General features: G+C 44.7%; 2 protein-coding genes across 2 annotated transcripts in view; one reads left to right on the top strand and one right to left on the bottom strand.

Annotated features, from left to right (window-relative positions):
- Positions 1–1,885: 1,885 nt before the first annotated feature.
- pars2 (prolyl-tRNA synthetase 2, mitochondrial) lies at positions 1,886–39,828 on the bottom strand. The gene is given in 4 exon segments (XM_078560925.1): positions 1,886–3,992; positions 36,954–37,025; positions 37,027–37,069; positions 39,785–39,828. Coding segments are annotated over 4 exon segments (1,596 nt in total). The 3' UTR covers positions 1,886–2,555.
- A 26,894-nt stretch (positions 39,829–66,722) lies between these two features.
- Positions 66,723–72,089, top strand: part of LOC144692287 (uncharacterized) — a 9,418-nt gene continuing 4,051 nt past the window's right edge. Inside the window, exons 1-2 of the mRNA XM_078560924.1 lie at positions 66,723–67,218; positions 69,930–70,078. Of these exons, the coding sequence (XP_078417050.1) occupies positions 66,723–67,218; positions 69,930–70,078 (645 nt within the window). The remainder of the gene's footprint in view (positions 67,219–69,929; positions 70,079–72,089) is intronic.

Genomic DNA, 72,089 nt, shown 5'->3' on the forward strand with positions numbered 1-72,089 from the left:
GTGAGAGAGAACAACATCTGCTGGTAGCCAATGGCCCACTGGAAACATGCAGCACTTCACCCCTTGTTATTTTTAATGCCATCTAGTAGATCAGTTGCTTTTACCAGTTGGTTTTCTTCAAGCAAGGGCTGTGTGATGGGCCATTTGAAATCATTGAAAGGACCAGATTCAGCCTGCTGGTTAGACAGCCTGCTCCAACAGAAGAGTTAGGGTATCGGAGACCTCGGCTGACCTTCTCCCTCCCCCCCACCCCCCCCGTAAACCAGCTTATATTTCACCCCTTTCCTATTTTTACTTAGTTCTGTTGAAGGGTCATGAGGACTCGAAACGTCAACTGTGCTCTTCTCCGCCGATGCTGCCAGACCTGCTGAGTTTTTCCAGGTATTTCTGTTTCTGTTTTTGTTCTCTCATCCTTGACTTTTTATATTCTTATCCTACTGGGAGCTCCAAGAATGATAGAATATACATTCATGCAGCGAGTCACCATTCTCAAGAAAGACATTGTGGAGTGCTGGCAGGCAGTTTGCCTCATCCAGGGACAGGGAAAAATAGCCAGATGATTTATTGCCATGTCGCAACCAAGTTAACAAAAGCTAAACAGCAACCTCCAGCCTGCCATCTATGTCTTGAAGGAAAGAAACAGCAGCCCCAATATTTCTTCACCCACCCCTCACCCGCCCCAGTTCCTTTCTGATGGCTCTGGACACTGACACCCAAAATGAAGTGTGTTTGTCCTGACCTCAGCATGCCTGAATTTCCTGTATTACAACAGTGACTAAACTTCAAAGGTACTTCACTGTCTGTAGAGCACTTTGGGGTGTCCTACAGTTGTGAAAGGTGCTATTTAAATGCAGGTCTTTCCTGTTCTTTCTTTTCCTTCACAGGCCTATAGCAAGGGGCCTGCATAATGTTTCCATGGCCTTCAGGCAGTTCTCAAAAAGATCAGGTCAGAACAAATCTGGACCCAGGGATCTATGGAGAGGCTGGGAGAGCAAGGCAGCATTTAAATGTTCAAGCTTCTCTCATTCCAAACCTTGTCATCCTCAGATTCTCTGATCCAAAGAAGGGGGAAACCAGAAATAAGATCGAACACCACCTTCTTCTGACGACCCTCAGATGAAGTTGGAGGAATATGAGGTGGAGCTTCGAATGCTGTCTCTCACCTCATGCCTGCTCTTGACCACAGATCTCCCCACTCTTAGCCATGATAATACCCAGGACAACAGAAAGGGGCCAAAGACCTGGCACCATAGATCTCTGCCTGTATTTCCCATGCTTTCCTATTTCCCGGATGCACATCACAAAAATTAGCCCCAAAATGCTGCAACCACAGAAGAAGCAGTTGGAGTGGAAATAATAAACTCCTTGTTTAAATAAACGGCATTAGTAACTTAAAACTGGACTTTGCTTCAAACGATCACTGACATGTAGGGTAGTATACGGCAATATAATAACAAGGCATAAAAGGAAATTGGAGGAAGGTATCCTCTTACTATTGATATTTTCTAACATTGAATCAAGAGGCTTGAAATTCATCCTGAGCGATGGTGCAAAACGGGCAATAGTGGATTATGTTACAAGCAGCGCTGATATTCAGTTCCTGTGCAGTCAATGGAATGAAGCCCCAGGTGCTGCATATAATGAGCGGCTAATCTGATATCACCCTTTTTGTGCCACCACCCAAGACTAATTTCCACCTCAAGATCTTTCAAATTCAACGATACCTGACAGAATCTGATGATCTAAATGGTGGAGAAGCAGATGACAGCACAATGCATGTCTTCTGGAGGTTTTTCATATTAGCTTAGAGATTAGACTACCTGTAACATGTTCTAAATTAGTTAGAAAGTCTTGCAAGACTGTTCCAAGAATGACACAGAGAAACTAGGCAAAACAACTTTCTTTAAAAATCGTTCCCATTTTACTCAGAGATGACATTCTCTGAATTCAGACATTACATTATCTGTGTAGCTCTCCTACTCCATAGGACACAGTGGAAATTAATTAACATATTAATATCGGTGTGAAATAAATAGTCGGCCACCAGAACAAGAACAATACACTTAGAATCAAGCCGTGATTGTGGAAGTGTGATCATTCCAACAACACATCAAAAACAATTCAACAAACCTGCATGTTCAACACACGATACTTCTCATACAAGTTTTTTTTACAAATTACCAACATGCGTGTGTATAGTCCGAGATATTCTCGGTATAGTTTGTAGTTTTTATTGTGTTGACGGATGAATGGCTTTGGTCTGTTACTGATCCCATTGTCTGCAATCCTGGAGCTTCAATTTCAATTGCTACACTGTATTCTCCAAGACAGTACATTGATTACATTTTTCTCACGAATGGTGAATCAAATAAAAACACGTCGACTGTTACTCTCTTTGATAATCTTAACAACTCCCCCACAATAGGGAAACTGTGTAACTACACCATTGTACACATGATTTTTTTTTCTGTATACTTCCAAAAGACCCTGGTTTCAAAGGTCTAACAAGCCACATTAAGGCACTTTCACCGGCATAGGTGATCCTAAAATAATGGCTAAGCAGTCTTCACATTTCTCAGAAAGTCCAAGACACCTTCTTGCGTGAGAAAGATTGTCTTTCCATTATTTTGGCAGCTGACTTCAAAAACAGGTGGATCTTCCAAAACCCTCTTCCCTGCAATGACAACGTATGGGTAACCCAGACGGCTGGCATCTTTCAATCTCTTGCCTATAGTCAGATGACTGCGGTCATCCAACAGCACCTCTCCGCGAAGCTGTGGGACAGCATCTACTAAAGTATCATACAGTGCCTCCGAAAGATCCGTGATCAGTTCCTCCTTACTGCCTTTCTTAGGTGAAATGATGCAAACCTGGTAAGGGGCCAGGAGACTTGGCCAGCGAATGTCATCTTCAGTCGACAAAACCTCTATGGATGCAGCTAGTATTCGTGTGACCCCAAGGCCAAAGCAGCCCATCTCAGTTACAATGGGCTTGTTCTCAGCGCTGGAATATGAGGCACCTAAAATATATGAATACTTGGTCCCAAGGTAAAAGGTATGACCCACCTCAATGCCTTTACTTTCTCTCAACTTTCCATGACACTGTGGACAGTTTGTTCCAGCATCCATTATTGCTTCGACATTGGCTGCAAAGTGGCAGTCAGAACACATTAAAAGGCGATCCTCCCCAATTTCTGCTGGCAGCTGGAACTCGTGAGACATTTTACCGCCAATACTGCCTGTGTCTGCCTGCACCTTTACAAACTGCAGTCCCAACCGCTCAAAGATGTGACTATAAGCATCAGAAACAAGGTTATAGGTCTCCATAGCAGCTTTTTCTGAGACATCGAACGTGTACATGTCCTTCATGTAGAACTCTCGTCCACGGAGCAAACCAAAACGTGGCTTTGGCTCATCTCGGAACTTCCTTGTCACTTGGTACAGCATCAATGGTAGCTGTTTATATGAGAGATTACCCTGCATGGCAATAAGCTCTGTCACCGCTTCCTCGTGTGTTGGACTTAAACAGTATTCCATGTTATGCCTGTCCTTCAGTCTGAAGAGTTCCTTCCCCAGGAGGTCCCAACGTTCACTGGTCTTCCACAGACTCGCTGATGTGAGGCTGGGCATATTCACCTTCTGGCCCCCAATGGATTGCATTTCCTCATCAATCACACGGACAAGTTTCTCCATGGCTCGGACTGTAAACGGTAGATAGTGAAAGCACCCTGTATTAGCTGGCTGAATGAGGCCTGCCTGAAGCATCAGTCTCTGGCTCTTGCAGCTAAGCTCATTGGACCGGCAACCCCCAATCACTCTGTCTTCACGGAGATTCATAGGCTGAAACAGACGAGAGATCAATAGACGCTTGGACCTACCATGGTGATAATGGGACTTGTGTAAATGTAAGAAGTCACAGAACATTCTGTTGAACACTCGTCTTGAATATGAATGGATTGCCATCTCCATTATAAGTCCAAGAAATAAATAGTTCTAGAAAGGAAAACAAACAATTTAAGTTGAAATCCATTCTGAAAACGCAGCATATTTTCAAAATCCACACAACACACAGTCTTCCCAATATTTAATTGGAGGAAATTTCTGCTGATCCAGTACTGGTTGTCCGACAAGCAGTCTGATAATTTGGCAAAAGTGGAGGAGTTGAGAGAGTTGGGTGAAGAGGTACAGCTGGATATTTGTGAAAACTAACAGTGCATTCGGATGATGCTGCTGAGGGGCAGCATGTAGATGAGAAGTAGGAGTGGGTGAAAAGATAGATCCTGGAGGAAATGGTGCAGGGAGCAGGAGGTAAGCCATTTCTGCTGTTTCTCTGTAGATAGATAAGTTAGAACCACGAGAGCAGTTTCACCAAACAGTGGTGAGATGTTGGATGATGGTGTGGTCAACTGTGTCAAAGGCTGCACACAGTTCAAGAAGGATGAGGACCGATAATTTACTTTTGTCACAGTCACATACGATATCATTTCTGACATTGATAAGAGCTTTTTTAGTTCTCTGGCAGGGTTGGAAAGCTGAATTTGAAGGTTTGAACATGGAATTGCAGAAAAAATAGACAAAGATTTGGAAGACGACAACACATTTAAGGACTTTGGAGAGGAAAGGGAGGTTGGAGATGGGATGATAGTTTGCAAAGGTTAGGGGGGTCAAGGCTTTTTTTGAGGGTTGATGACGGCAGATTTAAAGGAGAGAGGTACAACACCTGAAGAGAAAGAGAACCTTTGGCAATATTGGCTAATGTGGGGGCCAGGAGGGGAAGTTGGATTAAAGCAAAATACTGCGGATGCTGGAAATCTGAAACAAAAATTGAAAACGCTGGCAAAACTCAGCAGGTCTAACAGGATCTGTGGAAAGAAAAACAGAGTTAACCTTTTGAGTCCATATGACTCTTCTTCAGAAGTTGGATGTCAGCAGTTTCGTGAAAATCGGATCGAGGAAGCAGGATCTGGCTCTCAAGGACAAAATGAGCTTGCTGAGGGCATGAAGGGAGACTGGAAAGAAACTAGAAAAAGATTCAGGGAGATAGGAAGTTTGGCCCGGTGGGCTAGTGGAAGGGAGTTAAGGCGCAGACAAAATAAGCAAGCTTTCAGTCTGATTGAAATATGTTGAGGGAATGGCCCCAAGTATCGATGGTTTCTTTCAATATGGGTGAATGGCACCTAATGTAAATTCCAGATCTGTGTACAAAGCTGCAGAACAGGAAAGTAGAGACTCCAACACAGTCAAAGTCAAGTGACTGATGCCAAACTCTTCCTTCCTCAGTTTGGCAAGACTGTGACTGACACTCCCCTCCTTCCCCACCCCTCCCCTCCTTCCCCACCCCTCCCCTCCTTCCCCACCCCTCCTTCCCCACCCCTCCCCTCCTTCCCCCCTCCCTTCCTTCTCCCCTCCCCTCCTTCCCCCTCCCCTCCTTCCTTCCTTCCCCCTCCCCTCCCCCTCCCTTCCTTCCCCCTCCCCTCCCTTCCTTCCCCCTCCCCTCCCTTCCTTCCCCCTCCCCTCCCCCTCCCGTCCTTCCCCCTCCCCTCCCCCTCCCGTCCTTCCCCCTCCCCTCCCCCTCCCGTCCTTCCCCCTCCCTTCCTTCCCCCTCCCCTCCCCCTCCCTTCCTTCCCCCTCCCCTCCCCCTCCCTTCCTTCCCCCTCCCCTCCCCCTCCCTTCCTTCCCCCTCCCCTCCCCCTCCCTTCCTTCCCCCTCCCCTCCTTCCCCCTCCCCTCCCCCTCCCTTCCTTCCCCCTCCCCTCCTTCCCCCTCCCCTCCCCCTCCCTTCCCCCTCCCCTCCTTCCCCCTCCCCTCCCCCTCCCTTCCTTCCCCCTCCCCTCCTTCCCCCTCCTTCCCCCCTCCTCTCCCCTCCTTCCCCCCTCCTCTCCCCTCCCCTCCTTCCCCCTCCTATCCCCCCTCCCATCCTTCCCCCTCCCTTCCCCCCTCCCTTCCTTCCCCCTCCTCCCCCCTCCCCTCCTTCTCCCCTCCTCCCCTCCTTCTCCCCTCCTCCCCTCCTTCTCCCCTCCCCCCTCCCCTCCTTCTCCCCTCCCCCCTCCCCTCCTTCTCCCCTCCCCCCTCCTTCTCCCCCCTCCCCTCCCCTCCCCTCCCCTACCCCCTCCCCTCCCCTCCCCTACCCCCTCCCCTACACCCACCCCCACCTTCACCATCCCCTCCCCCCCACTCCCCTTCTTCACCCTCACCTCCTTCGCTATCCAACCGCCTCCAGTCTTCCTAATGCGCATGTGCCGGTTGCGGGAACGGATCGGCACTCGGCTCAGAACGCACCGGCTCTCGAACCTCGGCCAACAGCCGGCAAACGGCTGAGTTTTCGCAACTGTTATAATTTACAGCTCTTCAGTTTTACTTCCCAATGAGAAGTGCTGGTGATTTTATGAGAAATGTATCACCCCAAACACCACAGGTTACAGGATGAATTGTCCATATAAACACAGCTATTTTACTTTGTCCTCAAAAACACCACTGATTTAAAAACAGAAACTGCTGGAAATACTCAGCAACCATGGAGAGAAAGAGCCTTAACGCTTCAAGTCCATGATCTTTCATCAGAATTGGGTTTGATTTATGCTGAAACTTGTATTGTGCCAGCAGATCACTCGGTTTAGCAATAAACTGTAGGGAAATTAGAGAAAAAATTCAAAAGGAAGTGAGGCTAGTCTTCTTGCCCAAAAATTGCAAACTGCTTTCTTCGAAGACATCAAATTCTGAACGGCATTTCAAACGGAGATAAGGCAAAACTTCACTTCCTATGCAGTGCACACACCTAGAAACTTATTTTCGGAAAATAGCCTGTAACTTGAAGAAAAGCGCTTTTAAGGGATACCTGCAAATAGACAGTGTGTCAGAGCATCATTTTCTCCAAAAGGCTAATCAAATGTGTACTGCAATGTGTGTGAAAAATTGACCTGATTGAGCCACAACAGATTCTCAATAGAACGATTTTACCATTTTTAAAAAAAGATTGTTCGCGAATGTAAGAGGTGGTGCTTGATGTCGGGTGGCAGCGAGTGAACCTAATTTTGTGTATTTATATAATATTTGAGAGACAATGATGAGTTGCGGCTCCCAGGGACACACACTGAGACAAACATCAACTGCAGCTGAAAGATCATCAACTCGGTGAAAGACGCTCTTTGGTCTGCCTGAAACTTGTTGGTCTTCCAGCGCAAAGTGTTGTCCCTGACCTAGTGTTGCAGACTGGCACATTATAAGGTCCAGAACTACGTGCTGAGGGATGCACTAAAGCTTGGGGCAGTTGCTGCAATGGGGAAAGGTCACTGTCTAAGACCTTTCTGCCAAAGTGCACCAAGGGGCTGGGAAATGTATAGACCCCTTGGGCTGTACGGCTCACAATGATTGTCTGCATTGAATACTAATTGTATTATAATTGTATTGAAGCACCTCAGAGTGCAACGTGATGTATGTTCATAACTCCAAACCCATTGCACTGTCTGACTGTAATGACCATATTGAAATGACTGTAATATTCATTGATTGTATTGAAGCACCTCATGATCCAAGTGTAAAAGTTAAATCTGATTGCACTTTTTGTGATGGTGATTTAGAAATGTTTTCTAATGTTCTTCTAGATATTTTATGAATAAAGTATATTTTTCAAAAAAAAAAGTTGTTGGTCTTGGACAGGGCAGGCTGTGCTGGGGTAGAGACCGTTATTCACCTCTTCTTGGAATGTGCCTTTGCCAGGAAGGTTTGGAGACAAATGCAGTGGTTTTTGTTGTGCTTCATCCCGAGCAACTGATACAGGACTCTGGGCTGTTCCCAGGGACGCACACCAAGACAAATACCAACCGCAGCTGATGGATCATCAACTCGGTGAAAGATGCTGTTTGGTCTGCCCGAAACTTGTTGGTCTTCCAGTGCAAAGAATTGTCCCTGACTGAGTGTTGTAGACTAACACATTCCAAGGTCCAGGACTACATGCTGAGGGATGCACTAAAGCTTGGGGCAGCTGCCACAAAGGGTTCTGAAGAAGAATCATACAGACTCAAAACGTTAACTCTGCCTTTATCTCCACAGATGCTGTCAGACCTGCTGAGTTTTTCCAGCAATTTTTGTTTTTGCCACAAAGGCACAATGGGGAAAGGTTGCTGTCTAAGACCTTTCTGCCATAGTGCACTGAGGGACTGGAAATTATATAGACCCCTCGAGCCGTATGACTCAGAAGGAATGTATGCAGTATTATAATTGTATTCAGTATTACAATTGTATTGAAGCACCTCAGAGCTATGTAGAAAAGTTGAATATGATTGCACATTTTGTGATGGCCATTTAAAAACGTTTTGTAATGTGCATCTCTACAACCCCCGTGTCCCTGTTGCTGATGTGCTCACCTTGTACATCGACAAGGATGGGAACTGCTCCAAAGTCAAAGACACCTTCAGGATTTGGACCAGAAAACGCCAGGTCAAGGTCACAGTCAAGATGGATGGTAAGGGAGCAATCCTCATCCCTCCTTCCAGCTTCAATATTGGGGGAAGCTGTGACTACCTTATCTATGCTGGGTAGCCCAAACTTTGTCACTCATGTGGCAAATCTAGTCATGTGGCAGCCAACTGTAGCGCCGTCCTCTGCAAGAATTGCAAACAGGAAGGGCACCAGACAAAGGACTGCAAACAGACTAAGTGCTGTAACCTGTGTGGCGAGGCAGGCCCCCTCTACAAGACTTGCTCCTCATTGGTTTTGGCAACCTGTGCATGTGAGGCAGCGTTTGGGGCAAGTAGATGAACTGGTCAGTGTCTCTACCACCAAGGACACTTGCAAACCTCCACCCACCAAGGCCTCCAGTGAGCACAATGGGACAAAAGAGGAGACAGAGAGAGACAAGACGAAGGGGAACATTGAGGCAGCAGACTGCCAAACAACTGCATTGCCCCCTGAACCTCCCACTCCTCAGCAGAGTGAATCAATGGAGGATGATCCAGCAGACAATCAACCGGGGAAGTGGCAGCTGGTGAAAAGGACCAAAAAGTAGGGGCTAAGAAGGGACCAAGCCACCTCGCAGACGAGTGGCAAGAGTCATCTCCCATCTGACATGGATGACAAGGGCTGCTGCTCTTCGAATGAAGAAGGGCAAGGGCGGCACCAACAGAAGAAGCGGCAAAGCTCCAGGGAGCTGGAGGAGACACCCGAGCTCCAGAACATTAGAGACAATGAAAAGACCAGTGCATCCCAACTTCACCCTCAACTTGAAGAGGCCAGCGCACCCCAGCCCCAGGAAGCTTGGAGCAGTAAAGCAGTCAGCACACCCCAGCTCCGGGAAGTCGGGAGCAACAACGGCCCGGAAGGGGAATGGATTGGAGAGGCTTCTCCAACAGAGAATAACTCAAACCTCGCCCCTCGCATGAAGGCCCCAATGCCACCTGAGTGGAACATCTCCAATGGGGCGGTACGGGGTGGTTTCTTCAGTCCATCCAATGTGAGACAATTTGTGAACACTATGGGTATGCAGGAGCAGACCAAAGGTCTGAAATTCTCAAAGACAACAGGTTTGGTAAGTGGCAAAATGCTTTAAAAATGGGGATAAAGATTGTATCCATTAACATGCATAGCGTTAAATCTAACGTGCGATGTGTTGACCTGGTCATCAGATGTGAGGCACTCTCCGTGTTGCTGTACGTGGCACAGGTCTGGCCCATTCCTCACTCCTGTGCGATGGCGATCACCCGAACCATCTTTTGCTTTACCTGGAGGTCAAAAATGGATCATGTTTGCAGGGACATGATGTACAAGCCTCTAGCTAAAGGGGGAAAAAACTTGCCCTACATCGCCCTCATCCTGATGGCCACCTTTGTGTGTGGCTGCACCAAGCTGTGCATAGACCCTCAGTATGCAAACACCAAGTGTCACTACGTGCTGAGGTTCTACCTGTCCCCGGTGTTGCGAAGGATGGGTCTGGCCATGCTGCCTCGGAACGCTCCAAGTAGTTGGACCGTGCCGTACCACCTGTCCCTCGTGGAAAAATTTATGTAGAGAAACACCTTTGACCACAAGTCCATCAGGCAGTGGTCTGCATGTTTCATCCTCGAGATTGTGCAGGAAAAGGACATGGTGGGATCCTGTTGCATGGTTCCCTGAAAAGACAGTCAAAGTCAATTAGCAGAATGCCTCATCACCAGAACTTTCAAACAAGCAGTGGAAAAATTTATGTAGAGAAACACCTTTGACCACAAGTCCATCAGGCAATGGTCTGCACATACTGTCCTAGAGGCCTTGAGGGAAAAGGAGATGGTGGGTCCTGTCGGATGGTTCCCCGAGCAGATTGTCAAAGTCATTTGGCAGGATGCTTCATCGCCAGAACTTTCCAACAAGTACCAAGATGTAGCTTGGCTGGTGGTGAGAAAGGCCTTCCCCGTCAGATCCTTCCTACACGCCAGGAGTCTCACCTCCTCCGCACATTGCCCTCGAGGTGGCTGTGGTGGGAAAGAGGCCATTGTTCACCTCCTTGTGGAATGTGCCTTTGCAAAGAAGGCCTGGAGAGAGATGCAGTGGTTTTTGTCAAGGTTCATCCCGAGCCGTCCTGTGACACAGGACTCTGTGCTCTACGAGCTGTTCCCAGGGACACACACCGAGACAAACATCCACTGCAGCTGGAGGATCATCAACTCAGTGAAAGATGCTCTTTGGTCTGCCCAAAACATGTTGGTCTTCCAGGGCAAAGAACTACGTGCTGAGGGACGCACTAAAGCTTGGGGCAGCTGCCGCGAAGTGCACCGAGGGGCTGGGAATTGTATAGACCCCTCAGGCTGTATGACTCACAATGAATGTATGCAGTGAATGCTAAATGTATCAGAATTGTATTGAATCACCTCAGAGCGCAACATGAGCTACGTAGATTACTTAAATATCATTGCACTGTCAGAGGGTCTGTTATGACCATTTTGAAATGTCTGTAATGTTCCTTTGATTGTATTGAAGCACCTCAGGGTGTGACATAATCTATGTAGAAAACTTGAATATTATTGTACTTTTTGTGATGGCCATTTTGAAATGTTTTGTAATGTTCTTTCAGATATTTTTTGAATAAAGTATATTTTTGAACAAAAAAGGAGCCATTTGCAGACATTCCAAGGTCCAGCACTAGGTGCTGAGGGATGCACTAAAACGTGGGGTAAAGGCGCAATGGAGAAATATTGCTGTCTAAGACCTTTCAGCCATAGTGCATTTAGGGGCTGGGAATTCTATAGACCACCTTGGGCCGTATGACTTACATGTAATATTTACTGCATACATTCAATGTATCACACTTATATTGAAGTACTTCAGAGTGCATCATGATCTATGTACACATCTTAAATATCATTGCACTGTGATGACCATTTTGAAATGTTTGCCATGTTCTTTCAGATATTTTATGAATAACGTATATTTTTGCAACAAAAAAAAGAGCCATTTCTGGCCAAGGTCATTGCGAATCAGGTCAAGTCTGCTCTGGAGTCAGTGATCCACTCTGACCAGACCTGAACCATACCTGGAAGAAAGATCTCCGATAGGCAACCATATCCCTGAGTAGCACAAGACTATGTACGGAATAGGGGTGTGGACCACTGCCTCATCAGCCAGAACCAGGAGAGGGCCTTTGACAGAGTATCGCACACCTACATGAAGAATTCGTTCTCCAAAATGGGGTTTGGGGAGGTAATCCGCAATTAGATCCAGCTGCCCTACACAAACATCAGTAGCACAGTTTCAATGTGTGGTAATCTGAAACTTTTCCGATCAAATCTGGAGTCAGGCATGCCTGCCCTCTCTCCCCTGCCCTGTTCATGTGTTACATAGAACTTTTTGCTGAGTCCATCAGGAAGAATTTGTGTATGAGGAGTGATGATCCCCAGCAGTGGAGGCATGCAGGTCAAAGCCTCCAGGTACATGGATGACATCACCGTCTTATGCTCGGATCCGCGGTCAGTGCTTAGACTGATGAGCATCTGCAACCAGTTTGAACTAGCCTTTGGTGCCAAAATAAACCGTGGCAAGAGTGAGGCCATTTTCTTTGGGAACTGGGCTGACTGACCCTTTGTTCCCTTCACAGTCAGGTCAGACTATCGAAGGTGCTGGGGAAACAGTTTGGAGAGCCTAGGGCATGTGCCAAAAACTGGGAGGAGCGTATACCAAGATGAGGAGGAAACTGGGCATGTGGGACTGACGATCCCTCTCCATTGCGGTTAAGAACCTGGTCATCAGGTATGAAGCTCTCTTGGTGTTTCTGTACGTGGCGCAGGGGTGGCCTATACCCCGATCCTGCATTACAGTGGTCACTCGAGCCATCTTCTACTTCATCTGGAGGTCAAAGATGGATCGTGTCCACAGAGACAGCAAGTACAAAGCTCTGGATAGAGGAGGTAAAAACATACCAAAACAAAAACAGAATTACCTGGAAAAACTCAGCAGGTCTGGCAGCATCGGCGGAGAAGAAAAGCATTGACGTTTTGAGTCCTCATGACCCTTCAACAGAACATACCAAACGTCACCCTCATCCTGATGGCCACCTTTGTGTGCGGCTGCATTAAGCTCTGCCTGGACCCTTGGTATACAAACGCTAAGTGTAGGTTCTACTTGTCCCCGGTGTTGCGAAGGATGGGTCTGGCCTTGCTGCCATGGAATGCTCAAAGTAGTTGGACCATGTCATATCAGCTGTCCCTCATGGAAAAATCTGTGCAGAGAAATACCTTTGACAACAAATCTATCAGGCAGTGGTCTGCATGTTTCATCCTCGAGATTGTGCAGGAAAAGGACATGGTGGGATCCTGTTGCATGGTTCCCTGAACAGACAGTCAAAGTCAATTAGCAGAATGCCTCATCACCAGAACTTTCAAACAAGCACCAAGACCTAGCTTGGCTGGTGGTGAGAAGGGCACTCCCCATCAGATCTTTCATGCAAAACCGAAGTCTCTGCACCACCACAAGCTACCCTCAAATCAGCTGCGATAGGGAAGAGATAATCATACACCTCCTTCTAGAATGTGCCTTTGCAAAGTAGGTCTGGAGAGACATGCAGTGATTTTTGTCAAGGTTCATCCCTAGCAGCTCCATGACATAGGACTGTGCTCTACGGGCTGTTCCCAGGGACACACACTGAGACAAACATCAACTGCAGCTAACACTGGATGAACTGACTAAGGTCCTCGAGCCCTTCGAGTAGAGTAAAACTCCTGGAAGTGATGGCTTACTGGCTGAGTTATATTCGGCTCTTTGGGACTGGATTGGCACAAATCTGCTAGAAGTGTATGAGAGTATCCTTCTGGCCGGAAACATGTCAGAATTTATGAGGAAAGGCATCTTCACCCTCATCTACAAGCAAAAGTGGGAAAGGGAGGAAATTGGAAATTCATTTCACTGTTGAATGTAAACTATTAAATTCTGTCCAAAGCCATTGCCAATTAGGTCAAGTCTGCTCTAGAGTTGAAGATCCACCCTGACCAGACCTGCGCTGTACCCGGCAGAAAGATCTCCGACGTCTCCGACAGCCTCGCGCTACTCAGGAACATGATTGCCTTTGTATGAGATGGGGACACCTGCCTCACCAGCCTGGACCAGGAGAAGGCCTTTGACAGCGTATTGCACACCTACATGGATATGCTCTCCAAAATGGGTTTGAGGTCAGGGGGGAATACGCAACTGGATCAAACTGCTCTACAAAACATCTCTAGTGCAGTTTCAATCAATGGGTGGGAATCAGAAAGCTTTCCAATTAAATCTAGAGTCAGACAGGGCTGCCCTCCCCATCCTTTTTGTGTGTTGCATAGAATCTTTTGTTGAGTCTATCAGCAAGAATCCGGGCATAAGAGGAGTGACGTTCCCAGGCAGTGGAGGCACTCAGGTCAAAGCCTCCCTGTACATTGACAATGTCACCGTCTTCGGATCCGCTGTCGTTGCGCAGACTGATCAACATCTGTGACCAGTTCCAACTGGCCTTGGGAGCCAAGGTAAATCGTGACAAGAGCAAGGCCAATCCTTTGTCCCCTTCAGATGGCCTGAAGGTGCTGGGGAAATGGTTCAGAGGGACCAAGCATGTGATAGAAACTGGAAGGAGCGAGTAGCTATGGTCAAACAAAAACTGGGCATGTGGGAGCGATGCTCCCTGTCCATTGCGGGTAAGAACCTGGTCATCAGGTGTGAGGCACTCTCAGTGTCGCTGTACATGGTGCAGGTCTGGCCCATTCCTCATTCCTGCACAGTGGCAATAACCTGAGCCATCTCTCGCTTTATCTGGAGGTCAAAATGGACTGTGTTTGTAAGGACACCATGTACAAACCTCTATATAAAGGGAGAAAAAAACGTGCCCAACATCACTCTCATCCTGATGGTCACCTTTGTGTGTGGCTGCATTAAGCTGTGCGTAGACCCTCAGTACACAACAAACAACAAGTGTCACTACGTGCTGAGGTTCTACCTGTCCCCAGTTTTGCAAAGGATGGGTCTGGCCACATTGCCATGGAATGCTCCAAGTAGTTGGACTGTGCCGTACCACCTGTCTCTCATGGAAAAGTTTATGCAGAGAAACACCTTTGACCACAAGTCCATCAGGCAGTGGTCTTCTTGCAACGTCCTAGAGGCTCTGTGGGAAAAGGGGACGGCGGACCTTATCGGATGGTTCCTGAGTAGACAGTCAAAGTCACTTCACAGAATGTCTCATTGCCAGAACTTTCAAACAAGCACCAAGACATAGCTTGGCTGGTGGTGAGAAAAGCCCTCCCCGTCAGATCCTTCCTACACCTGCTCCATATGTTGCCTTTGATGCGGCTGTGGTGGGAAAGAGACTGTTCTCCATCTCCTACCCCCTTGTGGAATGTGCCTTTGCAAGGAAGGTTTGGAGAGATGTGCAGTGGTTTTTGTCGAGGCTCATCCCGAACAGCTCTGTGACACAGGACTCTGTGCTCTATGGGCTGTTCCCAGGGTCGCACACGGAGACAAACATCAGTTGCAGCTGGAGGATCATTAACTCGGTGAAAGATGCTCTTTGGTCCGCCGGAAACTTGTTGGCCTTCCAGTGCAAAGAGTTGTCCTTGATTGAATGTTGCAGACTGGCACATTCCAAGGTCCAGGACTACACGCTGAGGGATACACTTGGGGCAGCCACCATGGAGGTGAAATGGGGAAAGGTCACTGTCTAAGGCCTTTCAGCCTTAGTACATCGAGGGGCTGGAATTTGTGTAGAATCCCTTAGGCTGTATGACACACATTGAATGTATACAGTAAATATTACATGAACCACAATTGTATTGAAGAGCCTCAGAGTGCAACATGATCTATGTAAATAATTTGACTATCATTGCACTCTCTGTAATGACCATTTTGAAAAGTTTTGTAATGTTCTTTTAGATATTGTGAAGAAAGTATATTAAAAAAGTGATTAACTCAGGGCAAGGCTAGAACATTGCACTTGAGGTGCACTGGCACCTGCGATGTCCCCAAATGTAGGATACTCAACTGCAAAATTTGTGGTAGTGAGGGATTGTGTTCGTGATCTGCCCTGATTTATAAAATCAAAATTAGAGCTGTAATACCAGTCCCTTGTGATGTCCAACAGTGGGAGCATTCAACACTCTAGCATAAAACAGCTAACAAATTACATGACTTCCCCACCAACTCATCCAACCTTCACAATTCATCCGCAGCTATATTTCAAAAGCTGTCTCTTTCTATACCTTTCCCCACCAAACCTACTCCCACATTATGCCTCCCTGTAATTATTCTCCAACCCCTGCAATTGTCAACATGCAATTATTCCTTCGATACATAATTTATTTCCCTGCCTCCAATTCCCACCACCCCCCAACATTTTCTCAACATTCTCTCACAGAGTTGTGTGGAATTTCTCACAGCCATACAAGACTGCCAAAAGCTCTGTTTCTATGTTTGCAAAAATGGGCTCAGCTAATGTTAGAGCTTTGGATGTGAATGCTATCAGTTTTCCCTCTTGTACCAGGACTGGTCCCAGTCGTTTTGTACTTGCAGAGTTTATTCAAACTCTTTTGTGACTGTGAACAGTAGTACTCAACAACATCTTTCATCTGTGTGTTCTGACATGTGAGGTATGAAAGATCTCAAGGGATCAAGTCAAGGGAACATCTTAACCTTTTCTTGTCTCTTGGAGCTTCCATCCCAGAGCTAGCTGCGACTTTTCCAGGGCTCAGCTCTTCTATTCAGGTGCGTACACCATTCCAAAGAACTGGAATTCTGTCACCTTCACAATATATTTATCTGGGTTTAGCTTCCAGCTTTCCTGGTTCTCTCCATGGCTTCAAGTAGATGGTGATCATGATCTTTTCTATCTCCACCATAGATCTGGATACCATCAGCAATGCGACTGCTTCTTTGCATCCCCTTTATGCCTTGCCTACTTACTGCTGGAACATGTCCCGGCTCACTTTAAGGCCAAAAGGTAAACACAGGAATTTGTACCGACCAAAGGATGTGTTGAATATTGTCAACAGCAAAGATTCCTCATCAAGCTTCATGCTCCAATAGCCATTTATGGCTTCAAGCTTGCTGAAAACCTTTGCATTGACAGTGCTGGCATGATCTCTTCCAGTGTTTGAATAGGGTGGTGATTTCTCTTTATTGCTTGTTGAAGATCTTTGGGAGCTGGGCAAATTCTCTCTCACCACAATGGAATTGACCCAATCTGTAGGCTTTGGGGATCACCTCCTTTCTTCCATCTCTTGGGAGCTCTCTTTCAAGCTTTCCTTTCATTTCTATTGGTACTTTATGTGAGGGATGTGAGGGTTTCATCGTTGGGTCAATAGTGATGTGATACTCAAAATCTTCAAAGCATCCAACCATCTCATCGAAACACTCTGGATACATTTGTATCAGATCTTCCTTGCTTCTGATCAGAGGGAGCTTATCAATAGGTGAACTATCTGCAATCTTTAGTGTCGCTTCCTTCATCTCATGGTTTACTGAAATAAGCTACAGCTCTTTCCAACTGCTCAACCCCAGGATAGCAGGGCCACCTGTGTCAGTGACATAAAACATAGTGTTAACTTTTTTTCCTTTGCGTGTCCCTCCGATTTGGATCATTCCTGGCTGTCAAATCTGTTTCTCCATTTGTTATTAGTATGGTGTTGCTCGGTTTAAGAGCACCTTTCCTTGAACAACCTTTTACTTTTAAATTTTTAGGAAAGATCTTTGGGTATAGTCTGAGTAAGATGATGTTACTCTGTGCTCTGGTACCAAGCTTTAGCTTCAGATTTACGGTTGTGGGCTTATTTCTCTTTCTGATCTGAATGGTTGAGAGATTTTCTTTTCTCTGGAAACTATCACATCCAGCCATTTCATGCAGTTTAATGATTCCCATAAGACATGGAAGAGGAAGGCCATTCTGCCCATTGAGTCTGCTCTGCCTTTCATTGAGATCATGGCTGATCTGATGACCCTCAACTCCATTTTCCTGCCTTTTCCCCATAACCCTGGATTCCCTTACTGATTAAAAATCTGTCTATCTCAGCTTTGAATATATTTAACGACCCAGCCTCTAAAGCCCTCTGCAATAAAGAATTCTGCAGATTCACTACCCTCAGAAGAAATTCCTCCTCATCTCTGTCTTAAATGGGCGACCCCTTACTCTGAGATTATGCCTTCTGGTCCTAGGCTCTCCAACAAGGGGAAACAACCTCTCAGCATCTACCCTGTCAAGCCCCCTAAGAATCCTATAGGTTTCAATAAGGTCGCCTCTCATTCTTCTAACCTTCAATGAGTACAGACCCAAACTACTCAATCTCTCCTCATAAGAAAATTCCTCCATACCTGGAATCAACTTAGTGAACCTTCTCTGGACTGCCTCTGATGCTAGTATCTCTTTCCTTAGATAAGAGGACCAAAACTGTTCATGGTATTCTAGGTGTGGTCTAACAAGTGCCTTGTATCGTCTTAGCATGACTTCCCTAATTTTATACTCCATTCCCTTTGAAATAAAGGCCAACATTCCATTTGCCGTCCTTATTACCTGCTGAACTTGTATGCTAGCATTTTGGGATTCATGCATGAGGACTCCCAAATCCCTCTACTGTAACTTTCTGCAGCCTTTCTCCATTTAAATAATATTCAGCTCCTCTATTCTTCCTGCCAAAATGCATAACCTCACATTTTCCCACATTATATTCCATCTGCCAAGTTTTTGCCCGCTCATTTAATCTGTTTATATCCCTCTGTAGACTCTGTGTCATCCTCACCACTTGCCTTCTCACCTATTTTTGAGTCATCTGCAAACTTGGCGATAGTACATTCACTTCCCTCATCCATTTCATTAATATATATTGTAAATAATTGTGGCCCCAGCACTGATCCCTTTGGCACCATACTAGTTACAGGTTGCCATCCTAAAAATGCCCCCCTTATCCCAACTCTGTCTTCTATTAGTTAGCCAGTCCTCTATCCATGCTAATATACTACCACCAACACCATGGGCTCTTACCTTAAGTAGGCTTATATGTGGTACCTTTTCAAATGCCTTTTGGAAATCCAAATATATTACATCTACTGGTTCCCCTTTATCTATCCTGCTTGTTACCTCCTCAAATAATTCCAATAAATTTGTCAGGCATGATTTCCCCTTCATGAAGTATGCTGACTCAGCTTGATTATATTATGCATTTCTAAATGCTCTGCTATTGCATCCTTTATAATAGACATTTTCCGAATGATGGATGTTAGGTAACTATAGGCCAGTTAGCTTGTTTTTTGTCTCCCTCCCTTTTTGAATAACGGCAGTTTTCCAATCTTCTGGGATTTTTCCAGAATCTAAGGATTCTTGGAAGATTACTACCAGCGCATCCACTATTTGTTTAGCTGCTTCCTTTAATATCCTAGGATGCAACCCATCAGGGCCAGGGGACTTAGCTGCCTTTAGTCCCATTAGTTTCCCTAGTACTTTTTATCTTGTGATAGATATTGTATTTATTTCCTCCCCCGCTTTTGTCCCTTGATTGTTTAGTATTTTTGGAATGCTATTAGTGTCTTCTACCATGAAGACTGATGCAAAGTATTTATTCAACTCCTCTTCCGTTTCCTGGTTCCCCATTATTTCCCCAGCCTCATTCAATTAGGGGCCCTATGTTTGCTTTGGACTCTCTCTTCCATTTTATATATTTAAAGAAGCTCTTACTGTCCGTTTTTATGTTACTTGCTAGTTTACCTTTTTACCCTCAAAGTTTATTTTCTCCCTCTATTATTTTTTGGTCATCTTTTGTTGGTTTGTAAAACTTTCCCAATCCTCTGGCTTACCACTAATCTTTGCCACATTGTATGTTTTTTCTTTCAATTTGAAACTATCCTTAATGTCCTTGGTTAACCATGGTTGGGTTATATCCTTACTAGAATTCTTCTTTCTCACTGGGTTATATCTTTGTTGTGAGTCATGAACTATTTTCTTAAATTTCTGCTGTTGTTCATCAACTGTCTTTTCTGCTAAACTCGTTTCCCAGTCCACTCCCTAACTCTGCCCTCATTCCTTTGTAATTACCCTTATTTAGTTTTAGGACAGTTGTTTCTGACCCAAGTTTGTCACTCTCAAACTGAATGATGGCCACTGTTTCCTATGGGATCTTTTACTTTGAGATAATTTATTAAACCTGCCTCTTTACACATTACCAGATCCCAAATAGCCTGATCCCTGGTTTGATCCGCAACATATTGCTCTAGGAAACTGTCCCAAATACACTTTATGAATTATTGCTCATGGCTACCTCTGCCAATTTGATTTCCCCAATCTACATGAAGATTAAAGTCACCCATGATTAATGTACTGCCTTTTTTATGTGCCCTTATTATCTCCTGATTTATTCACTGTCCTATAGTATAGCTACTGATATGGGGACCTATAGACTACACCCACTAGTGTCTTCTTCCCCTTGTTATTTCTTACCTCCACCCATATAGATTCTACATCTTCCAATCCAAGATTATTTCTTGCTCTCATACTAACAGAGCTACCCCACCACCCTTTCCTTCCTGCCTCCCTTTTCGAAAAGTCACGTGCCCCTGAATGTTTAGTTCCCAGCTTTTATCTCTTTGTAACCACGTCTCCGTAATGACTATAAGATCATAGCCATTAACCTCTATTTTATTCCGAATACTACATGCATTTAAGTATAGAGCCATTAATTTTGCCTTTTTACCATTTTTTCCCCTTTGACCATATTTGTAGCATCTTTAAAATGTTTCTACACTCCGTCCCTTCCTGTCAGACTCTGGGTATCGATACCTAAATAGCTGCCCTGCAATGCTGCCATATCCTTTTGCCTTGTAAGCCGATGTATCCCCTCTCCAGAACTCTCCTCCTCCCCCTCCCCCTTCTCTCCCCATCCTGCCCCCCCTCCCCCATTTAGTTTAAAGCTCCGTCTACAGACCTAGTCATTCAATTCACCAGGACACTGGTCCCAGCATGATGCAAGTGAACCCTGTCCCACCGGAACAGCTCCCTTCTACCCCAGTACTTGTGCCAGTGCCGCATGAACTTAAGCCCATTCCACCCACACCATCTTTGAGCTGCACATTTAACTCCTCGACTTTATTTACCTTATGCCAGTTTGCCCGTGGCTCAGGTAGTAATCCCAAGGTTACTACCTTGGAGTTTCTGCTTTTTAATTTAGCTCCTAGCTGTTCAAATTGTTTCAGCAGAACCTCCTTTCTTGTCCTATCAATTTCGTTGGTACCAACATGAATGACGACAACTGGATCCCTCCCCGCCCACTCCAAGTTCCTCTCCAGCCTGGAGGAGATGTTCTTAACCCTTGCACGGGGCAGGTACCACAGCCTTCGGGACTCAGGCTCACGGTTGCAGAGAACAGTATCTATCCCCTTAAATATACTGTCCCCTACCACTACTATGTTCCGATTTCCTCCCCCCATTTGATTGGTTCCTTGTACCACGTTGCTGTGGTTAGTTCGCTCAACCTCCCTGCAGTCCCCACTCTTGCCCACTCAGCCTGCAAGAACCTCGTGACTGTTGAACAGGCCGAGGATCCTCGAATGCTACCCCCTGGTTCCCCGTACCTGCTTCATCTGCAGTCACATCCTCCTGTCCTTGATCACAGACCAAATTTGAATTACCTAATCTGAGGGTTGTGACCGCCTTATGGAGCAAAATATCCAGATAACTTTCCCCCTCCTTGATGTGGCGCAATGTCTGCCACTTGGACGCCAGCTCCTTAACTTGGATCTTCGAGCTGCAGGCACTTACTACAGATGCGTTTGCTCTGGATCACCTTGGTGCCCAGCAGCTCTTGCATGCTGCAACAGCAACACATCACCAGCCCTGCCATCGCTGTTGTATTTAATTTAATTACTTAAACAGTTACTCTATATCCCCACTCTTTACACTTCATTGTAAAGTTTTTTTTAAGCACACCAGTATCGATCTTAAGCTATTTTTATGTATAAAAGAGAAAAAAAAATGAAAAGGCAACAAGACATAAACACAAACTAAAGACCTTACTTTTACTTTAAGGCTAGAAATACTCAAATCAGCTGCTCCCCATGCTCATGTCTATTGTTCTCCAAATCATTGTCATCTTCCAGGGTATGGATGTTTTGGTTTGTTTTACTTCTCATTTGCTTTGTTGTTCTCTCTCCTCATTTGCCATCTTCTTTCTTTGTTTTGCACGTCTTTTCCCATTGATTGGGTTTTCTGCAGTTGATCCATATGTGGGACATTTCCCTCTGTCTGTGAACTCATGTGGTTGCCCACAGCTCTTGCACATCTTTCTCTGTCTGATGCGCATTCTTTTATTGCTGTTTCACTGCATTCACCCTGCTGCCTTACTTTTGGCTTAACTAAAAGCTAGCCATTTGGGCCATCAGCATCTTCATCTGTCTACTAGTAGCTTCATCTACAGCCTGGATTATGAGCTTGTTCTTTCCAACCTAATGGAACCTTCCCCAAATCTAGGGAATTTTGGAAAATTAAAATCAATGCATCAACTCTCACTTGCCATTTCTTTAAAAACCCAAGGGTGAAGTCCATCAGAATGTGGGGAATTGTCAGCCCTGCAGCTCCAACAATTTGCTCAGTGCCACTTCCCTAGTGATTGTAATTTTCCGAGTTCCTCCCTCCCATTCATTCCCGATTTACAGCTATTTCTGGGATGTTACTTGTATCCTCTGATGCAAAATATGCGTTCAATTCATCTGCCATCTTATTTTCCATTATTAATTCGCCAGTCTCTCTTTCTATAGGACCAACACTCACCTTGTTCACTCTTTGTTAAATATCTATGGAAACTCTGACTTTTTATATTGAGCTAGCTTTCTCTCACACTCTTAAGGGCAGAATTTTCTGGGTGACTTGCGGGGGTAGGCCCCGCACGTCAGCGCGTAAAATGATGCGCTGTGACGTCTGATGAGCGTCCCGACGTCACCGCGCGCCATCGCGATACTTTGTTGGGCGGGCGTGCAAAGCGTGACGCGTGCCCGCCATTAAAGGGCTAGTTAAGGCCCTTAACTCGACAATCGATGCCGATTTTCAGGCGCCCGTGCGACAGGGCAGGCGAGTAAGTGACTTTTTAACAAAAAATTTATCCATGGGCCGGATATGAGGGTTCAGTGGGGTTGTCAATCTGTTCTGTGAAGCATTTATTGCAGAAAAAGTGTTTTAAATTTGCCTGTCTGATCTGTAGCAGTTCAGAACGAATTCCAGCAGCTTTCTGTGTATTTTGAACCTTCAGTTCAGCACGCTGCAGTCAATAATCTTTATCGGGCCTGCAGCTTTCTGGAGTCCTCCCTTTAGCCTGGGTATGGGTTCTGACATCTCCACTGGAGGCGGCTCCTCTGAGGAGGAAGGGAGGGCTAGAATAAGGAGGAGGCCAGGAGTGGACAATCAGCCTCCAAGGGAGCCACCTTTGAGAGTACAGGCGCAGGCACAAGGGGCGCAGGGCCAAAAAGTAGTCCAAGGTGGAAGGGGCCGCAGAAGACGCCACTATCCTGCTGCCAGGGTATACAGGCGGCGAAGCAGATACCTCAGTATGACTGAGGTGCAGTGCTGAAGGAGGCTCCAATTGTCAGGGGAGACAGTCAACTATATCTGTCAGATGATTGGCCCTGAGATATCTCCTAACTGTGTGAGCGGACACCCCATGCCAGCGGCTCTGCAGGTCACAGTTGCCCTCAACTTCTATATCCCTCTGGCTCCTTCCAGGGCTTGTTGGGTGATCTTTGCGCTGTCTCCCAATCAGCTGTCCATACTTGTATCAAGCAGGTCACAGATGCTGTGTTCAGGCGTGCATTGACCTTCACCCACTTCCACTGTGACCAGGCCAGCCAAACAGAGCAAGCCAGAGGCTTTGTGGCCATTGCTGGCTTCCCCCGTGTTCAGGGTGCAATAGACTGTACACATGTGGCCATCAAGGCGCCAGCAGGTGAGCCCGGTGCCTTCGTCAACAGGAAGGGCTTCCACTCTATGAACGTGTAGATAGTGTGTGATCACAGGATGCTGCTTCTACAAGTCTGTGCAAGGTACCCTGGCAGCTCCCATGACGCCTACATCCTCAGACACTCCCAGGTGCCGGGGCTCTTCAGTGCTCTGGTTCGGCTTGATGGATGGCTGCTGGGTGACAAGGGCTATCCCCTCAGAAGGTGGCTCATGACGCCTCTCCGCCATCCAGGAACAGAAGCTGAGCAGTGGTACAATAGGAGCCACAGCTCCACAAGGGCTGTGGTGGAGAGAGCCATCGGTCTTCAAGATGCGCTTCTGATGCCTGGACCACTCAGGGGGCACTCCAGTACCCCCCAGGTCATGTCTCTGTGATAGTGGTTGCATGCTGCGCTCTGCATAATCTTGCGCTGGAAAGGGGTGACACAGTGGACGATGAAGACCTTGACACAGTGGATGCAGCTGCACACAATGACTCCAGCAGTGGTTTGGAGGATGAGGAAGCACAGGGCAATGGTGAGGGGCTGAACGCTGACCCGGCACTACACCAAGGGGGCAGGGACACCCAGGAGACTTTAATCCAATGAACCTTCAGCTAGCTCCACACAAGTGGATCTGAAGGACCAGGATTGCCTGGCGCATCCATACGCGGCATTTAAGTGCTACATCTGCCACTTTATCAGCTGCAACTAAGGGCTTAGTACATAAACATCAACGTCCACTCAAACACTCATGATATGTCTGTGGAACATACAAATGCAGCACAAAGGAGCCACCCTCAGCCATGGTAACATGTGGATTTTAATTTGATCGATCATATGATCCAACAAAATTAATTTCAAACGTTGTTACAACGTCAAAAAATAAAAATTCCCTAATCTAGGGCCAACACAAAAGCACCAGTGAGAAACCCATGGTGTGCCTAATGTACCTTATGCTTACATTTACAGGTGCTACGCCTTGGTGCCGCCCCATCGCTCAAAGTGGCTTCTGAGACAGCCTGCTGACTCTGCTGTCCTGTTGGCCTCGATGACCTTGGTGGATGTCCTCTGGGCCATGGAGCCTGTGCTGGCCCCGCCTGGGAGGGAGCGGCTAGTGCCACAGCTGGCATCTCCCCAGTCGTCGCAGCCTCAATGAATGCAACAGTCACTGGCAGAAGGGCGGAGGAGCTGCTGCCCTCATCTGGAGCGCCCCAAGAGGAACCTGCAGAGAGGACAGGCGGCTGCTGCGCCGACGTGAGGTTGCTTCGGACCTCCCTGCTCACCGTAGATGGATGGGCACTGAGCTGGGACACTTGGTGCCCAGACCATCTCCCACATTGCCAATGATCAGCTGTGGCCACTGGCGCTGTGAGGGCTTGCAGGTACGAACGTATCCCCAGGAGAAGCTGGTTGTTCTGTTGGAAGCCCCTCTCCAGAAGAGTCGCCAAATCTCTCCATGGAGGAAGCCTGACGCTCTGACATGAGGCTCATGGCATCACTCACGCTTCGCGTGGACTCCTCCACCACAGACACCAAGCGAAGCACACTCTCATGCAACACCCTCAGATGCTCCCGCACACCCGGCCGCATTTCCTGCAGCTGCTGCTTGGCGGACAACTCCAGAGGCACATCATCACGGCCCGACTCAGCATGTGCCCAGTCCCCTACAGTCCTCCGACTGCTGGCGCCATCGGCACTCTCTGTCTCTGCCATCTCCTCCAGCGATTGTGAAGTGCCCTCTCCACTGTGCCCCGGGACACTAGCCAATGTAACAATTCTCACCAATATGCTAGTATCTGCACTGGTGCCTGCTTCGCTGAAATGGTGTGACACAGGTGACAGTTCAGGCCTCTCAGGTGTGAGAGGGGCCATCTGCAATTCCTCCTGGCGGCCATGCTCTGATGATGCTGAAATTAATAACAAGGACAGTGGATCAGTTAGCGAGCACACAGCGACACACTTCATCCCTTTCCCCCAGGCTAACAATGCGCTCAACCTTCCAGAACCTAAGGAGACGAACATTGGTGGGGTGGCAAAAGTCAGGAGGAGGCCCAAACATTACAGGTGGATACAGATGGGCTGGTCAGATGGCCTAAGAAATGCCAAATGGAATGTTATGTGTGAGGTGATGCACTTGGGCAGGACAAACAAGGTATGGAAATGCACGAGGAATGGTAGGACCGTGGAAAGTAAGAACGATTAGAGGGACCTTGCTGGTCATGTCGACAGGCCCATTAAAGGTAGCGGGACAGGTACATAAGGTGTTTAAGGTGGTAAAAGCCATACTTGCCTTTATTAGCCAAGGAATAGAATGTAGGAACAGGGAGGTAATATTGCAAATGCAGAAAACACTGTCGAGGCCACAGCTACACTTCTACGTTCAGTTGTGATCAGCACTTCATGGAAGGGATGTGATTGGAGTGGAGAGAGTGCAGAGGTTTGTGACCAGGATGCATGCTGACCTGGAGAGTTGGAGTTATGAGGAAACATAGTGAAACCGATGAAATTTGCCATGGAGCATAGGAGATTGAGGGGTGACATTATTGAGCTTCATAACATTATGAGGTGCATAGATCGGGTAGACACTAAGCAACATTTCCCCTTGGTGGAGGGATGACTAACCTGGTGGCATTTATTTAAGGTAAGGGACATGAGGTTGACAGGTGAGGTAATGAGGAACTTTTGGACAGAGTAATATGGGACGCACTGGCTGAAAGGGTGGTGGAGGCACAAACCCTCCTAAGATGTAATAAGTATTTGGATGTGCAGTAGCGGTGCCATGGCATACAAGGCCATGGGGATAGTTAGTGGTCAGAAATGGGATAAGGCGACTTTGGAAGGTGCTAGACACGCGCATCTTCGAAGGGCTGAGGGACCTTTGTCTACGACCCACATGTCTGACTCTATCAGTCTGTGAATGAGCAATGTTGCTACATTAACAATTCCAACAATCAGTGCTTTGGATGGTGGGAAGACAGAGCGAATGGGACTGTGGGCCTCAAATACCTGGCCTCTCCACCCCAGCCTCACCGACACCTATGGCTCTGAGCGCATGGCGCGTTTCTAGCTCCGGGACCTCCTGTTCAAAACAGGTCAAGGTGACCAGCTGGGCCTGGCTGGCTCCAGTGCATGAACGTTCATGCATATTTTTCTCCTGCAAAACAGAGAAGAGCATTTATTGGGGCTGATTGCTCATGTACTCTGCATGCGCACGCCGCACCAACCACAGTGGCTCATCTGAGGCCTCCAGTGCCTCCTGTCTATGCTACTGGTGATCGGTCACCACAAGATAGTACGGCTGCTCCCAACCTCCCCCAGCCACCTTGGACACATTCAGCGTCCATCACTTTCAGAAGCACACGGTCTTAGCTCCCATGGCAAAGAGGCGCAACTAGGTGCGGTGTTGAGGGCACCAGATGGCTCTTGGCCACGAGACCGTGAGGCTCCCCTTCCACCATCTCATCACCGTGAATAGGACATGTGCTGGAGTTCTAAGTATGCGCCTAGTTGCACCTCCTGCCGGTTTCCCCCAGACTACTCATTTGCGACTAAGACCAACACATGGTGCGAGGAGAACCCATTTTCTCATGAACCACTGAGGCTGATGTAGAAATGGGCACTATCTGCTTTCCCACCCAACGTGTGACAAATGCCCAACATGAGTCAATGAAATCATGACTCCAAGACTTTGGAGGGAGGGCCCCTCAAAGGCTAAGGCTACCTGCGGGGTTAAATGCCCAATGACAACATGGTACTCACCCTTCCAGAGTGCAACAAATCGTTGAACTGCTTACGGCACTGGATCGAGGTGTGCCCGGGAGCTCACCACCTCTGCCACCTCCTCCCAGGCACATTTTGTCATGTGGGGGGCCCTCCACCTCCCATCCTGGAGAAGTAGCACCCTCCGCCATGCTGCCACCTCCTCCACATGGGCAGCAAGGCAGTCATCGGAAAAGCAAGGGGCACATTGGCCCCCCTCTGCTGGCCTACCCTGCTCCTGGCTCACACCCTGCAGCCTGCCCTCCTCCTCTGGCCTTCCCTCTACATTGGCCAGCTGAGCAGACCCCTTGCAGTGGCACCTGCAGCTGGCCATAGAGAACAGCCTAAAGGAGGCTGCCTGGCCTTTTAAAAAAAATACAGACTGCTGGGTCGCCATTGGACCCAGCGGTCTGTACATGCCCGCCGCAAACTTAAGACTCCCGCTCTCCACGGGAGTCGGAAATGCACTGGGCAGGCCTTAATTGGCCCACCCGTGCAAAATGGCAGCTCGGCCGTCAGTGTCAGCTCCGCCTGCCCAATTGAAAATTTAGGCCTAACTTTTCCCTCCTTATTAATCTTTGTCATTCTTTGATGCTTTTTATATTCTGCCCAACCTTCTGACCTACCACCCAGCTTTGTGCAATTAGGCTTTTTCTTTAAGTTTGAGGCTATTTTTAACTTTTAGTTAACCACAATGGTGGGTCCTCTCCTTGGGATCTCTCTCGTTGGAATATATCAACTCTGTATTCTGAAATATCCCTTTAAATGTCTGCCATTGAACTATTGACATATCCCTTAACCTCATTTGCCAGTTCATGCAAACATATGAAATAGGTGCAGAAGTATACCAATCCTTTGAGCCTTGCTCCCCTATTCAGCCATAACCTTATTGATGTGTTTGTGTTTTGAATTCCATATTCCCATCCACCTCCAATAACCTTTGATTCCGTTGCCTAGCAAGAATCTACTTCTGCCTTAAAAATATTCAATGACCCCGCCTCCACCACCTTCAGAGGCAGAGAGTTCCAAAGTCACACAGTCCTCAGGAAAAAAAAATCTCCTCATCTCAGTCTTAAAAGAGCAACCCCAAAATTTTCAAACCGTGACCCCTAGTTCTGAACTCACCCATGAGAGGAAACATCTTATCCACACCTACCTCGTCAATACCATTCAGGATCTTATATACTTCAATCAAGTCTGCCCTCACTCTAAAATCCAGTGGAACCAAGCCCAGTCTAACCTTTCCTCATAAGACAACCCATTCATTCCAGGCATCTATCTAGTAAATCTCCTCTGAACTGCTTCCAATGCATTTACATCCTTCCTTAAATAAGGAGACCAAAACTGCACACAGTATTCGAGATGTGGTCTCACCAATGCCCTGAATATCTGAAGCTCAACATCCTTACTTTTACATTCAATTCCTCTCATAATAAAGGATAGCATTCTATTAGTCTTAATTATATCAATGATGCAGGTACAGTAAGTGTAAAAAGTTGAGGCCCTAGCACAGACCCCTGTGGGAATCATCACATACTGCTAATCAGAAAAAGATCCATTTATGTATACTGTTCTCTTCCAGAGAATCTTCAAGCCATACTAATATGTTCCTCCCTACACAATGAGTTTTTATTTTCTGCAACAAGGGTTGGGTCCTGAATATTGAGGGGTATATGAAGAAGATTAGGAAACTAGGTAAAGGTGGAGCAGTAACACTGTTGATCAAGGATGGCATTGGTGGAATCTTTAGATGAATTTGGTTCAGGAGATCCGGGTGTAGAATTGGTTTGAGTGGAGATGAGGAATAGTAGGGGAAAGAAGTCACCAGCAGGAATGGCCTACATGCCCCCTAACAGTAATCACAATGTAGGACAAAGTATACAAGAAGAAATATTGGGTGCTTGTGATAAAAGGATGGCAATAATCACAGGAGAGATTTTAATCTACATAAAACTGGAAAAATCAGACAGGCAGTAGCAGCCTGGATGAGAAGTTCATTGAATGTTTTCAAGATGCTCTCTGGTTGGTTCTGGAAACTAAGTTATATTAGACTTAGTATCGTGTAATGTGACAGAATTAATTAATGACCTCAGTGAAGGCACACCTAAGTAGCAGTGACCACATGATTGATTTGAACTTTACATCCAGTTTGAAAGGGAGAAGAGTGGGTCTAAAACATCGCAGTAATTGCTGGAAATCAGGGGTGGAAGGGAGAGGGGAACTTGGTAAAATTATAATCACTATGAAGCAGTACTGGGCAAACTGATGGAGCTGTGGGCTGACAAGTCTCTGGCTCCTGATGGACTTCACCCTAAGCTCTTAAAAGAGATGGCTAATGAGGTTGTTTATACTTTGGTGTTAATTTTCAAACATTTGCTAGATTCTGGAAAGTAGCAAATATAACCCCTCTATTCAAGGAGGTTGGGAGGCAGAAAACAAACTATAGGCCAGTTAGCTTGACATCTGTCGTGGGGAAGTTATTAGAATTGATTATCAAGGAGGTTATAGCTGTGCACTTAGAAAAATACAAGGTGATTGGGAAGAGTCAGCTTGTTTTTGTGAAAGGGAAATCACGTTTAACCAATTTGTTGGTGTTCTTTGAAGGAGTAACATGCACTGTGGATAAAGATGAGCCTCTAGACGTATTGTACTTGGATTTCCAGAAGGCATTTGATCAGGTGACACACTTTGTCCTGCATTGTGGTTATTGTTAGGGGGCATTCCTACTAGTGACTTCTTTCCCCTACTATTCCTCATCTCCACTCAAACCAATTCTATACCCTGATCTCCAGAACCAAATTCAACTAAAGATTCCACCAATGCCATCCTTGATCCAAAGTGCTACTGCTCCACCTTTACCTAGCTTCCTATTCTTCTTCATATACCTGTCAATATTCAGGACCCAACCCTTGTCATCCTGCGGCCATGTCTCTGTAAAGGCTATCAGATCATTTATTGACTTCAATGTGCACCGTCAATTTGTTTACTTTGTTATGAATGCTACATGCATTCAGACAGAGCCATTAGTTTTGTCTTTGTTATCTTTGTAACATCTAGCCTTGACTATTGGTGTATTCTTAGGTATTATCTATCCCTTCCTGCTATTCCATGACCCTCATTTCCTTTATTACTATTATCGTGTCCTGCCTTGAATCTAACCCTTGATTGGTCACACCTACCCAAGCTTGATCCCTCCCCCTTGTTTAATTTAAACCCCTCTCTACCTCCCTAGTTATACAATTTGAATAACACATTGCAGCATGGTTCAGGTGTAGACCATCCCAATGGTACAACCCCCACTTTCCCCAGTTCTGGTGCCAGTGCCCATGAACCAGAACCCACTTCTCCCACACCAGCCTGAGCCATGCATTCATCTCTCTAATCTTATTTACCCAATGCCAATTTGCATGTGACTCTGGTAATAATCCAGCGATTATCACCTTTGGAGGTTCTGCTCAATTTGGTACCTAGCTTTTCATCCACCTTGAACACTCCACTTTCGTCCACACAGGCTCTGAAAACCTCAAACCTGTTTGACAATTGCAAAGTTCAAGGCTCCTCCACTACTGTCGGCTTGGTCCCATTACCGCCTCATTCACTGTCACATCCTCCTGTCCCTCACTGCTGACCAAAACAGACGACCCTATTCTTAGAGGCATGACGATCTTCTGGAACAAGGTGTCCAGGTATTTCTCCTCCTCCCTTGTTACGCAGTGTCTGCAGTTTGGCTTCCAGATCAATAATCCAAATCTGGAATTCCTCTATCTGCTTACATTTTCCACAAACATGTACATCATGGATGGCCTTGGCATCCAAAATCACCCACATTCCACAGTTGCAACATAAGTAGCAATGGCAGGACAGGTGTCATGTTATTTAGTTAACTTCATTTAATTACCCACCAAATTAACTTAGAATAATTCTTATGTATACTTCGCCTCTTTCCCCCATGCACTGAATTCCCACATGAACCTATTTCACTACTTAGTCTCCATCTCACTCCCAAGTATACACCTGTCTCCTCATGCACCCCTTATTGATCATGTGGTTCAAAAATCTTGTTTCCTTTACGGACCTTCTGATGAATCACAAGCTAGTTTCTTACTGCTACAATATTTACCACCACTTGAACCCACTGTTTTCAGGTGATGACAGGACTGCCATTCTAGGCAGTTCTGTTTAACAAGCTAACCTAACTTACTTGAAGGTTAGTACCACACCAGATCTTGATTCTTAATCTATAGGTTAAACCTGAAAAGGACTTATCAGGATTTACCATGTGACCCTAATTTTCCACTCACTTGGTCTCTGTCTCTGTCTCACTCTGGCATAGTTACCCATCTCCTCGCATGCCCACTTTGGTTAGCTCTGCCTTCATGCCCTCATTTAAGTTTAAGATACTAGTATTGGACCCACTCTTCCCCTTTCAAACTGGATGTAAAGTTCAATCATATGATGATCACTGCTACCTAGGGACACCTTCAGTATGAGGTCATTGATTAATCATCTCATTGCCAATACCAGGTCTAGTATAGCCTGCTCTCTGGTTGGCACCAGAACGTGCTGTTCTAAGAAACTATCCCGAAAACATTCTATTAACTCTTCATCAAGGTTACCTTTGCTCATCTGATTTTTCTAGTCTATATGCAGATTAAAATCCTCCATGATTATCGTTGTACGAACTCCATTATTTTTTCCTTTACACTCCGTTGTACTATGTGGTTACTGTTAGGGGGCCTGTACATCACTCCCACAAGTGACTTCTTGCCTTTATCATTTTTCATCTCTACAAAACTGCTTCTACATCCTCGTTTCCTGAACTTAGCTCATCCCCCTCTATTGTGCTAATACCATTAATTAACAAAGCCACCCTGCCAACTTTTCCTAACTCCTTGTCCTTCCTAAAGGTAATAACCTTCAATATTCATGTGTCAATGTCATCCTGCTGCGATATCTTTGTAATGACTGTACTTATTTTTATTGGCGCTCTCAGTTCATCTTTGTTTTGAATGCTATGTGCATTAAGATACACAGCCTTCAGTTTTTTGCTTTTACCTTTATTATTTTTGTAACCTCTAGTTTTATCTGGTCTATTCTTAGAATGGTACACTGTCCCTTCCTATTACTGTCTGCTTATCATTTCCCATTTTAGTGCCTCTCTTGCCTTCTCTACTCTTTGGTTTACCACATTTTTCCAAATTTGATCCTTTGCCCCCACAATTTAGTTTAAAACCCTCTCGATTTCCCCTGTAATGCAGTTCTCTAGAACACTGGTCAGGTGTAGACCATCCCAATGGTACAGCCCCCACGTACCCCATGAACCAGAACCCAATTCTACCACAACAGTCTTTGAGCCATGCATTCATTTCTAACTTTATTTGTTCTATGCCAATTTGAGAAGTGTCTCTTTTAGAATTGTATGTTATGCAGAAGATTTATTTTCTGCAGGATATGGGATCTTCTCTCGCATGGCAGTAAGTTTTTATTTACTGATTTTTCAAACATTTGAGCAGTTTTATACATATGTAAATATTTTGATCTGTATAGTAATGCTACAGATGAAAGCATACAACTCAAAACACAAAAATAGCCTTCATACCTTACACAATGATTATGGATCAAGAGCACTTAAGCAGCAGGTGGTGGCAGCGTAGTGGTAATGTCACTAGGTGACTAATCCAGAAGCCCAGGGCTAATGCTCTGGGGACATGAGTTGAAATCCCATCACAGCTGGTGGAATTTAAATTCAATTAATAAAATCTGAAATTGAAAGCTGACCCCATGTAAAAACCCATCTGGCTCACTAATACCCTTTAGGAAAGGAAATATGCCATATATACCTGGTCTGACCTACATGTTGACTCCGGACAGTTAAGGATGGGCAATAAATGTTTGCCTTGTCAGCAAAGCCCACATCCCATACAAAAAAATCAGAAGGCACACTTGACTGATTCCTGGAATAAAAGGGGTTCTCTTATGGGGACAGGTTGAATCCGTATCCACTGGAGTTTATAAGAATGAGAGCTGAACTTATTGAAACAGGATCCTGGGGGACTTGACAGAGTGGATGTGGAGAGGATATTTCACCTTGTGGGAGAGACCAGAACTAGGAGACATAACTTAAAAATAAGGGGCCTTCCATTTAAGATGGAGATGAGAACTTTTTTCTCTCAAAGGGTTGAATCTGTAATTCTTCCCGAGAGTGGTAGAGGCAGGGTCATTGAATATTTTTAAGGCAGTGGTAGATAGATTCTTGACTAACAAGTAACAAGGAAATCAAGAGCAGGACAGTGGTGTTGAGGCCACAATCAGATCAACAATGATGTTATTGAATGGCTGAGCAGGCTTGAGGGGCCTACTGCTGCTCTTAATTCATATGTTCATACATTTAATGAGAGATTCGTTAGAGCCTATATTGGGACCAAATAGCGAGCATCAGGCTAGAAGATGGACAATCATACATTTCAAATTGAGAGGGGTACAACAAGACTGTGTACTGTCATTGAATCATTTTAATCTATACACAGAACAAATATTCAGAGGATTAGATATACTTCCTGGGGTAAAAATTGGAGGTATCAAAATATTGGAAGTACCAAATTGAAAGAAAAGACATACAATGTGGCAAAGATTTGTGGTAAGTCAGAGGATTGGGAAAGTTTTAAAAACAAAAGATGGCCCAAAAAAGGAGAAAATAAATTGAGTAAACTAGCAAGTAATATAAAAAGACAGTAGGAGCGTCTTTAAATATATAAAAAGAAAGAGAGGAGCCAAAGTGAACATAGGCCACTAAGAGATTGAAGCTGGGGAAATAAAAATAGAGGAACCAGGACATGGCAGGGAGTCGAATAAATATTTTGCATCAGTGTTCATGGTAGAAGACACTAATAGCATTCCAAAAATACTAAATAATCAAGGGGCAAGGGCTGTGTGTGGGTGGAGGCAGTGGGAGGAGATAAATACCATAACCATCTCTAGAAAAAAAGTACTAGGGAAACTAATGGGGCTAAAGGCCGATAAGTCTCCTGGACCTGATGGGTTGCATCCTAGGATATTAAAGGAAGTAGCTACAGAGATAGTGGATGCACTGGTAGTAATCTTCCAAGAAAGCTTAGATTCTGGAAAATTCACAGAAGATTGGAAAACTGCCAATGTAATGTCCTTATTCAAAAAAGGGAGGGTGACAAAAAAAACATAAACAGGTAACTACAGGCCTGTTAGCTTAACATCCATCATTGGGAGAATGTCTATTATAAAAGGATGTAATAGCAGAGCATTTAGAAATGCTTAACATAATCAAGCAGAGTCAGCTTGGCTTGATGAAGGGGAAATCATGCCTGACAAATTTATTGGAATTATTTGAGGTGGTAACAAGCAGGATAGATAAAAGGGAACCAGTAGATGTAGTATATTTGGATTTCCAAAAGGCATTTGATAAGGTACTGCACATAAGGCTACTTAATAAGATAAGAGCCTGTGTTGGGGGTAGTATATTAGCATGGATAGAGGATTGGCTAACTAATAGACAGTTGGGATAAGGGAGGCATTTTCGGGATGGCAACCTGTAACAAGTGGAGTGTCACACGGATCAGTGCTGTGGCCTCAGTTATTTACAATATATATTAATGACTTGGATGAGGGAAGTGAATGTACTATCACCAAGTTTGTGGAGGACACAAATAGGTGTGAAGGCAAGTGGTGAGGATGACAGTCTACAGAAGGATATAGACAACTTAAGCAAGTGGGCAAAAATTTGGAAGATGGAATATAATGTGGAAAATGTGGGATTATGCATTTTGGCAGGAAAAAAGAGCCAAATATTATTTAAATGGAAAAAGACTGCAGAAAGCTGCAGAGGGGGATTTGGTGCTTCTTGTGTATGAATCCCAAAAAGCTAGCATACAAGTTCAGCAGGTAATAGGGAAGGCAGATGGAATGTTGGCCTTTATTGCAAAGGGAATGGAGTATAAAAATAGGGAAGCCTTGCTAAAACTATACAAGGCACTGGTTAGACCACACCTAGAATACTGAACAGTTTTGGTCCCCTTATCTAAGGAAAGATATACTCGCATTGGAGGCAGTCGAGAGGAGGTTCACTAGATTGATACTGGGTATAGAGGGATTTTATGAGGAGAGGTTGAGTAGGTTGGGCCTGTACTTAATTGGAGTTTAGAAGAATGAGGTGACCTTATTGAAACATAAGATTCTTAGGGGACTTGTCAGGGTAGATGCTGAGGTTGTTTCCCCTTGAGAGATTCTAGGACCAGAGGGCATAATCACACAGTAAGGGGTTGACCATTTAAGTCAGAGATGAGGTGGAATTTCTTCTGAGGGTAGTCAATCTGTGGAATTCTTTACCACAGAGGGTGTAGAGGCTGGGTCGTTAAATATATTTAAGGCTGAGATAGACAGATTTTTAATCAGTAAGGGAGTCAAGGGATATGGGGAAAAGGCAGGAAAACAGAGTGGAAGATCATCAGCTCAGCCATGATCTCACTGAATGGCAGAGCAGATTTGATGGGCTGAATGGCCTACTTCTGCTCCTATGTTTTATGCTCTTATAAGAAGTCAAATCTAGAAACATAGAATGTGGATTGAGTATGATCACCAATAAGACAAAACAATGGGAGTTAGAAAGAATAAATTGGAGAAACTAAAGTGAAGATTGAAGTTCCAGTGTGACACCATTCACAAGTAAATACTTTTGTCTTCTAAGTTAGATGCCATGCCGAAGTTAAAAGGCTAGAGATAGCCAGAAGAAATTTTGTGAATAGGAAGAGATGTGTTAACAACAAAACTCAAGCTTGTAACAAGGAGGAGAAAGCTGAAGCTGCTACATTCCATCCACTTTCCTGTATGCCCCAGCAACCTGGACAATAAGTAAAGAAAGTAGAGGCCTTTGAAATGAGGATGCTAAGACATGGCCTGTCTATAGAATTGAAGAGATGCTTGAAATTGCAAGAGTAAAAAGACCTTTAAAAAAGTGACACCCAGAAAAGAAAATGTCAGTATTTCAACCATCCAATCAGAGCTGAAAAGTCAGATCTCTTGTAGAGGACAACAGAAAAAGAGGGATTGACCAAGGTGTAGTTGGATGATGAACATCAGAGCAGTTGCAGACAAACTACAGTGGATGTGTGAAGATGGCACAAGACAGGCAAGCATAACATACCCTGACAGCAGGTCACCTTGCAAGGTTAGCTATAAGAAGTGTCCACCTGCAGCATTATATGTTTGATCACTACTTGATTAATTTATGCTCTATTGTTTGGTTATGTAGTTCAACATTCTATTGTCTTTGCTCATTGCTCTGAAGAGTCATATGGACTTGAAACATTAACTCGGTTTCTCTCTCTCCACAGATGCTGTCAGACCTACATAGTTTTTCCAGCATTTTCTTTTTTATTTCTATTGTCTTTGTTGAGTGTTGCCCTGCAGAGTTTGGATATGTTTAATGTTGCATCTGCTATGATTCCTTCCGCATGGGAATTTACTTGTTTGCCACGAATGGAGGAAGAGGAGATGTCCAGTTGGAGGAAAAGAGGCTGAGGCTGGATATGAGCAGGATGTGTGACAAATTTTACTCCCAAAAAGATTATAGACCACATTGAGATTTTTATGAAATCCGAGACATTCTGCAAATATTAGCTTTCATCTAATTCACTCAATAGTTTTAGTCCACCAAGTATTGGTAAGTTAGTGAACTAAGAAGCCTTATTGCAATATGGTTCCTTGTGTACTCCTTTTCAAGGATGTTTGTGTGTTGATGCCCATAGTACCCAAGGAAGGAAAGGCAAAATGGCTGATGTCTTACCTTACCTGCCACTGTTATGGCACAGTAGGTAGTAAATGTCAAGCTTCTCAAATCCCAGAGGGAAACATGAACTAGCTGCCAAAACAGTTTTTGTAATTTGTAAAGCATGAGTGGTTCTGGAAAAAAAAATCAGGAAATGACCCTGACTATTCAATTTTATAGTAAACATCTATCAAAAGAATAGAGAAAAACAAATAACACAGTAAACAGTACTTTTAAGGTGTAACTGTGTGAAGCTATTTGTGTGTTTAAAAGTGCCACAAATCTTAACTACCCTCAAAGCTAACCTTCCCCTTTTCTGTTCAACAACTGCCCTTACATAGATTTTAGAACCAATAGAAGTCCAGTAATTTTTACCAGTGCTTTTCCTTGGGGTGTCAGGGGCTGACAGCAATTGGTCCTTTCAGTCTAACCTTGTTCACTCTTCTGGGAGTTCTGACCAGCTACCCTGCTGTCTTCTGGGAGATCTAAGCAGCTACCACCACCATTTGAAGACACGCTTTAAAAGCACCACAAAATCTCAAGAGGCACATACCAGACTGCCTGCTCAGCTTCAATCCTTACTTGCTACCCCTACAGTCTGCTGATGTATATCTTCAGCCATTCTAGGCCTTTTAAATGTTCCAGTAGACAATTCCCAAACCTCCAGTGTCATATTCTCATTTTACAGGGAAGCTGTGCCAAGCCAACATTAATGCATATTGAAATCCAGTTGACTTTGTAATGTATAGCAGGGCCAGCACCAGACAGGATCAATGGATGCTCAGACTTTATGGAGGGTCATTTTGAATTTTTGTGATAGTGTAAATTAGGTGATGCATGATAGTCATTTTACTTCTCATTTTTATTTCCAAGTGACTAAAATACAGCTGCTTACAGTGAAATGTAGTAACTGGAGAATGCTTGTGTTGCATTGTGGCTTAATGTTCTTTAAATAATCTTAATGCTTTAGTGAGAAATCATTGTATTCCCACTGCTGAAAATATGGAGAGGCAGACATCTTGGCTTGTTCTTAAATTAACATAAGGTAGTATCTATATTACTCAAGGCATTCAATCAGATTGTTTCCTTAAGCTGGATTCTAGCACACACATTAAAATAACTCACACAGCATGTATAACATTACACAGTTCCAATTTACATAATTGATTTTGACTGTCTAAACTTAACCATATTCAAAAGGCATTCACAAACACCTCTTGCCATGCCCAATTTATTTCTGGAAGGTCTGAACCAAATCTGTCCAATGCCCTGGAGTCTGCTCATTTAAAACTACTTCTTTGAGAAACAGCCTGGCCTGCTTCAGAAAACTACTTTAAAAAGAGTTGAATTTGCCTTAAGATTGCCGATTTTACTTAGTTTTGCAAATTTAATTTGTTGTGAAAGCCTCCATCTTTGATCCTTTTTGCTGTAATCAGCATTATACCAACATATCATACTTTATCACAAAAGTGCAGGTAGACCATATTGAGAATCCATTTGGGATGCATGACCTAGATGAGGGGGTTGAATTTATGGGATACACCATGTGTACTTCTGAGCTCACTGCAGTGCTATGGTTAGGATTTGTTGACAGGGGATCATGGAACAAATATCATTAAAAACCAATCAGGATTGGATCTGGACCAGGAATAAAGCAGCTAACCACATTGAGGTGGCAATTACCCATGAATCTGTACAGGCCATTGATAAAGGGTATTCTGAACTGTCATGGTGCCACCACACACTGATTTTTCCTTCTGTCAAATACTTATAGCAAGGACTTGGATTGGTAATCTATTGAATTATGCAATACAATATCTTAGCTGCCTTGGAAGCCTTTGTCCAGAGGAATATATTGTAAAATGTACACCCCTTTTGTTTATCCCACCAACAAGGTGGGCTGGGGAATTGCTAACACTTCAGAAGCAGCTCCTTGCGGGTGCAGGGTGGGGCGGTGCCCGGCTCAAATAGGTCCAAATGCAGCTGGAGGCATTCCTGTGGAAGGGGTTCCACTCCATTCTTCTCCACTCCAGCCCTCAGTCTGGGCCTTGTTTATTTTTAAATAATGTTGGAGTCTTTCATGAGCAACTCCATTTGGAGATGCTCCGGAGATCTTCTTCAAACACTCACATCCAGTGGGGCTGATAGCCAGACAATCTCGTGGACCCTTCCAGCCCTCCAGCATCCCTGTTCCATTGACCATCCTTAACTGGACAGGAAACTTGGAGGCAGCCAATTAGTGAGCTGCCTCCTGTAAACTTGCACCAGTGGGTGCTATGCCCAGGAACACAGGCACAGGACCCACAGATGGTCTTGACATCAGGTTCCCACAGCTTGTGGGAAAATTCAGTCCAACATTTCAGGTCAGTGACATGTCATTGGAATGGAAAAATACCTGATAAGCTGTCAAAAAAAAAAGGCAAGTATTTTGTCCCTGCCTTTACTTGCTGCTCCCCAGGTCCTCTCTTTTCTGGAGATCCTGCTGTGGGACTGAGGTACTACAGTGAAGTGAGCTCTCAAGGACAGCAGAAAGAAGTCAACCTCTTCAAGCAGGCGGTTATGGATGGAAATGGCCAAGAAAGTCAGCAGCAGGAGTGCACTCCCTCCAACAAACTTGTGCTTGCAAAACTCTAGATAAAACACCTACTGGTAAATGTTATTCTGTGATTAGGCAACACTTGAGCAATCCTGAGGTTGCCATTAGCTTTATCTTAAATTGGTTGTTAGTAATCAGTCAAGTTCATAAGGTGACTCATTTATGCTTGCTAGAAGCAATATACCATCATACGTAGGATCCCGTTCTCTACAAACAAAAGGAATATGTTCAAGCCTTGCACCTTTTGAATTACCTTGGAGCTTTGAGGAGCCTATTGTTCCCTGTTGCTTTCTCCATGGCAACATCTCACCCATAGTTGACTTGCCAATCAGCATCCTTTTCTCCTGTGGTATAAATTGTCATTTGTAATTTGGCATTCTTGTATTTATCCTGATGAGTGCAATCCAAAAAGCTTCAGCAATATTCAAATACTACATTTGATAATCTGGCCACAACACAAGGAATTACACAAAGATCTTCAACAGACATCCCTAATGATTTTTTGATAAGATCACCTGAAAGTCTAAGGCTGGCTTGTATTGATGGCATGTGTGGCACAATATTGGGACGCTGATGCAAGTTTGCACATTGACTAGTGACCCTTGAAGTAACTAACATGTTGAAATGCATGAAGCTGCACTGAAGAATGGATCTCAGACATGCTCAACTACTTGATGGCAGAAAACATGAAATGATTAATGTGGCTAGTAGAGTGGGAGAATATTTCCAAATGAAAGACAAAGATAATGGTCAGAGGGAGTAAAATTGAAGTAAAGGATAGGGAGGAAGAAGGTAAAAGGAGCCAGAATACTCGTCCCCATCAAGGTGTGGATTGCGAGAATCCTGGAGGACCTGTACTTGAGTTTTCTTGCTAATTAACTAACAATAAATTAAATGCAATGACTGGCTGTGTGTTTATTTCTAATTTTGTAACACTTATACTGTTTTTCTTCCTGCTGTGATTACACACTGGATAAGGATGGTTGACAAGTGACAAGATGGGAAATTGTGGCTTGGGCCTTCATTGACCAAATATTTCATCAGTCTGGAAGATGTAAAAAAAGGACAAAATAGTCAAAAGGCAGACTTCAGCAGAAATCTAGTAGGGCTTGTGGAAACATGGGAGATAAACAGCTTCTAGAGGACATAGGAAACAATTGAAGATGGCACTCAGTTCATACCTCTGCCATGTGTTAACTCAGAAGTTATTACAGTTATGCTGCTCTTTGTTGAGGATTTTCCCTGGTTAATGGTCTAACTAGAAAGCTAAAAAGTAAATCTTTTTATCAAGAGCTTCAATCTCACTGAGGTGGCTTCAGGCCAACCCAATCCAGATCCAACAACCAGCTCTGAAAACTCTGCTTACAATTTGACAGCTGTGACAAATACTACAGCAGCTGAGACATTCCATAACATTCCAAAACAATAAACAGCATTCTAAATAAAACATCTAACAACATTCTAAAAAAGTCAATTTGCCCTATATCTCCCAATATTAATGGATCCTTCAAAAAATTCCATGATCCAGTCTGCATCTTTGCTAAAAATGCATCGGTTCTTCCTTAGACCATACTACGTACCAAGTTTGTTGAAATCTGTCCATTAGTTTTAAGTATTGGGCCATAACTTTTGAGGGAGTGATAGTCATGTTGCCCCTCCACTTGAAAGTTCTTGGCCTGAAATTCAATGCTACCTCACCTGACCTTCTGGCTCAGGCCTGACAAAATTTGGACAGTGCAGCACATCCCTGGGGTCTAGCATAGACGGTTGCAGAATTGTAGGTAAGGAAGCCATGACCCATTTTTTAAAAATTAGCTGTCATAGACCAGGTAAGTTTAAAGGTCCAGCCAGGTTTAAAGGTTTAAAAGCCAGGCCAATGGCAAGTATAAGGCAAGGGAGTTGAGTTGAGTGGGGCTGAATAGGGCCGTGGGTGGGAAGATGGTGGTGTGTCAAGCCTTGGGGCTCAGGTGTCAGGTTGGGCCTAGGTGGGGATGTGCCTGGTTGGGACTTGGAGGGGGGGCACTGTTAGGTCAGGATGGGCCTTTGGTTGGGAGGAAAGGGGGGGTGGTGGTGAGAGTCTAGCCTAGCACCAGTGGTGTGGGAATGGGACTACAATAGTTACCCAAAAGTTAGAAGTGGTATTAATTCTGACTTTTTCCTGGGTAACTATTGATATAAACAGTTGGAACCATCGAAGTTTGGAATTTAAAGATAACATTTTGGGATGGTTCCCAGTGCAGGGCAATTGCCCATCAGAAGCTTACACTCCCTGGGCAATTGTCATACAATCCTTACCTGGAAAGGGTCCAGGGGGTTCACCAGTGTATCTTTGAGGTATCCCCCCACTCCCAAATATGATGCCCTGAAGCTCAAGTTACGGCCTATTGTTTACAGACAAAAGGTGAAAACATTCCCTCCACCCACCTTCCGTGGTGGAGGTAGCAATAATGCCTTAAATGTGAGACAAGATGTCGGGGTGTCAAGGCCACCATGTTTTCACTGTTTGGCTTGAGAATGCTGAAAGAATTTAAAAATTGAGTCATAGGATGTGGGCATTGTTGACAGTATGTGTTTCCCACCCCTAATTACCCTGTACCTGGGACCAAGTATGGGAAACCAATTGTGGGTTTAACATGGCTTGGGTAGGCTCAGCTGGTTTAATGACAAGTTTTATAATTGGTCTGTTCAAATGCCACCTAGGCAATGATAGAGTTAAATAAGGATCTGTTGACTTTGCCAGTTAAGAGTATAAGGGGTTCCCTGACCAGAGGTTTGTAGTGGTTTTACATATTGCATTGACTGGTTCTATGGCATCTGGAGCAAACAAGAATGTTTACATGGAGGAGACCACATTTCTACCCAAAGTGTAATAGTAATGCTGCTATGCTTCGATACTACTGTTCAGACATTCGCATGCATCAGGTCTTACCTACACTGAATAAAATCTAACCACTGTCACTAATAAGGACTTATTTTCTTGATTTTTTCCATGGAATGTGGGCATCACTGGTGGGCAGCATTTGCTGCACATGACCCTTGATCTGAATGACTTGCTAGGCCATTTCAGAGGGCAGTTAAGACACAACCACATTGCAGTGGGTCCAGACCAGCTGACAACAGCATATTTCCTTCCCTAAAGGACAATAATGAACCAGATGGGTTTTTACAGTCAATGATGGTTGTCATGGTCACTATTACTGAGACTAGCTTTATAATTCCAGATTTATTAATAGAATTCAAACTTCACCAGCTGCCATGGTGCTGTTTGAACCCATGCCCCTAAACCTCTGGATTACTGGTCCAGTGACTTTACTACTACACCACTTTGATTGGACCAGATCTTCTGGTATAATCCCAGACAACTGGTACCTTTCTAAAGTCATTTGAAGTCAGCCTCCCAGATGAGGTGGGCTTCAGGAGAGGGAAGCAGCTGCTTGGAACATGTCCTTGCACTCACTACCAATATGAGATAGGGTTCCAGAATTAGCTGAAGACAGGAACTGCCTTCATGCACTGCCATCTGCCAATGACAAGTTCAAGATTTTGGTCCAGGAGTCAAGATTACCCAAAAAAAAGGGGGTTGAAGTCACAAGTGATTTTAAAGCAGTTTATTAAGGATCAACAGTTTAGATATGACACACAAGATAGAGGCAGAAATGACATGACCCATAACAGGTGAGAACAGTTTACTGATCCAGATCAGTGGGGAGGAAAAGCAGGGTGATGCTGATCCCTGGGACAGGTGGTAGCAGTTTTCCCCAGAGCAGTTTACTGGTCCTGGATCAGATGAATGAAGCAGATTTCCATAACTAGATGTGCCAACCTCTGTTTTCTTCAGCTAACCATCATGTTAGGCTGAAGCCAGCATGGGTCACTTATTCTCCTCTGTCCAAAGTCTTCGAGCTAATCAAATGTGATAGGCCAGAGCTGGATTGGCCCACCGAGAAGCACTTTCCTGTTTGAAGAAATTTTTCCCTCTTGAGCCTGTTAATATATTATTTCAGGGAGTATTGTGACAATTACTTTTTCAATTATCCATTTGCAAGGGATAGATATTCAAGGTAATCTCTCCTATTTCTGTCAGAAGTTATCACACGGCTCAATGCTTGCTAGGACATCCTGTTTTGTTGGTTTACATGAGTCATGAGGCTCCCCTTATCAGGTTTAGGAAGTTCTTGTTTCACAGCCTGTAGAGAAATATGTTCTTGGCAAAGGTGACAACATATGCCATCCTGTGTTTGTCAATCTTGAATGCTTTCTTCATAAGAGAGGAAACAAAGAAAGATAAAGAGCTGTTCCAGGATATTCAATAAATTTCTTAGGGTGGAATTTTCCCCATGTCGGGCAGGCCATGCAGGAGCGGGCGCAGACCCGATCGCCGCCCACAAATTTGGCCTGCGCTGCCATTTTATGTGGGCAGGCCAAGGCCTGCCTAGCGTAGTTCATGACTCCCATGCATAGTGAGAGTGGGCGGGCAGTGGCAGGCACGCTTAGACTGCCGGGTCCAATGGCGACCCGCCGGCCTTATAAATGAAGGCCTGGCAGCCTTGGAAAGGCTGCTCACAATGGCTGGGAGAAGAGCACATCAGAGGGGCAAAGTTGGTGATGCAAGTCCGGAGGGTAGGCCATTGGGACAGTGTGCCCCTCGTTCTCCTGATGTGTGCCTAGCTGCTTCCTGGAGGTGGCAGCGCAGTGGGAGGTCCTTCTTCTGAGGGACAGGAGACGGAAGCCTCCCCACCTGACAAAACATATGTCAGAGGTGGCGGTCGAGAGCATTAGCTCCCATGATGCGGTGTGGCACATATGGCTCCAGTGCCGCAAAAGATTCAATGGTCTCCTGCGCTTGGGAAGGAAGGGCGAGTACCTTGTTGCCTTGTTTGGGTGAGTGTGCGGCAACTGCGGGGTGATGAAGAACTGGAGTCCTGCAATGTCCCACTCTGGCTGGGGTGGGAGGGATGCCATGGGAATTCTGCAGGCTGGACTAATCAATACTCCTCTCTCCTTTTCAGAGAAGACTGTGTACAATGCGTCGGAACAAATGTGGACTGGCGGAGGGTAGGCCCAGTTGGCCATCCTAATGGCTTTCGAGCAGCAGACTATGGATCTTGAGGCACCATGCCCCCAGGTCCACTGGTGGCAGTGAGGCTGGAGTGCCACAGGGAGGTATGATTGTCGGGCACTCAGGTTGTCATGTGTCACAGAAGCCATGGCTCTGCTGAATGCTCAATGATTGAAGTTAGCAACATGGGTTTGCCATTGATTATGGAAAGATGAGCGCATAATGATCCAGGGAAGCGGCATGCATATTGACATTGTCTGCACTGTAACTAATCAAATGTCCTTTTTCTTCCTTTTAGCATCACTGAAGCAGGGCCGGGAGGAGGAATCAGAGGGCTCACCTCTCACCTCTGAAGCCCCTGAGCAAATCCACTCTCCAGCGTCACACCATCTCAGTCAGGCAGGCACCAGCGCAGATACTAGCACCTCAGTGGGAATTAGATATTTGGCTAGTGTCCCAGGGCACAGCGGTGAGGGCACTTCACACTCTCTTGAGGCGCAGGCAGAGACAGAGTGCCCAGGGTGCCGGCAGTCAGAGGACTGCTGGGAACCAGGTACTTACTCAGTCGGTGGCTGATGTGCCTCTGGAGTTGTCCGTGAGGCAGCAAATGCTCGAAGTGCAGCAGGGTATGCGGGTTGATCTGGCAGAGACACATGAGGCTATGCGTGGCATGGTGCCCGTGCTGGAGGAGTCCATGAGGAGCATCACCGATGCAATGAGCCTCATGGCTGAGCGCCAAGTTTCCTCCATGGAAAGAGCGGTGACTCTTGAGACACCTCCAGGAGAACAGTCAGATCCTCCTGGTGTTGCGCTCGGACCTGCAAGCCCTCACAGCAGCATTGGCCACAGCTGGTCAGTGCCAGTGTGGGAGATGGTTTGGGCACCAAGTATCCCAGCTCAGTGCCCATCTATCTACAGTGAGCAGGGAGGTCCGAAGTGACCTCACGTCAGCGCAGCAGCTGCCTGTTGTCTGCGGGCTCCTCAGAGCGCTCTGCATGAGGGCAGCAGCTCTGCCCCTCTGCCAGTGACTGTGGCATCCGATGAGGCTGCGACAACTGGGGAGAAGCCAGCTGTGGAACTGGCCGCTCCCTCCCAGGCGGGGCCATCAATGGCTCCACGGGCCAGAGGACGTCTGCCAAGCTCAGAGGCCAGAGGCCAACAGGACAGCACAGTGAGCAGGTTGTCTCAGATGCCAGTGCCAGTGAGGGGACAGCACCTAGACATAGCACCCGTAAGCATAAATTTAAGGCACCTTAAGCACACCTCAGGTTTCTCATTGGTGCTTTTATGTTGGCCCATAGTACTTTGTGGAAGACTTGGTGTGATGCCCAACACAGTTTTTGTTTTGCTTTATGAAGTTACATTTGTTCACTCAAATTTTCTTGCCATGCCTCAAGGTGATTCCTTATTTCTGCAAGTGGACGGGAAGCTATGATGTCATGAGTGAGTTGTTTGACATTGAGCTTTATTGACAAGGGCCTTAGTTAATGTTAGTATCCAGACTGATTTAGCACACAGGTATCAAGTACGGAGCCTGCAGCCCTGGCATGTGTTGAAGGTCCATCTGTGGTGGGTGAGCTGAAGGTTCTTTGGATTAAAGCCTCCCGAGTGTCCCTGCCTCCCTGGAGTATGCCCGGGTCAGCGTTTACCCCCTCAGCATTCTCCTGTGTGTGCTCATCCTCGGACTCACTGCTGGACTCGTGTGCATCCAGAGCAACAGTGTCTATGTCTTCCTCATCCACTGCATCGCCCCTTTCCAGTGCCAGATTGTGGAGAGCGCAGCATGCAAGCACTATCAGCGACACACGATCTGGGGGGTACTGGAATGCGTCCCGAGCGGTCCAAGCATTGGAAGCGCATGTCAAGACTGATGGTTCTCTCCACCTTGGTGGCCTGGCTCCTATTGTAACACTTGCTCAGCCTCTGTTTTTGAATGGCGGAGAGGTGTCATGAGCCACCTTTTGAGGGGATAGCCCTTGTCACCCAGCAGCCATCCATCAAGCCGGGCTGGAGCACTGAAGAGCCTTGGAACCTGGGAGTGTCTGAGTATGTAAGTATTGGGGAGCTGCCAGGGTACCTTGCACAGACTTGCAGAATCAGCAGCTTGCGATCACACACTATCTGCACGTTCATGGAATGGAAGCCCTTCCTGTTGATGAAGGCACCGGGCTCACCTGCTGGTGACTTGATGGCCACATGTGTGCAGTCTATTGGGGGAAGCCAGCAATGGCCTCTGGCTCGCTGTGTCTGACTGGCATCGTCCCGGCAGGAATGGATGAAAGTCAATGCACATCTGAATAGAGCGTCTGTCATCTGCTCGATACTAGTGTGGATAACTAATTGGGAGACTCTGCAGAGATCACCCACCAACCCCTGGAAAGAGTCGGAGGCATAGAAGTTGAGGGCAGCTGTGACTTTTAGAGCCACTGGCATGGGATGCCCACCCACAGAGTTTTCAGAGATCTCAGGGCCTATCATCTGACAGATGACTGTTTCCCTTGAGACGGAGCCTCCTTTGGCACCGGACCTCAGACATAGAGGTAGCTGCTTCACTGCCTATACATCCTGGCAGCAGGATATTGGCGTCTTCTGCGGCCCCTTCCACCTTGCACTTCCCGTTGGCCCTGCGCCCCTCCTCCCAAAGGTGGCTCCCTTGGAGGCTGAATGTGGACTCCTGGTCTCCTCCCCCTTCTGGCCCTCCCTCCCTCCTCAGGAGAGGTGCCTCCAGTGGAGAGCACAACTCCCATTCCCAGGCTAAGGGAAGGCTTCCTGAAAGCTGCAGGCCCCCAGAAATGATCTTTACTGTAGAGTCCTGACCAAGGCTTTTACACCTGTCCTAGCAGCTGGTATGAGTTTTGAAGTCTCCCTGCTCACACAGGCAAGTAAAAGTTACTTTAACACTTAATACCCCAAACATCACATTCACATGACCCCACTCACCCCTCTTATCCCACCCATGGATGAGTTTTATACAAATGTGTCCTAGCTGCCTGCCCGTTGCACCCATGCAACGCCCTGAAGATCGCATGGGCTGCACAAAATCAAAATCAATTGCTGCCCTCAAGGGCCTTAACTTATGGTGCGCCCACCTTCCCAAATGTCACCATGCACTATCACGATGATGTCAGGACACTTGCCGATGTCACCGCGCTTCATTTTACGTGTGGGTGTGCAGGGCCCGCCCCCACACACCAATAGGAAAATTCTGTCCTTAGGTTTCTTAGATTGCTCCAAGTTGAGAAGGAAACATCCTGATTGATCTCAATTGATTTTTGGGTAACCTAACTATTTCTAAACTATGAGCACGTTTCCATAGTGTCCTGATTACATACTGTAGATAACATCCTAAAGTTACTAGAATTATCAGAATCATTAACAAACTCTTGAGCTGTCACCAAGAATAAATGTGATAACTATTGATTTAGATTTGCCTTCCTCACCTGCAGATCATCTCAAAAATTATTGGTATGTCATAAATACATATGGTTCAAAACTATAGTCCATGGCATGGATTTTATAAAGGTTCTCTGGCTCTGTTCACCTGAATCCACCTTGTGGATATTTTCTAAATCCAGATTTTATCCCCCTATTCACCTTAATTTTACTCCATCTGATACCAGTGTTTAATTCTATCCAGATTGTTTTCAAGTTAGTTTCTCAATGGATTATGTGTCAATGGCCTGATGACTTAAAATGTTCTCATTCCACTGGCGACGTTAACCACTTTATGTCAATCTGTTGTCAAGTAGCTGAGCATGTCTGGGACCTGTTCTTCAGTGAAGCTTACCATGTCACAGAACTGTTATGGCACAGAAGCAGGCCATTTGGCTCATCATGTCTGCACCAGCTCTCCGGATCAGCAACTCATCTGGTACCAATCCATCTACTCTGTCTAGAGCCCTCATGATTTTCAATACCTCTAGCAAATCTCCTCTTAACCTTCTCTAAGGAAAAGAGTCCTAACTTCTCCCATCTCGCATCATAATTGAAGTTCCTCATTCATGGAATTATTCTCATGAATATTTTATGCATTCTCTCCAATGCCTTCACATCCTTCCTAAAGTGCAGCACCCAGAACTGGACGCAATACTCCAACTGAGGCTGAACTAGTGACTTATACAAATTCAACAAACTTCTCTGTTTTTGTACTCTACACCCTTATTGATAAATCCCAGGATATGCTTTAACTGCTCTCAACCTGTCCTGCCACTTTCAATGATTTATGCACATATACACCCAGGTCCCTCTGTCCCTCCATCCCCTTTAGAGTTGTACCCTTTACTTTATATTATCTCTCCAAGCTCTTCCTACCAAAATGATTCACCTCATGCCTCTGCATTAAACTTCACCTGCCACCTGTCTGCCCTTTCCACCAACTTGTTTATGTCCCTTGAATTTCTGCACTATCCTCACAGCTCTCAATTCTTCCAACTTGTTTATGTATTTCCACATGTTATTTATTTCATTAGTGTAAAAAACACATCTGCAACTCCTAGGTATCTTAGTATCATGCCACATATGCCACTTGATGCAAGCCACTCTTTCAGGCTTAGACTACCAGTTTTCTTTAGAGTTCATAGACAAAGACACAAACATCTCCAAAGAGAAAGCTATCAATTTACTAGTCTCATCAGCACTGACTTTCGCTAGAATGTATATATTCCAAGGAGAATTATTCAGTTCTCATTTGGTGGTGTGATTTTCATCTCTATACCTTTTATTCTATGCAAAGCATCATTATTTTTTTTTTAATTCTTTCATGGGATATGGGCATTTCTGGCTGAGCCAGCATTCTTATTACCCATCCCTAAATGCCCTTGAGAAGGTGATGAGCTGCCTTCTTGAGCTGCTTCAGTCCACGTGGTGTAAGAACACCCACAGTGCTGTTAGGGAGTTTCAGCATTTTGACCCAGCAGTGAAGGAAAGGCAATATATTTCCAAGTCAGGGTGGTGTGTGGCTTGGAAGGGAACTTGCAGGTGCTGGCATTCCCACGCATCTGCTGTCCTTCAGATGGTAAAGGTTGCAGGTTTGGAAGGTTCTGTAAAAGGAGCCTTGGTGACTTGCTGCAGTGCATCTTGTAGATGATAGACACTGCTGCCATTGTGGTGAAGGAAGTGGATGTTGAAGGTGGTAGATGGAGTGCCAATCAAACAGGCTGCTTTGTCCCAGATATTGTCAAGCTTCTAGTGTTGTTGGAGCTGCACTCATCCAGGCAAGTGGTACGATTTCTACCTTGTAGATGGAGGACAGGCTTTGGGGAGTCAGAGAGTCATAGAGTCAGCGGTCTACAGCAAAGAAAAAGGCCCTTTGGCCCATCGAGTCTGCATGGGTCAAACAAGTGCCTAACTATTCTAATCACATTTTCCAGCACTAGGCCCATAGCCTTGTATGCCATGGCATCGCAAGTGCGCATCCAAATACTTCTTAAATGTTGAGCGGTTTCTGCTTCTACCACTCTTTCAGGCAGTGAGTTCCAGATTCCTACCACCCTCTGGGGGAAAAAATTCTTCCTCACATCCCCTCTAAGCCTCCTGCCCCTTACCTTAAATCTATGCCCCCTGGTTATTGATCCCTCCACCAAGGGGAAAGGTTCCTTTCTGTCTACCCTATCTATGCCCCTCAATTTTATACACCTCAATCATGTCCCCCTCAATCTCCTCTGCTCCAGGGAAAATAACCCCAGTCTATCCAATCTCTCCTCATAACTAAAACTCTCCAGGCCAGGCAACATCCTGGTAAATCTCCTCTGCACTCTCTCTAGTGCAATCACATCTTTCCTATAATGCAGATTCCAGAACTGCACGCAATACTCTAGCTGTGGCCTAACCAGCGTTATATACAGTTCCAGCATAACCTCCCTGTTCTTATATTCTATGCCTCGGCTAATAAAGGCAAGTATCCCATATGCCTTCTTAACCACCTTATCTACCTGTCTGGCTACCTTAAGGAACTGGTGAACATGCACACCAAGATCTCTCTGATCCTTGGTACTTCCCAGGGTCCTACCATACATCGTGGATTCCTGTGCCTTGTTTGTCCTGCCCAAGTGCATCACCTCACACTTGTCTGGATTAAATTCCATTTGCTGCTGATCAGCCCATCTATAGTCTCCTGTAATCTAAGGTTATCCTCCTCATTATTTATCACCCCACTCATTTTCGTGTCATCCGCGAACTTACTGGTCAACCCTCCTACATTCAAGACTAAATCATTTATATATGCCACAAACAGCAAGGGACCCAACACCGATCCCTGTGGAACCCCACTGGACACAGGCATCCAGTCACAAAAACACCCCTTGACCATTACCCTCTGCTTCCTGCCACTCAGCCAATTCTGGATCCAATTTGCCAAATTGCCTTGGATCCCATGGGCTCTTACCTTCATTATCAGTCTCCCATGTGGGACCTCATCAAAAGCCTTGCTGAAGCCTAAGTAGACAATGTCAAATGCATTGCCTTCATCTACACACCTGGTCACCTCTTCGAAAAATTCAATCAAATTGGTCAGACGTGACCTCCTTTAACAAAACCATGCTGACTGTCCTTGATTAATCTCTGCCTCTCCAAGTGTAGATTAATTCTGTCCCTCAGAATTGCTTCCAATAGTTTCTCCACCAGAGGTTAGACTGACTGGCCTGTAGTTCCCTGGTTTATCCCTTCCTCATTCTTGAATAATGGTACCACATTGGTTGTCCTCCAGTCCTCTGGCATCTCTCCTGTGGCCAGGGAGGTATTGAAAATTATTGCCAGCACCCCTATCTCTTCTCTTGCCTCACTCAACAGCCTGGGATACATTTCATCAAGGCATGGAGATTTATCTACTTTTAAGCCTGCCAGACCACCTAGAACCTCCTCCCTTGCTATGCTAATTTCTTTAATTATATGACAGTCCTTTTGCCTGATCTCCATACCCACGTCGTCCCTCTCACTTGTGAACACCGACACAAAGTATTCACTTAGAACCCTACCTCCATCTTTCGGCTCCACACACAAATTACCACTATGGTCCTTACTGGGCACTACTCTTTCGCTAGTTATCCTCTTACTCTTAATGTACTTGTAAAATAACTTTGGATTTTCCTTTATTTTACCTGCCAATGTTTTTTCATGCCCCCTTTTTGTTCTAATTTCCTTTAAGCTGCCCCCCTACACATTCTATACTCCTCTAGGGCTTCCGCTGTTCTGAGCCCTCGGTATATGCCATAAGCCTCCCTTTTTCTCTTGATCCAATACTGCATATCCCTCGACATCCAGGCCTGGATTTGTTGGTCCCACCCTTTATCTTCACTGAAATATGTTGGCCCTGTACTCTCCCTATTTCCTTCTTGAATGGGTCCCACTACTCTGATGCAGATTTCCCTAAAAGTAGCTGCTCCCAGTCCACTCTGGCCAAATCATATCTGATCTTATTAAAATTGGCCTTCCCCAAATTTAGAACTCTGATTTCTGGCCCATCCGTGTCCTTTTCCATAACAATCTTGAACCTAACGGAGTTATGATCACTATCTGCAAAATGCTCCCCCACTGATACCTCTACCACTTGCCTGGCTTCATTCCAAAGTTAAATACAGGACTGTCCCCTGTTGTCGGGCCTTCTACGTACTGGCTTAAAAAGCTCTCCTGGATGCATTTTAAGAATTCTGCTCCCTCTAAACCAATCACACTATGACTAACCCAGTTAATGTGAGGGAAGTTGAAATCCCCCACTATTACTACCCTATTATTTTTACACTTCTGAAATTTGCCTACATACCTGCTCTTCTATTTGACTGTTTTGGGGGTGGGGACAGGGGGCCTATAGTACACTCCCAGCAATGTGAATGCTTTTTTTTGTTTTTAAGTTCTACCTATATGGCTTCATTTGAGGAGCCTTTTAAGATGTCATCCCTCCTTGCTGCTGTAATTGATTCCTTGATCGATATTGTGATACCCCCTCTTTTACCTCATTCCCTGTCTCACCCGAAGACCCTATATCCTTGAATATTGAGCTGCCAATTCTGCCTCTCTCTCAACCATGCCTCTGTGACAGCAATGACATCATACTTCCATGTGCTAATTTGTGCCCTCAACTCATCTGCCTTATTTGTCAGAATCCTTACATTAAAATAAATAGCATCTAACCTTGCCAAACTCCCTTGTGCCTTAACTTAATTTCTATGCCTTCCAGAATCACTTGCTCTCTTCTAATTTTGGCTGTGCATTTCCCCCTGTTGAACCTCCTCTCAGGATCCCATCCCCCTGCCAAGTTAATTTAAACCCTCCCCAACAGCACTAGCAAACCTCCCCGCAAGGATGTTGGTCCCATTCTGGTTCAGGTGCAAGCCGTCTGCCTTGTACAGGTCCCACCAACCCCAGAAACAGTCCCAATGTCCCAGAAATCTAAAATCCTCCCTCCTGCACCATCTCTCCAGTCCCACATTCATCTGGACTAACCTCCTATTTCTATACTCACTAGTGCATGGCACCAGAAGCATCCAGAGATTGCTACCTTTGAGGTCCTGCTTTTTTAAAAATCTGCTTCTCTAGCTCCCCAAATTCTGCTTGCAGGACCTCATCCCTCTTTCTGCCTATGTCATTGGTGCCAATATGTACCATGATCTGTCTGTTTGCCTGCCCCCTTTAGAATGCTCTGCAGCTATTCAGTGACATCCTTGACCCTGGCAGCAGGGAGGCAACATAACATCCTGGATTCCCGTCTACAGCCGCAGAAACACCTGTCTGTTCCTTACTATCAAGTCTCCTACCACCATTGCTCTTCCCCTCTTTTTCATCCCCCCCATGCAGCTGAGCCACTCACAGTGCCATGAGCGTGGCTGCACTCCCCAGAGGAACCATCACTCTCACTATTTTCCAACACAGTAAAACAGTTCTCGAATGAGATGCACCCTGGGGATTTCCCGACTACCTGCCTGACACCTTTCTTCTGACTGATGGTCATCCATTCCCTGCCTGCACTTCCATAAGCTGTGGGGTGACCACGTCTAAAAACATGCTATCCACAAAACTCAGCTTCACAGATGCATCTCAGTGCCTCCAGCTGCTGCTCAAGCTCCGAAACTCAGAGCTCAAGTAGCTGCAGCTGGTGGAACTTCCTGCACATGTGGTCAGTCAGAGCACAAGGAGTATCTAGGACTTCCCACATGTTGCAGGCGGTACACAACACGGGACTGAGCTGCCCTGCCATGCCTCTAGTTAAAAAACCCTTACTTTAAGTTAAATATGGTAAAAAGTTAAATAATTTACTTACTTTAAATAAAAAGTAGAATTCTTACCTTTCCTTAGCATAATTTATTTTAAACTGGAGAAAAACACAGCCATTACTCAATCAGCTCTCACCGTTGTGCTAATGTCACTTTTTGAAGCTTCCCTGTAGTCACGCGGGTTCTGGTCTCTCCGCCACTTTCTCACTGTCTTGATGTCACTCGTTATTTTCAAGAAGAACTGACTGCAGGACACTCTTCCCAGGGTCAGGTGGTGAGTTACTCTCCACAAAATTCCCAGTCTCAGATCTGCTCTTATAGCCACAGAATATATGTAGCTGGTCCAGTTCACTTTCTGGACAAGAAAGTTAGCCCAAGGATGTTGATTATGGTGATTCAGCAATGGTAATGCCATTAAATGTCAAGGGGAGCTGGTTGATCCTCTACTTGGTGATGGTTGTTGCCTGGCACTCGTGGCACAAATGTTACTTGCCACTTATCAGTCCAAGCCTGAATGTTGTCCAGGTCTTACTGAAGCCAACTGTACCCATATGCAGCATCTGAGTTATGAATGTTGTTGAACATTACGCAATTAGCAACAAACATCCCCACTTCTGACCTGATGGAGGGGAGATCATAACCATTTTCTTATTCATGAGCTTGAAGGTACTTTACTGTCCAATTCAATATTCACACATTATGGTATGCAGAGACAGAAGTACTTGCGGCTAATTTCAAGGTGGTTTCCATATCTTCCCTTCTCAAACACTGTCTTGGAAGATAACAAGTAGGATACAGTAAAGCAGGGCCCAGGAGAGGAGGGTGCAGATGGTTTTTAAATTACCTCCAAGGAGGCCCAGACTCATTAGCTAAGTAGCCTGTCACTCTGGATAGTCAGTATCCAAAGCAGCAAATCAGGCATATACACAATCTTTTTTTTAAAAAATCATTTATTCGGATTTGGGAGTCAGTGGCTAGGCCAGCATTTATTGCCTGACCCTAATTGCCCTTAAGGTAGTGGTGAGCTGCCTTGAACAACTGCAGCTCCTGTTATGTAGGTACAGGCAGTGCTGTTAGGGAGGGGGGTCCAGGACTTTGACCCAGTGACAGTGAAGGAACGACAATATAGTTCCAAGCATTGGCAGCTTTCCCTACATCATCCTTGTGGGCTGGCTGTGTCAGCAAATCCTTCTACCAGGTGTCTGATGACAATTTAATTTGATAGTGTCTACTGCAATTATTTTGAATGCAGGAGAAAGACTTGAATGCCTGTAGTTGTAGACATAGCTACTGAGAAGCAGGGTAGAATTTCAATAGAGTACATATGCAAATAAAAACAGAATTACCTGGAAAAACTCAGCAGGTCTGGCAGCATCGGTGGAGAAGAAATCAGTTAACGTTTTGAGCCTTCACGGCCCTTCGGCAGAACTCTGCCGAAGGGCCGTGAAGGCTCGAAACGTTAACTGATTTCTTCTCCACCGATGCTGCCAGACCTGCTGAGTTTTTCCAGGTAATTCTGTTTTTGTTTTGGATTTCCAGCATCCGCAGTAGCTTTTAGCTTTTTGTTATTACATATGCAAATATGCAGGCCTGGGCACAAGCACAGTTGTTGAAACCCATCAACTGTTGCAAAAGGTTGCCAAAGTTCAAAGAAGCTGTGAAAGCTCTTGGAATTACTTGGATGGTTGTTCTTCAAGATAGAAATGGGAAAGAACATGTCAAGAAGCAGGGCAAAGCCTGTGATTCTGAGAGGGGCAAACCACCTAGTGCCTCACTTCTCCAGCTGTTCATGACTCTTCTCCCTCCCTATCCCAAGCCCTTCCCCAACCCCCAAGCACTACTCTTGGTGGTAATGTGGAGTTCCACCATGGTGCGATATCCTGGGAATAATTCTTTCAGCTCCATCTCAATAATAATGAGGCAGGTTTCTGACAAAGAATTGATGACTGTCTACATCTTGGACTGTGTGGTGTTTCTGTATCCACCACCACAAGCCACTCCCAGCACCGCCCCCCACCACCACCACCACCCCCCCACCTCTCTCCCCCACCCCCCCCCCCCCACCCCTCCCAATCTATTTTCACTGCAACGTGGCCTGGGGCTGAGGTGGCACACCCTGCTGTTTTCCAGTTCACTGATCATGAGTCCTTGGGGAGTACACACACACACCATGTTGTTTATGCTTTCTTCACACCTCAACTTTCAGCTTGAAATTCATATTTCATGTTGTGCCAAACCAGATCTCAGGCAGTTGCTGCTGGATTTCTTGGAGATGAAATGCTCACAAGGAGTCTGATTTTTTTTGGAGGGCTGACAAAAGAGGTTATTTTTGCTTCAATAGAAATGTGAAGTGTTGGAAATACTCAGCATGGCTAGTAGCATCTGTTAACATTGGTTGGTGCTAATTTACTGGAAGGTTTTGCCATTTTCAAACTTGGAATGAAACCAGGAGATATGCACTATTAGAACACATCATTGTTGGTTTAAGAAATTCTCAATTGTACATAGGATGGTTGTTTATGGTGCTTTGAGGTTCAAGTCCTTTGGATGTTGCTGTCTGGATATGCATAGGGCCCGATTCAAAGTGGAGCTGGTTGCATAACATGAGCAATCAAGTTGTGTTTAATTGTCTTCCAAAGCCATGGCTGTAAAGTGCATCATACTGACACCTGAGCTTTCAATGGGCTTTCCAAATGGAGGCAGAGTACACAAGCCAAGAAGTTTTTCTAAACCTATACAAAACAATTTGACCCCACAGTGACTATGGTCCCCAACCTTTAGACACCTAAAGGATATGGCAGGGAGAGGTGGATGGTGAAAAGAGGGGGGAGAATTAGGGACCCAGGAAAAGGAGTAGCACCAGGGTCCATGATTTTTTCCTGGCCCTGCAATAAAGCCAAATCAAGAAACTAAAATGCAAAGTCTTGGTTTAAATTATCACCATGCAATGAGTGGGAAAGGTTAATTTTCTGCTCATTTGCAAAAGGGCAGAGCAAGCATTCTCAAATACGCAATTGCATCAACTTTACATAACTTCCTTTCCCTCACAGATAAAAGACAAAGCAAAATCATTTTAAACCATTTTCACAAGGTGTGGTCTCTTTAAACTTGCAAAGTTTTTAACCTTAGGAATTGAAAAAACCAAAAATTAGCAACATTATCTGAAGGAAAAAAGAGCCAGACCACACGAGTGAGGAGTTGGGAATTTCTGGTAAGCTTTTCTTAACTTTAATTTTAGATTACGAGTTAGGTTCTTACTTCAAACGTAGTTGAATAGTTTAGTTAATCAGGGAACTGTTTGAAGTGGCAGTTACCAATCAGCTGAAAGTAGTTGCCCTCAATAATGTTAATTACTGTGGCAGAAAGCTGAGCTAACAAGTCCATAGAAGCAGAGATTTTAAACCCACATGCAGAAAGGGGTATGTTGACACTACACTGGAGTGAGATGCAGATTAAGTGAGGATTTGGTTCAGGTAGTAATTTGGGGCAGAGGGGGAAAGAGGTGCTTTTTTTTAATCAGCCTCCAGTGGTTGGTCCTTGATAGAATTATACTCTCTATCCCTTACTGTCAGTCTAAGAGTAAATCAACAGAAGGCCTAGAAGTTACAAAAATAACAATGATGAAACTAGATATTCTGAGTGCATGTAGCATTCAAAAAACAGATGAACTAAGAACAAATAAAAATATGATCTGATAGCCATTACAGAGACATGGCTGCAGGATGACAGATTGGGACCTGAATATTTAAGAGTACAGAGGGGTGGCTCTCTTAATTAATGATGGTATTAGCACAATACAGAGGGATGATCCAAGTTCAGGAAACAAGGATGTAGCAGTTTTGGTAGAGATGAGAAATGATGAAGGCAAGGAGTCATTTGTGGGAGTGGTGTACAGGCCCCTAATAGTAACCACACAGTAGGATTCCGTATAAAGGATGAAATCCTGGGAGCTTGTCAGAAAGGTACAGTGATAACCATGGGGGATTTTACTCTACATGTAGAGTGGAAAAATCAGATGGGCAAAGGTAGCCTAAATGAGGAATTCATAGAATGTTTCCAGAATAGTTTCTTAGAACAGCACATTCTGGCACCAGAGAGCAGGCTATACTAGACCTTGTATTGTGCAAAGGGATAGGATTAATTAATGACCTCAGTGAAGGTGACCCTAGGTAGCAGCAATCGTGATCGAATTTTACAAGATGAATGTTTTAAACTTAAGGGAAATTGAGGGCATGAAAGTAGAGCTCACTCAAGTGAACTGACAAATTATGTTAAGAGATACATCAATAGAGTTGCAATGGCAGACACTAAGATATTTCAGAATACACAGAATAGATACATTCCAAGGGGAGGACACACCATCTGTGGTTAACTTAGTTAAAGATAGTTTAAACTTTAAGCAGTATATCCTTTTTCTTTAAAAAAAGACTATGTTAAAGCTTTTCATCTTGCACTCAAAAATTCACAAGATGTAAGGAAAACATATACTGTATACTCAGTCACCATGAACCAGTTCATTCTCCATGGCAGTGCCTCAATCAGAGCCCACTTGCCAACCAATCTGCACTCTCTCCTCATGCAACTTGTCCCAATGTGTGCAAGATGAAAAGCTTTAAAAAAAAAACTTCTTTTCCAGTAATACTCAAGTTTTGTACTAGAAAAATAGCATACAATTGCACAAAGATGGTTGACAGGTCAGAACATTGGACAGAATATAAAAACAGAAAATGACAAAAAGATTAATAAGGAGGAGAAAATTAGAGTACAAGAGAAAGCTAGGTAGAAATATAAAAAGCAGATAGTAAGAGTTTCTGCATATCTAAAAAGAAAGGAGTTAAAAATGAGCATTAGTCCTATAGAAAATGAGTCTGGGGAATTGATAATGGAAAATAAGATGGTAGATTAATTGAACAGGTATTTTGCATCAATCTTCACTACACAAGATACAAGTAACATTCCAGAAATAGCAGTAAATCAGGAATGGATGGGAGGGAGGAACTCAGGAAAAATTACAATCACGAGGTAAATGGCACTGAACAAATTGTTGCAGCTGCAGGCCAACAAGCCCCCAGCTCCTAATGGACTTCATCCTAGGGTCTTAAACAAGTGGCTAGTGAGATAGTTAATGCATTGGTTTTAATTTTCCAAAATTCCCTAGATTTGAGGAAGGTTCCATTAGATTGGAAAATAGCTAATGTAATTGTTTATTCAAGAAAGGGGAGGAAGACAAAGCAGAAAACTACAGCTAGTTAATTTAATATCTGTCATAGGGAAAAATGTTGGAAATTAAAGGTGTGATAGCAGGGCACTTAGAAAAATTCATGTTAATCAGGCAGAGTCAACAAAGTTTTTATGAAAGGGAAGTCTTTGAATTAACATGCACTATGGATAAAAGGGAACTAACGAATGCAGTAATTAGACTTCCAGAAGGCATTTGATAAGGTGCCACATTGCAGAGCTCAGATGCAGAGCAATCGGAGTGTCTTAGTGCATGAATTGCACAAGATTAGTATGGTACAGAAAGCTAATAGAATGTCATAGTTTATTGCAAGGGGTATTGAATACAAAAATAGAGTTTATACTTCAGTTATACGGAGCATTTTGAGATCCCACATCTGGAGTACTGTGTACAGTATTGGTCTCCTTATTTAAGGAAGGAGAACTAATACCTGGAATGGCCAGGTCATCTTAGGAGGGAAGGTTGGATAGGGTAGGCTTTTATCTGCTTAAGTTTATGAGTATGAGGGACTTAATTGAAACAAGATCCTGAGGGGTCTTGACAGGGTGGATGTGGAAAGGATATTTCCTCTTGAGAATCTAGAACCTGGGTTCACTGTTTTAAAATTAGGGTTTGCCCATTTAAGACAGATGGAGAGTATTTTCCTTTCAGCTGGTTGCAAGCCTTTGGAACTCTTCCTCAAAATGTAGTAGAAGCACAGTCTTCAATGTTTAAGGCAGAGATAGATAGATTCTTGATAAGCAAGGGGGTGAAGGTTCAGGGGTAGGTGGGAATATGGAGTTGAGATTACAATCAGATCAGACATTATCTCCTAAATGGCAGAGCAGGCTTGAGGGGCTGAGTAGCTTACTCTTGCTCAGAGTTCATATGTTTGGATGTAAAACATTATCATCAGGGAAGAGAACAATTTAGATTAATGTTTCCAAATTTATTAACTTCTTCCTCAAAAGGATTTTGAATTTGATGTTTGCAAACCACACTCTGCTTTAACAATGACTTGACAGTGTCTTGAATGCATGGTATATGCGCTCAGGTAAGAGCAGGATGTACCAGCTGCAAATACCTTCAGGTTTGGTCACATTTCCACATTCAGATTTATGTATTGTGATCACACCTGGCACAGGATTGAGCATTTCCTGTAGCTCAGGATCAGAGATGGTTTGTACTCCGCTGGTAACCCTGATAAAATTTTGGGCACACCCTTTGCAGGGCAAAGCACTTTTGCCTTAAGTCAAAAGGAGGTTCCTTTCAATTTGTTCCTTTGCAGGCAGTGGTAGTCTTACAGGCTTAGATCTTACATGCCTCTGACCTGTGCACACAAACTGAGACCCAGCCTCTTTGGAAGTAAATTCTCATTCTATCACCAGGCTCTTTGAACCCCTTTGATAGTACCATTTTATTAGTAACATAAACATTGCTTGGTGTCTCCTAGCTAGCTGCAAGATTTCACTCCCACTCTTGAATGCTCTATTCAACAAAATGCAAATATACCCTCTACCTTGCTGTTGACATCTCAAAACTACTATACATGAAAGCACCCAGAGTAGCAGGCTTCAATTCAATTAACACATGCATACTAAACCTCCATTAAAAAAAATTCCAATAACATTATATACCATTAATCTCTTCATAACAAATTACCCATCCCTAATTGCCTCTAAGGTGGTGGTGAGCTGCCTTCTTGAACTGCTGCAGTCCATGTGCTCTAGGTACACCCACAGTGCTGTTAAGGACAGAGTTCCGGGATTTTGACCCAGTGACAGCGAATATTACCAAGTCAGGATGGTGAGTGGCATGGAGGCGGAACTTCCAGGTGGTGTTCCCATGGGCAGAATTTTATGGCCCCTCCTGTCAGCAGGACTTTCTGGTCCCACTAAAGGCAGTGGACTTTTGATCTGCTCCCCTTCCACATTTTTTGGCCTGGCCCCTGCTGTGACAGGGCCATAAAATTCCATCTGATGTGTCTGCTGCCCTTGTCCTAGATAGTAGCGGGGAAGGTGATGTTTAAGGAGCCTTGGTGAGTTCCTGCAGTGCATCCTGTAGATGGTACACTGCTGCCACTGAATTGGTGATAGAAGGACTGAATGTTTGTGGATGTGGTGCCAATCAAGCAGGCCATGTCCTGGATGGTGTCAAGCATCTTAAGTGTCATTGAAGCTGCACCCATCCAGGCAAGTGGGGAGTATTCCATCACGTTCCTGACTTGTGCCTTGTAGAGTGTGGACAGGCTTTGGGGAGTCAGGTAGTGAGTTAATTGCCATAGAATTCCAATCCTCTGACCTACTCTTGTAGCCACAGTATTTATACGGCTAGTCCTGTTCAGTTTTTGGTCAATGGTAACCCCCAGGATGTTGATAGTGGGGGATTCAGTAATGGTAATGGCATTAAACATCAAAGGGCAATGGTTGGATTCTCTTGTTGGAGATGGTCATTGCTGACATTTGTGTCATGAATGTTACTTGCCACTTGTCAGCCCAAGCCTGGATATTTGTCCAGGTCTTGCTGTATTTGGACATGGGCTGATTCAGTATCTGAGGAGTCACAAATGGTGCTGAACATTGTGCAATCATCAGCAAACACCCCCGCTTCTGATCATGATAGAAGGAAGGTCATTGATGAAGCAGCTGAAGATGGTTGGGCCGAGGACACTACCCTGAGGAACTCCTGCAGTGATGTCCTGGATCTGAGATGACTGACCTCCAACAGCCACAACCATCTTCCTTTGTGCTAGGTACAACTCCAACAAGAAAGCTTTTCCTCCAATTCCCATCAACTCCAGTTTTGCTAGGACCCCTTGATGCCACACTGTCAAATGTAGCCTTGATGTCAAGGGCAGTCGCTCTCACCTCAGGAGTTCAGCTCTTTTGTCCATGCTTGAACCAAGGCTGTAATGAAGTCAGGAGCTGAGTGTCCCTGGCAAAACCCAAACTGAGCATCAGTGAGGTCATTGCTAAGCAAGCGTTGCTTGGTAGCACTGTTGTTGATGATGCCTTCCATCATTTTACTGATGGGGGGTAGACTGATGGGGAAGTAATTGGCCGGATTGGATTTGACCTTTGTGTGTAGGACATGCCTGGGCAATTTTCCACATAGCTGGGTAGATGCCTGTGTTGTAGCTGTACTGGAACAGCTTGCTAGAGGCACGCCAAGTTCTGGAGCATAGTTTTCAGTACTATTGCTGGAATATTGTCAGGCCCCATAGGCTTTGCAGTATCCAGTGCCTTCAGCAGTTTCTTGATATCACATGGAGTGAATCGAATTGGCTGAAGACTGGCATCTGTGGTGCTGGGGACCTCCAGAGAAGGCTGAGATGGATCATCCACTCAGCACTTCTGGTTGAAGATTGTAGTAAATATGTCAGCCTTATCTTTTGCACTCAAGTGCTGGGCTCTTCCATCATTGAGGATGGGGATATTTGTGGAGCCTCCTCCTCCAGTGAGTTGTTTAATTGTCCACCACCATTCATGACTGGATGTGGCAGGACTGCAGAGCTTAGATCTGATCCATTGTTTGTGGAATCGCTTAGTTCTGTCTATCACTTGTTGCTTATGCTGTTTGGCATGCAAGTAGCCCTCTGTCATAGCTTCAGCAGGTTGACACCTCAATTTTATGTATGCCTGGTGCTGTTCCTGGCATGCCCTCCTGCACTCTTCATTGAACCAGAGTTGATCCCCTGGCTTGATAATGGTAGAACAGGGAGGATATGCTGTGCCATGAGGTTCAGATTGTGATAGAGTACAATTCTGATGCTTCTGATGGCCTACAGCACCTCATCAATGCCCAGTCTTGAGTTGCTAGATCTGTTCGCAATCTACCCCATTTAGCATGGTGGTATTGCCCCACAAAACAATGGAGAGTATCCTCAATGTGAAGGCGGGACTTCATCTCCACAATGACTGTGCAGTGGTCACTCCTACTGATACTGTCATGGCCAGATGCATCTGCAGCAGGCAATATGTTTTTCCCTCACCACCTGCCGCGGACCCAGTCCAGCAGCTATGTCCTTTAGGACTCGGCCAGATCGGTCAGTAGTGGTGCTACCGAGCCACTTTTAGTGGTGGACATTGAAGTCTCCCACCCAGAGTACATTCTGCGACCTTGCCACCCTCAGTGCTTCCTCCAAGTGGTGTTCAACATGGAGGAGCACTGATTCATCAGCTGAGGGAGGGTGGTACATAGTAATCAGCAGGAAGTTTCCTTGCCCATGTTTGGCCTGATGCCATGAGACTTCATGGGGTCCAGAGTCGATGTTGAGGACTCCCAAGGCAACTCCCTCCTGACTGTATACCACTGTGCTGCCACCTCTGCCAGTTCTGTCCTGCCGGTGGGACAGGACATACCCAGGGATGGTGATGGTGGTGTCTGGGACATTATCTGTAAGGTATGATTCTGTGAGGATGACTATGTCAGGCTGTTGCTTAACTAGTCTGAGAGACAGCTCTCTGAATTTTGGCACTAGCCTGTAGATGTTACTAAGGAGGACTTTGCAAGGTCGACAGGGCTGAGATTGCTGTTGTTGTTTCCAGATGGTCTGTTCAGTTTCATTCCTTTTTTGTGACTTTGTAGTGGTTTGTTACAACTGAGAGGCTTGCTCAGCCAGTTCAGAGGAAATTTAAGAGTCAACCTCATTGGCGTGGATCTGAAGTCACATGTAGGCTAGACCAGGTAAGGATGACAGATTTCCTTCCCTAAAGGACATTAGGGAAGGAAATGGAAAAATTGTAGAACTTGGAGGTACAGAGGGATCTGAGTGTCCTGGTACATGAACAACAAGTTAGAATGCAGATACTGTAACTAATTGGGAAGGCCAATGGAATGTTGGCATTTATCACAAAGGGAATCAAATAAAAGTAAGGACAATTTACTGTAGCTGTACAGGGCCTTGGGGAGACCAAAAGGAACAAGATCACTGTCACTGGGTCAAAATCCTGGAACTCCCTCAACATATTGTGGGCATAGCTATATCACATAGGCTGCAGCAATTCATAAAGGTGGCTTCTCAAAGCTGACACCTTCTCAAAGGCAGTTAGGGATGGGCAATAAACCCCAGCATTGTCAGCCAGGGAATGAATGAAAAATAGAAAAAAGCCAAGGCAGTTTTGAGATCAGGAAATGCATCAAAGGCAACAGCATAAAAACAAGTTGGTTTTGTCCTGTAAAAAATCCCCAGGAATATTGTTGACAATAACACAGTCATGCCATATTTAAACAGCAATGGCAATATTTCATGCCACACATACTTCTCTACCTGGGAAAGTATACACGGTCAAATTATTTATTTCTCTGCATGTCTACTGTTGAAAGATAGTGTAGAGAGGAGTTTGATTGAACAAAATAATGGATTTTTGCTGCATCCATATTTGGAGTCAGGAATCAAACATTGCATTGATCTCTTTAGCCTTGGTTGCAGGCCACTCATAAGAAAGCACTTTGAAGATTACAACCCATGAATAATGCAATGGGAAAGCACCTCAGCTATTCAGTCCTAGTAACTGGCTCAATAAATTTATGTTTAAGATTGGAGACCTACCCTAGTAGCAGGACGTGGGCATACAATTGTTTTTATGAAATGAATAAAAAGGTTAGATTGCAACATGTACTGACTGAAGTACAAGGGGTTGCCTTGAGACCAGTTGATTACAAACCAATTTATTAATTGCAGTCACCTTTTCTTTTATGGAATTAGAATGGAGTCAGATTTGACAATAGAAATAATGATGAGACTAACAGCACTGTGGGAATCAACAGCAACTTCCAGAAGCCCACAATGTCCTGGCTCAGTTGGTAGCACCTATTGCCAGAAGTCAGAAGGCTGTGGGCTCAAGTTCCCCTCCAGAGACTTGGGCAGGAAACAAATTAAGGCTGACATTCCAGTGCAGTACTGAAGGAGTGCTATATTTCAGAAGAGACATTAAACCAAGGCCCTGTCTCCCATTTCCAGTGGATGTGAACAATCAAATGGCAGCATTTAGAAGAGCAGATAGGTAGCCTGGTGCCCTGATCAATCAATACTGAAAACAGATTATCTGGTCATCATAATGCTGTTCATGGGAGATTGCTGTGCCTAAATTGGCTTACATATTTCCTGCACTACAACAGTGACTACAGTTAAAAAATACTTCATTGACTGTAAACTGCTTTGGGTCAGCCTGAAATTGTAAAAGTTTGTATAAATGCAAGTCTTTCTTTTGCAGCTAATCAGGAAGTTGTTGTCAAGATGTGGCACTTCCTCAAAAGCTGCACCATAACACAGTGCTTCCTACTAATGCAAAACAGCCATCTGCACAGACATCACCCTGCTGCATCCAACCTGCCAGAAAGCCTTTTTTAAATCCACTTCACTTTGGACTTTTGATTTAACACTGATAATCTGGAAGTTCTTCCCCCACAGACATACACATCTATTACAATAAATGCTTGTCATGGAAGAATGAGCTCAAGCTAATCTCCTTTCAAGACAGCTCTGCAATCCAGCAAATTCCACCAGTCCTTGCACCCCAGGGTGTTACAGCTGTACCCATTTATACTATTTTGATAGGTGAACCAATACCCATCACCCATTTTAACAAGCATTTGCCTTAATGTAATTGCTATACAATGTAATTGCCAGTCAACAAGAAGATTGTCAAGGTCCAATAACAATGTAATTGCAGAAAAAAAACCAATGTAATTGCAGATTTCAGAAGCACAATTTTTGTTTCTTGGAGCTGCTGGTGATCGTTTGTCTCGGCGCTCCGAAAAATAAAAAAAAACAATGTAATTGCTGATATACTGGCATTACAGATCTATGGAGCTTACATTATATAATAAACCCTGATGTATGGGGAAAGCTGGGGTTTCTGAGGATGAAAGAGATGAGGAAGATAAAATGTAGGATTTTTTGGGTGGATGGATTAAGATGGGCCAAATGGCCCCATTAGTAATTATTGTGATCTAGATATTGTAGTTGCACAGAAATAGAATACCTTCAGCTCGCAAGATAACTCTTACAGAGACAACTGAAATAGAGCACAGGTACTGAAGCTGAACTCAAGCACCAAGCCTCAGGAAAACTAGAACTGCACTTGTGCGGTGTTGGCAGCAAACACAGCCATACCATAATGGTATCTTACCATCATGCTCCCCATTGAAATTCACCGAACATCCTGAAGCTCATGTACTTAGCTCATAGATATGGACTAAACTCACAAGAAGGAGTTAGGGCTTGTCCACTCCAGTGTAAATACACTTTTAATGGCATGCCTTAATTACTTAAGAATGTCAAAGTCCTTGTAACAGTGGGCGAAGAGAAGACAAGGGGCAGAATTTTCTGCCTACCGGGCGGGCAGGGAGCTGATCCCTGCCAGAGAAGCAGGCCCCGCCGCCATCCAGTGTGACGTCCAGTGTGCCGGGGGTGAGGGGGATTCCCCAAATGCAAGAGTGCTCTCTTTCGTGCATGCGCACGAATTATTATAATTTCATCAACTGTTCTATTAACAGCTCTTGTTCATGCTTTGTGTTTGTTTGTGAGTAAATGCACTTCAGTGCAGTCATTTTCAGTTTAACCTGATCAGATTGTTCAATCTGCTTGCTGCAGCAGTGAGAATCTGGGCTCCGCTCCTGGTCCACTTCTGCAAACTCCCACCAGTAACGCCACTTTGAGCGACAGCAGAAAAGTTAAAAGGAAAGCCAGCCGGCTGAAAGTCACAACATGTCACTGCGTCAACTGAAAAAGGTTGCAAACTTCAGGCAACTGCACTCCATTGAGGGTCCGGTCAAAATCTATCGCTCGGCCTTCCCAGGTAATGCCACGGAGGAAGATGTGCAATATCTGAGGGATGTACTGGGAATCCAAATGATCATCAGCCTTTGCTTTCCTGCTGAAGAGGTTTCTTCCACAGAGAATAAGCCACTTGATGCTGCTTATAAAAGGGTGCTAATCACTGAGGAAGAAATAGAAGACATGAAAAGCAAAGGAACCACAGGGGAGATGCTGAGCAAAGATATGCCATATGTGCGCTGTAACATGAGGTTTCCATCGAAGAAGTATTTCGCTCAACTTCAAAGCACATTGACGAAAGCTCAAATCGATGAAATTGGTCAACTCGAACAGTTAGACTATCTGACGGAGAACATAGAGTATCCCAAGGGCATGATGCAAATGTACATCGATATATGTGAGACCTCACAGACCCAGTTCTTCACAGGTAAGTGATTAATCTTTTGCCAGGCTGTTTTTATTTCAGATTTCCAGCGTCCACAGTATTTTGCTTTCATAAAACTGAAGGTGGAGTGGCTTAAACCCACGATTTGTACCCTTAATGTCTCAAGGAGAACATAGAATTAAAAAGTAACTCTTCTGTGCTTCCTTCTGATGCTCTGATTCCTTCTTCGATTATTTCTGCCCATTTTCCCTGTGCTTAACATTCCTCAAAAGTGCCACAAAATCTCAAGAACCATTTATTGCACTTACCTGATATTCACCTCAAAAAGTTTACCGCTTACCTGCTGCTCCCATCCCCCAGCTATTGCTGACTTATTCAATATTATACTTTTCATGCCTGTGTTCCCAGGTTGTAGTGGAATTGTTACAGTGGAGGAGGTCATTCGGCCCATCATGCTTGCACTGGTTCTCCCATTGAGCAATTCACCTAATACTGTTCTCCCATCTTCTCTCCGTAACCCTGCATATTCTTCCTTTTCAGGTAACAGTCTATTTCTCTTTTGAATTCCTCGATTGAATCTGCCTTCACCACACTCTCAGGCAGTGCATTCCAGACTTTAACCACACTTTGTGTGAATAAGATTTTTCTCAAATCGCTTTTGTTTCTTTCACAAATTACTTTAAATCTGTGCCCTCTCGTCTTTGATCCTTGCACAAGTGGGAATAGTTTCTCCCTACCTACTCTGTCCAGCCCCTCATAATTTTGAATACCTCTATTAAATCTCCCCTCAGCCTTCTTTTCTACAAGGAAAACAATCCCAACTTCTCCAAACTATCTTCATATCTGAAGTTCCTCATCCTTGGAACCATTTTCATGAATCCTTTCTACACTCTCCCCAATGCCTTCACATCTTTTCTATAGTGCAGAACCCAGAACCGGACATAATACATCAGCTGAGGCTGAACTTGTGTCTTATACAAGTTCAGCATAACCTCCTTGCTCTTGTATTCTATGCCCTATTAATAAAGCTTAGGATATTGTTTGCTTTATTAATCACTCTCTCAGCCTATCCTGCCACCTTCAATGACTTGCTGTTGGTTGAGAGATGAATATTGGCCAAGGCACCACGAGCACTCCCTGCTGTTCTTCAAATAGTATCCTGGGATCCTACATCCACCTGATCAAACATTCCGCATTCAGATGTTTATCCTCCACATTAACCTCCCCAAATGCATTACCTCACACTTCTCTGGATTGAATTTCATCTCCCACTTTCCACCCACTCAGCTGAACCATTGATATCATTCTGGAGACAACAGCTATCCTTTTCACTATCAACTACACAGCCAATTTTTGTGTCGTCTGCAAGTTTCCCGATCATTCCTCCCACATTTAAGTCTAAGACATTAATGTATACAACAAACAGCAAGGGCCCCAACACTGAGCCCCGTGGAATGCCACTGGAAACTGTTTTCCATTCGCAAAAACATCCATCAACCATTACCCTTTGTTTCCTGTCGCTGAGCCAATTTTGGATCTAAATTGCCACATTACCCTTTATCCCATGGGCTTTTACTTTTCTGACCAGTCAGACATGTGGGACCTTGTCAAATGCCTTACTAAAATCCATGTAGAACAATATCCACTGCACCACCCTCATCAATCCTCCTGGTTACTTCCACAAAACAATTTGATTAAATTAGTAAGACATGGTCTTCCCCTAGCAAAACAATGCTGGTTATCCCTGATTAATCCATTCCTCTCCAAGTGACAGTTTGTCCTGTCTCTCAGAATTGATTCTAATAATTTGCCCAGCACTGAAGTCAGATTAACCAGCCTTTAATTATTTGGCCTTTCCCTTGCACCCTTTTTAAATAATGGTACAACATTCACAGACCTTCAATCCCCTGGTACCTCGCCTGTATCTAGTGAGGATTGGAAAATGATCCTCAGAGCACCCGCTATTTCCTCCCTGACTTCCTTTAACAGCCTAGGATACAGTCCATCCAGCTCTGGTGAACTATCCACCTTCAAGAATGTCAGTCCCTCCAGTTCACCCTCTCTCACTATGCTTATTGTATCTAATACTTCACTCTTTAACTAGAATATCTGCATCATCCCCCTCCTTAGTGAAGATAGAGACAAAGTACTCATTGAGAAACCTGTCCACATCTTCAGCATCAGTGCATAAGTTACCATGTACATCTCTGATAAGCCCTACCCTTTCCTTAGTTATTCTCTCTCTCTTCATGTACTGGAAAAACATCTTTGAGTTTTCTTTGATTTTACCTGCCAATATTTTTTCATATCCTCTCTTTGCTTTCCTAATTACCTTTTTTACTTCACCCTGTATTTACAATACTCCTCTAGGCTTTCTACAGTATTAAGTGTTTTGTGAAGGTCATAAGCTTTCTTTTTCTCCTTTATCTTAACTTGTAGGCCTCTAGATAACCAGGGAGCTCTAGATTTGGCAGTACCACCCTTTTTCTTTGTGGGGACATGTCTAAACTGTACCCTTAAAATCTCGCTTTTGAATGCCTACCACTGGTCTGCCACTGAGTTCCCTTCAAGTAGCTGTAACCAGTCCACTTTCGCCAGATCACCTCTCAGCTTTGTAAAATTTGTCTTTCCCCAATTCAGTACTTTTACTCCTGTTCTATCTTTATCTTTTTCCATAATTATGACTGAAAACAAAATTAAATTAGCAAATGCCCTTGTCATTGAGAAATTCTTTCAATATTTTTTGTCCACAGCTTTGAAGTTGCTGAGTGAACCCAAAAACGTTCCTGCTTTGATACATTGCATGTGTGGGAAAGACCGGACGGGCATCATCTCTGCTTTCATACAGACCTGTGTTGGCTTGCCAAGGGACATGGTTCTAATAGACTATGCAACCGTCAAGGTAAGCAAAATATCATCATTTTCATATCTTACATATAACTATGCATGAGAAAGACCTACCTTCTCTTTTCTAAACCAGCAATAGCAACTTGCATTTATATAGAGGTCCGAAGAAAAGTCATTTTGGACTCGAAACATTAACTCTGTTTCTCTCTCCACTGATACTGCCAGACCTGCTGAGTTTTTCCAGCATCGTCTGTGTTTATTTCAGATCTCCAGCATCCATACTATTTTGCTTTTATACTATTACATTTATGTAGCACCATTAACATAGTGAAGCAGCCCAAGACACTTCAAAGGATTGTTATGGAAGTAAAATCAATTTCATAATATTTTCCTGGTTTGTTGTAAAGTAGGTTTATGGGTGTGAGTGTAGATGATTCTGTCTGTGTGATTTAATTATGTTTGGAGTCAAGTGGACTGCAAGCTTGAAATTATCAAAAGAAGCTAGGTGTAGGAATGTACTTGAAATGCTATAGAGTAAACATGGATGCTATCTTAGCATGTAAGGTGTGAAGGGAATTTGCATTTTTAGATAAGTGAAGGAATTGTTTGGATTTCAAAGGGATGTTAGTCTGTTTACGACTAGCCAGATAAGCAAGGCTAAGCAGTGTGTTTATTTTTCCCAAAGGTTACTGACAATATTGGCAACATGAAAGTTTTTATATTATGGGAAATGTACAGTTCCAAAGACATATGAGAGAAACACATATAAAGGAGAATGAAAGGCTAAGTTGGGTTTTAGTAGGGGGTGGTGAGAGAGAGAGTGAAGGGGGAGTAGTGGCGGGTGGTGGCATGTAAGGTCTAACAGGAGCTTGTGAAACAGCCTTGGGGATGCCTCCAGCCATTTGTGCATAAGTCTGCTTAAGGCACGGCTGCCAAAGGTGGAGCAATTAAATTCGAGGATGCACAGGTGTCCAGAGTTGGAGAAGTGCAGAAATCTCCTGGTTTGTGGCGCTGAAGGAATTTCCAGAGATGGGGAGGGGTCAGGCCATGGAGGATTTGCAAACAAGGACAAGAAATTTAAAATTGCGTTGTTGCCAGACTTGGAGCCAGTGCAAGTTAGTGAGCACAGGTGTGACGGTCGAACAGGACTTGGTGTGAGTTAGCGTACTGGCAGCAGAATCTGTTCCTAGAAAATACCTTTCCTTTGCATGTCATCCTCTTAGCAGATGCTGCTTGTTCTTCTGCAGTTACCTGCAAAACGCTGGGAACTACATGCTGCTCCTTTATTGAGGGCAGTGATAATTGGAGGAAGTTTCCTTTTTTAATGCAGCTCATCAATATCTAGCACAAGGAACATGCTAACACTATGGGATAGAAATCCATTTTGGGTTGCAACACACAATGGGGAGTATCATATTGCCATGCCTAATTTTAACAGGTGGTTAATGCATTTCTGCCCAAGGTGAATTTCTACTCTAATGGTCTACACTTGTATTTCGGGGATAGGCAGTTGAAAAAAATGTTGAAAGTGCCTTTTTACCTAAGTACTCCAAATATGTACTCAAATAAAGTACAATCCTGCTCCTCCTGGCCCCACATCAATATAATGAAGAAGTAAACTTATCTTTGCAGCGACAGACATTGGTCAGAAAACCCAGGCTGATTAGGCCAGTCATCTGCTCTGCTGAGGGCAGCCCAGTTTTCCAGAGAGGCCCTAAAACAGGTGTTAGGCTGCTTGTTACCATATGCAAAGGGCTTAACTCTGATTTTAAATGGCCAGACCCAATTTCAGGCTAACACAACGAGATTCAATTTCTCTCCCAACCCCTTTTAAAATAGCTCAATATTTTCTCACATCATGGTCTGGTTATTTCAAACTTGCTACAAATGGCATTTAAGATCCTTTTTGTGATCTCAGGATTCCAGTGGGAAACTGTACATACTGGGAGCACGTTGTGGATCCTGGGCCTGTCTGATTTTCTGCCCTTTAAGGTTCTTAGTGAACTGGAATTCCTCTAAGAGTGTAGGAATGGGGAATTGGCTCTTTTATCAATTTGTTCTGACCT

Source organism: Cetorhinus maximus, chromosome 17, assembly GCF_964194155.1.
Source record: "Cetorhinus maximus chromosome 17, sCetMax3.hap1.1, whole genome shotgun sequence".
Classification (NCBI taxonomy): Eukaryota; Metazoa; Chordata; class Chondrichthyes; order Lamniformes; family Cetorhinidae; genus Cetorhinus; species Cetorhinus maximus.